This window comes from Pleurodeles waltl, chromosome 8, assembly GCF_031143425.1.
Source record: "Pleurodeles waltl isolate 20211129_DDA chromosome 8, aPleWal1.hap1.20221129, whole genome shotgun sequence".
Taxonomy (NCBI): domain Eukaryota; kingdom Metazoa; phylum Chordata; class Amphibia; order Caudata; family Salamandridae; genus Pleurodeles; species Pleurodeles waltl.
Genome location: NC_090447.1, coordinates 1,344,782,968 through 1,344,855,056, shown reverse-complemented (window position 1 = coordinate 1,344,855,056; position 72,089 = coordinate 1,344,782,968).

The window sequence follows — 72,089 nt, the reverse complement described above, 5'->3', positions numbered from 1 at the left end:
TCCTGGCTCTTCTCCAGATGTTGTTGACAGGACATGCAGATTTTCTTTCCTCCCAGGAAGAGACATACTTGTTCAATAAGACAAAGAAAATACTTGGATTCAGAAACATCAAGAGATTCTGGCTTGCAGTTAACTAAAGACAAACCAAGCAACACTTGTAGAGACAATAAAAATACCAAGTTTAGACAAGCTCATTTCATAGATGACCTAATCATTTGGTATTCATTAATTGATCCAGTCACTTTTTTCCAAACCAGGGTGAAATCTGTGGTTTCAATGTAAGCTATACACATTTTATGTGCAGTTCTTTCAATCTTCACTGACAGCTGAGCTTAAGAATAAAAGGTAAGCTATGAGAGGCATCTTGTTCTTTCAGGAAATGGCAGCCTCAATGTCAGACTTAAAAGACTATGGGGGTCATTACAACCTCGGCGGTCTGCAAGGCAGACCGCCGAGGTTGCGGGAGCCAGAATACCGCCAGTGTTGGCGGTATGGCTGGCTCCGTATTTTGACTTTTTCGCTGGCCCAGCGGAAAAGTCACTTCAACATTGCCGCCGGCTCATAATTGAGCCGGCGGCAATGCTAATGTGCAGCGGGTGCAGTAGCACCCGTTGCGCATTTCTCTGCCCGAAATTCGGGCAGTGAAATGCGCAACGGGGCTCTGCCTGGGGGCCCCCTGAGTCCCCTTACCGCCAGCCTCTTCCTGGCAGTGCAAACTGCCAGAAACAGGCTGGCGGTAGGGGAGTCATAATCCCCAGGGCAGCACTGCCCTGGCGGATTATCACCACCGGGGCTAAAATGGTGGAATACCGCCGGCCCCGGCAGTGCGACCGCGGCGGTACCGCCGCAGTCAAAATATGGGGTTTCGTACCGCCAGCCAGTTGGCGGTACGAACGCCACTTTAACCCTGGCGGTCACCGACCGCCAGGGTTGTAATGACCACCTATGTTCATAGCAAAGTATGTAGTTTACAATAAGGCGGTCATTGTTTTTCACCACCTACTCATCAGGTCAAACTGACTATGTCCTTTCATGATTGTATGTGCCTTGCACACTAAACACACTAGCTTTTTTTGTTTTTTTTACATCTCTTGGCACACAAAATGTAATACAAAGAGGTTCTGTTCATTTGTAGACAGCAGATAATGGTGGTCATTACAACATTGGCAGACGGTGTTAAAGCTGCGGTAATACCGCAAACAGGCCGGCGGGAAAAAAAAAGGGAATTATGACCGTGGCGGAAACCGCCAACATAGACAGCCACTTTAACACTCCGACCGCAATGGCGGTACAGACAAGCAGCGCGGCGGTCACCGCCAACAGACAGGCGGAAGACAATGTACCGCCACAGTATCACAACCCGCCAATACGCCACCTTTTCCGGGGCGGATTCACCGTGGATAAAAACACGGCGGAAACAGACATTTCAAAGGGAAAACGCTCACCTCTACACACTCCACGAGGAAGGAGGCCACCATGGAGCAGGAACTACAAATACTCCCTGCTCTTGTCTCCCTGCTCCTCTACGAACACCAGCAACGTAGGCGCCGAAGAGAACAGTGAGTACTGCACCTACGACATAGGGGAGGGGGGAGGCGAAAGTCACGGACACACACATGCAACACCCCCACCCCCAACCCGACCCTCACCCACTACAACACACACACCAATGAATTTCCAAACAGCACAGTAACAACCCACAACCCCCCCGGATGAATGCAAAGACAAAAGGAAATCAGTTCAAACTTTGTAATGTATCAAAATACAGTAACCAATGATATACAGATATATATCAACATTATAAAAATCATACATCACGATTAGTACTGCAGGTATGCACATATCAATGTCCGTGGACCACTGGGCCCACAATGCATGGGCGAGGCCCACACTAGATACCTGTCCACAAACGGAGAGAACACTGCAGGGGCATCAGATAGAAATACAACAGGCACCTCAGGGGGAAAGGAAGGGGGGGCGCCTCAGCCGGATGACTGCACCACGCCAGATCCACGACGGGGCTCCATGCCCATTGATGTATCCTGGGGAGTGCAAAGCCACAGTCTCTCAAGTCTCTACAGTGGGTGGGTTGCCCACTGTACCATCCTGGGGAGTGCAAAGCCACAGTCTCTCAAGTCTCTACAGTGAGTGGGTTGCCCACTGTACCATCCTGGGGAGTGCAAAGCCACAGTCTCTCAAGTCTCTACAGTGGGTGGGTTGCCCACTGTACCATCCTGGGGAGTGCAAAGTCACAGTCTCTCAAGTCTCTACAGTGGGTGGGTTGCCCACTGTACCATCCTGGAGAGTGCAAAGCCACAGTCTCACAAGTCTTTTCAGTGGGTGGTTTGCCCACTGCTTTATCCTGGGGAGTGCAAAGCCACAGTCTCTCAAGTGGATCACAGTCTCCACTGGTTCAGGAGGGTGACTGGTGCCCAGAGTGCTTCATCCTGTGCAGGGCAGACGGAGTGGATGCAGGTCCAGAGTGCATCACGCTCCCTGTGACGGTCCCAGTGCCGTCACTGTCCCAGCTGCACATGGGCTAACGATGCTTGATTTGGTGGTCTTTGCCCTGTTCAGCGGTCTTCACTATGGGGGTCTTTGCCCTGTTCAGCGGTGCTTGCTTTTGCTGTCTCTGACCTGTTCAGCGGTGCAGTGCCATGGCGGTCTTTGCCCTGTTCAGCGGTCTTCACCATGGCGGTCTTTGCCCTGTTCAGCGGTGCTTGCCTTTGCTGTCTCTGACCTGTTCAGCGGTGCATTGCCATGGCGGTCTTTGCCCTGTTCAGCGGTGCTTGCCTTTGCTGTCTCCGACCTGTTCAGAGGTGCAGTGCCATGACGGTCTTTGCCCTGTTCAGCGGTCTTCACCATGGCGGTCTTTGCCCTGTTCAGCGGTGCTTGCCTTTGCTGTCTCTGACCTGTTTAGCGGTGCATTGCCATGGCGGTCTTTGCCCTGTTCAGCGGTGCTTGCCTTTGCAGTCTCTGACCTGTGCAGCGGTGTGTGGCATGACGGTCCCTCAGTGCCCAGCGGGGCTGTGGCTGCCGGGGACCTCCAGGGCACTGACGCTGGTGGTGGTCTCCGGACCAGTGACGATACTGCTGCCCTCCAGGGCACTGACTCTGGCGGTGGTCTCCAGACCAGTGACGATACTGCTGCCCTCCAGGGCACTGACTCTGGCGGTGGTCTCCGGACCAGTGACGATACTGCTGGCGGTGGCGTCCCGGCCAGCGGGAAGGATGGCGGCCTTCTCCGCCGTGCTGCTCTTACCAGACCTTGGAGACCTCTTCTGCCCCTTCACCACCTTGGGAGGAGTCACAGCTGACTCGGCACTCCCCCCGGGACCCTTGTGAGCTGTTTTGCCGGCAGGAGTCTTCACCCTCTCCTGTCGGGCACTTTCCAACTTAAGGTACTTTACAGGGGGTGGACTGGCAGTGCTTTGGCTCCGTGTCACACTGGCTGCCCTGGTGGCCGGTGCACTCCACAGACCTTTAACACGCACCACTGGTACCGGACTTTTTTTGGCTGAGGTGCTACTACGGGACCTATGAATTGGAGGGGGGGTGGTGGGAAAGAGGTCAACGTTGCTCAGGAAGAGTCTCTGACGAACACTGGGATGGGTAGCTGGAGGGGGTCTGGGAGTGGAGGAAGAGGAGGTGGTTGTAGGAGGTGTAACTTTAGGTGATTTGGGTGCAGGTGCATGTACTGGAGGCTGTCGTGAGGTGGATGGATGTTGGGTGTGTGGGTGCCAGCGTTTGTGTAATTTGGGAGGGGGCGTCACAGACACATTGGGAGTGGACACAGGGGACGTGTAAATGGTAGTGGGGGTGGTGAGTGCAGGTGAGCGGGCTGTGGTGCTGGGTGTTCTGGTGCGAGTCCTAGTGCCTGTAGATGTAGTGCATGCAGGTGAGAGTGTAGACGACACTGGGAGGGAGGAGGGAGACGACGAGGAGGGGGACACAGTGGAGGCAGTGGATGTTGCTGTGTCTGTATGTGGGTGATGCTTGTGTGAGTGCCTGTGGGATGTGTGGTGCCTATGTTTGCCAGAGCCACTTTTGAGTGTTGAGGTGTGTGCATGCTGGTCTGATGGTGTGCTTGGGATAGGCTGGGGTACAGGGGATTGGGTCTGGGGGGAGGAAGTTGGAGGGGGAGGCTAGACACAGGGACAATGGCTGCCATCAGTGCTGAGGCCAGAGATTGCAGGGTTCGATGAAGGGCAGCCTGACCAGAATGAATGCCCTCCAGGAATGCATTACTGTGTTGCGACTCCCTTTCTACACCCTGGATGGCATTCACAATGGTAGACTGCCCAACAGTGAGTGACCTGAGGAGGTCAATGGCCTCCTCACTGAGGGCAGCAGGGGTGACTAGGGCTGGGCCTGAGGTGCCTGGGGCGAAGGTGATGCCCACCCTCCTGGGTGAGCGGACACGGAGCGAAGGCTGAGGGGCTGCTTCGAGGGTGGTGCTGGTAGGGGGGGTGGCGGCTGTACCTGTAGAAGTGGGGGGCACAGATGGTGCCGCCACCACAAGGGAGCTCACATCGGAGGACGAGTCCGTGTCGCTGGTTGCTGATCCGGTGATTGACGTGAAGCTCCCCTCGCCCTCCGTCCCACTGGTGTATTCGGAGTCCGTGGTTTGGCCCTCCATGGCCATGTGGGATGCAGCTCCCTCGTGCTCCGGTGCCACTGTACCTCCACCTGATGATGCTGATGCAGAGAAGAACAGGGATAGCACAAAAAGGGGTGGGGAAACAGAAGAAAGACAGGTTGAGTGCATGGCTTACCGCTACCGTTGGCAGACAATACAGACACAGCAGCCCCCTGCACTACGCCGTGCTCTTGGCCTCTACAGATGCAATTTCTGGGATATGGCCTACATGGCTATAAGTGTCATCTGTCCACATAGATGACACACGGGCATGTATACCTGTACTTGGCACTCTACAGAGGTGGGGTGGGGGGCCACAGGGCCATGCCTTACGAAGGGGCCTACCCTACGGAACTCACCCTGGCCTAGGGAAACCCACAGTCCTCCTCCCCCACCCAGACCCCTCCACTGCGCGCTAAGTCCACAGAATGAGAGTGTACTCACCCCCTTGTGTCTGCTGTGATGCCCTCAAGCGCCCATCCAACTCAGGGTAGGCCACCGGCAGGTTCCGGAACATCAGGGGGGTCATGGTGCGACGGGCACCCCTCCCACGTTGGGGGGCCATCCCCAGCTGAGTCTCCGCCGTCTTCTTGCTCCAGCGGCGAATGTTCTCCCATCTTTTACGGCAGTGGGTGCCCCGTCTCTGGTGGACCCCCAGGGTCCGGACGTCCTTGGCGATAGCACGCCAAATGTCCTTCTTCTGGTGGGCGCTGACCTACATGACATGTACAGGGGAAGAAGAGAAGTCATTACCAACTGCACCGTCGAAGTGAGTGGCCCCCATCCCTACCCTTGCCATGTGGCACATGCATTCACAGTACTTAATGGTCGCAGAACTCTGCCCCCTTCCTACTGACATCCAGCCCTCTCCACCCAGCATAGCCCATACAACGTGCTCCCTGTTTACTTACCTGTTGGTCTGGAGGACCGTAGAGTAGCGTGTACTGGGGGAGGACCCCGTCCACGAGCTTCTCCAACTCCTGAGCAGTGAAGGCAGGGGCCCTTTCCCCAGACGCAGCAGCCATTGTCTCTTCCAGACAAAGGTCACAGCAGCACTTGCAGTGTAGGTCCTCTCCTGTCAAAGATCAGGTATCGAGTGATTGAACAGATAGAAAATGGCGGTCACGTCCGCGGCGGTGACGTCCGCGGCGGTGCGTATCATCACCGCTGGCGCAATTCATCATTGGCTCCTGGGACCCATAGGGTCCAATGTTAACCAATGCAGCATTGCGCCGCGGTCTTCGACCGCCTACCGCGACGGTGTACAACGCCAGCGCTGTTACCTCACATCCCATTGTCCCAGTTTAGAGGTCAGGCAGCCGCCATTTCAGGGGCCCACATGGCTTCATTTATTACTGCGTCACACATACCTAGGCCTACACTCAACACACATACAGGAGGAGTTTAGTATTTGGTGTTGTGTTCTGTGTAGCTGTGGGTACATACCTGAGAATTTGTTGACTCTATGGTCGCTGTATGTCCTTCTTAGGCACCGTCAGCTGGGACATTTGAGGAGATGGCAGAATCCTCCGGTGTACCGACCGCTGGTGGACCTGTTAACAATGGAGGAGCGACATTTGATCATCACCTACAGGTTTGACCGTGCCACAATCCAGGAACTGTGTACCCAGTTGGAGCCAGACCTGATCTCACCAATCCGCCATCCCACAGGAATCCCCCCTCAAGTGCAGGTGCTGTCAGTGCTCCATTTCCTTGCATGTGGCTCATTTCAAACAACTGTGGCCATGGCATCAGGGATGTCCCAGCCTATGTTTTCCAACGTGTTGTCCAGAGTGTTGTCTGCCCTGCTGAAACACGTAAGGAGCTACATCGTTTTCCCTCAGGTGGAGGATTTGGCTACAGTGAAAGGTGACTTCTATGCCCTGGGACATATCCCCAACATCATAGGTGCTATTGATGGCACCCATGTAGCTCCGGTCCCCCCCATGCAGGAGTGAACAGGTGTACAAGAACCAGAAGAGTTATCATTCCATGAATGTACAGATGGTATGTTTGGCAGACCAGTACATCTCGCAGGTAAATGCTATGTTCCCTGGCTCAGTGCATGACGCCTACATCCTGCGGAATAGCAGCATCCCGTATGTGATGGGTCAACTCCAGAGGCACCGTGTGTGGCTATTAGGGGACTCTGGTTACCCCAACCTGTCATGGCTATTGACCCCAGTGAGGAATCCCAGGACCAGGGCAGAGGAACGCTACAATGAGGCCCATGGGCGGACTAGGAGGGTGATCGAATGCACCTTCGGCCTCCTGAAGGCAAGGTTCAGGTGCCTCCATATGACAGGTGGTTCCCTATTCTACTCACCAAGGAAGGTGTGCCAGATCATCATCGCCTGCTCGATGCTTCACAATCTTGCTTTGAGACGCCAGGTGCCTTTTCTGCAGGAGGATGGTTCTGATGACGGTGTTGTGGCAGCTGTGGAGCCTGGGGAGCCTGTGGATAGTGATAAGGAGGAAGCTGAGGAAGAAGACATAGACAACAGGGAGTCAGTCATACAGCAATATTTCCAGTGACACACAGGTGAGAATTTTTTTTTTACTATTACATACACTTTCACACTTCTACCTCTATCCTGTCTGTCGATTTCAACCAGTATATGGCAACTGAGTTGTACATTTCCATTACGGTTTCACAGGTGTGGTTACCAACGTGTGTCATCTGCTTGCATCCTTCATGGACTTGTGATGTGTGACATAGGTATGTTGGCATTACATTTGAAAACGCATTTTGTCACTGTCATTGCTAATACACATTTTCAAAATCACAGACTGACTCCAGATTGTTTTGTGGTTCAAGGGTGTTTATTGAGGTGCTAATTATTGGAGGGGGTGGCAAAATGGTGATGGGTGATGGTGGAGTCCAGTCTATTAGTCACACAGGTGCACTGCCCATATGGGCATAGGAAGTGGAGCTGGGGCAGTTCCAATCTGGACAGGGTAACAAAGTGAGACAGTGGGAGGACAATCAGGGTGGTCTCATTTCCTGGCGGGGTCTTGCCATCTTGCTCTGTCCTGTACCTGGATCTCAGGGAACGCTTGCGGGGTGGTTGTCCGTCTGCAGGGGGTGGGGTGCTGGTGTGGTGGTCCTGTGGCGGGGAGTCCTGTCCACTAGCGCCGGCGGAGGTGGTGGGCAGTTCATCGTCCATGCTAGTGTCAGGGGCCCCTTGGAGCGCCACGGTGTCCCTCATGGTCTTTTGTATGTCCTTCAGCACCCCTACGATGGTGCCCAGGGCGGAGCTGATGGTTCTGAGCTCCTCCCTGAACCCCAAATACTGTTCGTCCTGCAGGCGCTGGGTCTCCTGAAACTTGGCCAGGACCGTAGCCATCATCTCCTGGGAGTGGTGGTATGCTCCCATGATGGAGGAGAGGGCCTCGTGGAGAGTGGGTTCCCTTGGCCTGTCCGCCCCCTGTCGCACAGCAGCCCTCTCAGTTCCCCTGTGTTCCTGTGCCTCCGTCCCCTGGACCGTGTGCCCACTACCACTGCCCACAGGTCCCTGTTGTTGTTGGGGTGGTGGGTTACCCTGGGTTCCCTGTAGTGGTGGACACACCGCTGATTGACGTGTCCTGGGTACGGAGGTATGGGCCCGCTGGGTGGGTGCTGTGCTGGTGTTACCAGAGGGTGGAAGGTCAGTGTTGGGCTGTGCCTGTGCAAGGGGAACCGACTGTCCCGAGGCCCACGATGGTCCTGTCTGGTCATCTGGATCCAGTTGGCTAGAGCTGCTGTCGTCACTGTGGGCCTCTTCTGTGGGTGGGGTGGAGATGTCTGGACCCTCCTGTGTGGTGACGTTACATAGTGGTCCTGCAGGGGTATAAGAGCATGATTATTGCATGTGTGTGTGTGTCATGGTGTACAATGGGTGGGTGTGCGTGTACCCCAGTGCAAGCATTCCTGTGTGGGGGCTTGTATGATGATGGTTGGGGGGTTGTTATGGGTATGTGCAGTGAGCATGCTTTAGTGCTGGGTGTCCATGCTTAGTTGTGTCATGCAGGGCTTGGTGTTGGGATGTGTGGTTTGTGTTATTAGTACATTAGTGAGGAGTTGGAGTGATAGGGGAGGGGGTGAGGGTGGGGGTGTGTGATAGCATGCAGGTAGGGAGGGGGATATGATAGTTAAGATTTGACTTACCAGTGTCCATTCCTCCACCGACTCCTCCGAGGCCCTCTGGATGCATGATGGTCAAGACCTGCTCCTCCCATGTTGTTAGTTTTGGGGGAGGAGGTGGGGGTCCGCCGCCAGTTCGCTGAATCGCGATGTTGTGCCTGCAGACCACTGAACGCACCTTCCCCCGTAGGTCATTCCACCTCTTCCTGATGTCCTCCCGATTTCTTGGGTGCTGTCCCACAGCGTTGACCCTGTCGACGATTCTTCGCCATAGCTCCATCTTCCTGGCTATGGAGGTGTGCTGCACCTGTGCTCCAAATAGCTGTGGCTCTACCCGTAGGATTTCCTCCACTATGACCCTGAGCTCCTCCTCGGAAAACCTGGGGTGTCTTTGGCGTGACATGGGGTGGTGTAGGTGATGTGTGGGGTGGTGTATATGTTGATGAGTGTGGTGATGTGAGGTGTTTTGTGCGTAGATGTTGTATGGGTGATGGTGTTGTGAGCCTCTGTGTGGTGGGGTTGTCTATTGCTGTGCTATCTCTCTGTCGCCTTCGTCTCTAATTTTTGGTCGTAGTGGTTTGTGGGTGATGTGGGTGTGTGTTTTATATTGTATTGAGTGTGTGGGAGTGGTGTGTGTATGTGTCTCAATTGTGTGTAATTCGAATTGTCCAATGTGGCGGTGTTTTGGAGATGTGTGTGTATTTTGAGCGCGACGGTGTGTACCGCCAATGGAATACTACGGTTGAAAGACCGCCGCATGGATTCGCGGGTCGTGATAGCATGGGCGTGTTTCTGTTGGTGTGACGGTGGAGGTTTTGTTTTCGCCAGTTTATCACTGACCTTTGGTGTGGCGGACTTGTGTGGGTGTCTGAATTTCGGCGGATTCCGAGCTGTGGGTCATAATAGCTGTGGCGGAATTCCGCGGTCGCGGCAGTGTGTTGGCGGTCTTCTGCACGGCGGTAAGCGGCTTTTACTGCCAATGTTGTAATGACCCCCAATGTGTTGTGTTAGTTTCTAATTTGACTTTTTACACTGGTATGTTCAGTTCAACTTCATATTCATTAACTTCCTCGGGAGAATGATAGCTTACTACATCTGTGGTGTTTGAGAAAGGACCCTCAACAGCAATTGTTTCTTGTTGAGCATAATCATTTTTATGGATGAAATGCTTATTCATTTAGATCATCATGAGTCTGTCTACATTTTGAGGAGACAGACTAGTCCTGCTAACCATGCCTGTGTCCTTAAGTCCTGCCTATTTACTATGGAAACTATTGTGTTTTTAGTACTGCATGACCAACACAAAAGGATGATGGATGGAGTGCTGAAACTTTTCAAACACTCACCCCTAGTCACAGATCTGGGTTTGATCAATTGTTCTTTTGCTCACCATGCCACCCTAGATTGGACCCAGCAATATGCAAATCAGTCTTGACTCTGTTCCCCATCGGTACAGTCCAGCCCGAACTGCCAGGCTAGGTCTGCCCCAGACTTGAAATAAGCATCCTGGGACCTGTTTTAGGGTCTCACCCTTCATCAACCAGGCTAGCATACATTCAGTGGCACAGTGAGCACAGGAGCCACGTCTAGGCATACCCTTCCCACTTAGGGCAGCTTTAGCAACACAAAAGAATGATGTACGGAGTGCTGAAACTTTTCAAACACTCACCCCCTGTCACTGATCTGGGTTCAATCCATCGTTCTCCCTTAGTCCTGCATGCACAGTTCATTGAAAATGACAATGCTACCTATAGGGACTTCTGTGGAGGAAATCCGGTTGGACAATATTGGGTAATGTGACATCCCCCATCTACGTATGTTAAGCATAAGTTTCTGCTGCTGCTACAAGCACACTATGACCAGTCATGCTAATTGTCCTGCTAATATTCTCATCATCATAGTCATCGTCAAAATCCAATTCTTTTTATGTGCTGGTACTATGGAAAAAGAAGCTTCTTCATCATATTGGCCAGTTGGCTCCAACCAGGTACCAGGATATCAGCCTGGTGTCTTCTTGGCCTCCGACCACAGAACAGTTTGAGCCAAACTGTAATCTTCAATGCGTTCCTTATTCAATCTCAATGTAAAGATGTTCTATAGGAGAGTATTCTTCTAGAGCCAAAGCTGGAAAACCTGTGGTGGTGCAAGGGAGGGTTTGTACTAGTTTTGGCAAAGCTGAAAACGTATTGGTGGTTGTTAGTGATTATATTAGGGATTTGGAGATTTTGAGAAAACAGAACTAGATGGTGGTGGTTTTATAGGAGCAGGCTGAATAGAGGTTTTCTGTACTTATTTTGTACCACTCTTGGCATGAACCATGACTGGTTTGTCTTCCTCCTTACCATGTATAATTTCGTTCTGCCTTTGTCTATTGTATTGGTACTTATTCATCCAATCCATGCCACATTAATCTAAAAGAGGACATTGAGAAACCGGGGTACTTACCCTTCTTTTCCTTAGAGGAGGAATTGGTGAAGGTCATGCATCCAGTGTAAGAGCAGGTATATCATGTTACACTGCTATCCCACCTTGCAGCTCTGTTCCTTACTCTGGAAGAACAAGTGTAGCAGATGTTTGTTCCTTTTCAGTTTGCTGGGAAGGTTCTGTTTGCTAGGGCAATTCTGTTTTGGATTTACAAGTGTCAGACATGGCTATAGTTACTGACTGAAATACATATGCTTTGTTTGATGTTCATGATAATGATACAGTCATAGATATAGGCCCTCATTCTGACCTTGGCGGGCGGCGGAGGCCGCCCGCCAAAGTCCCGCCGTCAGGTTACCGTTCCGCGGTCGAAAGACCGCGGCAGTAATTCTGACTTTCCCGCTGGGCTGGCGGGCGGTCGCCTTCAGGCCGCCCGCCAGCCCAGCGGGAAAGAGGCTTCCACGATGAAGCCGGCTCGGAATCGAGCCGGCGGAGTGGAAGCTGTGCGACGGGTGCAGTTGCACCCGTCGCGTATTTCACTGTCTGCTGTGCAGACAGTGAAATACATTTAGGGGCCCTCTTACGGGGGCCCCTGCAATGCCCATGCCAGTGGCATGGGCACTGCAGGGGCCCCCAGGGGCCCCGCGACCCCCCCTACCGCCATCCGGATCCCGGCGGTCGGACCGCCGGGATCTGGATGGCGGTAGGGGGGGTCGGAATCCCCTTGGCGGCGCAGCAAGCTGCGCCGCCTTGGAGGATTCAATGGGGCGGCGGTACACTGGCGGGAGCCCGCCAGTGTTGCCGGTCCGACCGCGGCTTTACCGCCGCGGTCGGAATCCCCATTGGAGCACCGCCGGCCTGTCGGTGGTGCTCCCGCGGTCCTCCGCCCTGGCGGTCTTTGACCGCCAGGGTCAGAATGACCGCCATAGTTTCCTGAATGAGGTGCATTGTATTGTGTACTTTAACAGAAAAGGGAAGAGAGCTTGATGTCATGTTCTTCCTAATTGCAGCAAAATACTTCTGTTCCTTGGCTGGAGCTTACTTCTTTGGAACTTCTCCTTCAACTTTCATGTATGAGCATTTATTAGAAATAGCACTTAGCAAAGAGGTTTATGGTTTTAAGTGCCAGCTAATTCACAAACTTGTCTCCATCCATCTTATTTGGTGCTACCTTATTGTTGGTCCTGAATAATTCAACATAATTTATGCCATGTTCTACAGATTGCCACTTATGTTTTCCTACAGTCACCCAACACTCATGTCTCCCTGTATCACTATCCCATAGGCGGAGGGTTTCTTTATGAGTCCTGCTGGTGTCCCACTCCCATGGTAATTTCTAGTCACTGGTTACACCACAATCACCAGAAATCCCATTATTGCCCCCCTCGGACTTCCAGGGCAAGTCTGTAGCTCTCAGAACTCTCAGGCCACTTCCAGGTGAGGTGCACAGGGCGTTAAATTGGTGGGGGGGGGGGTATGTAGCTTTCATTTAGAAGACGAAAACCACCAATGTTCTCAGCAATTGACAAGAAACCCCTTTCCTTTGCTTTAGTTGTGCCTCATGTTCTGCCTTTCCAGCCCTCACTGCATTGCAGTTGCAACTGCTCACATACATTTATTTGGGGGAGTCATTAAGATGTGTGCATTAAGTTGGGGGTCACTTTTTTGCACTGTTTTAGGCACTTGCTGTCCTCCCATTGCAGTGTCCAAGCTACTCGCAGTGTCAAAGCTACTCCATCAGCACCATCCCTTTGTTGCACCTCATTTACCCAACAAAGCTCAGCACTTGTCTTCTGTGGGCGGTGGAACTCATCAGTGCATTTTCATGGCAAAATGAGGTGAGAGTGAAGGCAGGAAATTTGGCATCACAAACTCTTCCTGGGGAGGGAACGTTATGTCTACTTTAAATGCAAACTGAAGCAAATCCATTTGGAATCACTTATATAATTTGGTCCAGCTAACAGGGTTGAAACGTTGACAAAAATATACCAGTGGACTGTTATTTCAGAAATATTATACTAAACACCAAATTCTATAGTGGAGTGGTGGTTTGAATATTAAATCTTCTGCAGTCGTTGGTTTTTGTATATATTTTTGTATCTAGCACTTGCACACTTAAACCTTAAACTCAGCTATTCATTTCCACTGCGTAATTCACTTACTCAGAAGCACTTATCTATCTATCTAAACATAATGGGGGTCATTCTGACTTTGACGGGCGGCGGAGGCCGCCCGCCAAAGTCCCGCCGGCAGAATACCGCTGCGCGGTCAAAAGACCGCTGCAGTAATTCTGAGTTTCCCGCTGGGCTGGCGGGCGACCGCCAGAAGGCCGCCCGCCAGCCCAGCGGGAAACCCCCTTCCATGAGGATGCCGGCTCCGAATGGAGCCGGCGGGGTGGAAGGGGTGCGACGGGTGCAGTTGCACCCGTCGCGATTTTCATTGTCTGCTTGGCAGACACTGAAAATCTTGGTGGGGCCCTGTTAGGGGGCCCCACGACACCCGTTACCGCCAGCCAGGTTCTGGCGGTCAAAACCGCCAGAACCAGGCTGGCGGTAAGGGGGTCGGAATCCCCATGGCGGCACTGCTTGCAGCGCCGCCATGGAGGATTCCCTTGGGCAGCGGGAAACCGGCGGGACACCGCCGGTTTCCCGTTTCTGACCGCGGCTGTACCGCCGCGGTCAGAATGCCCATGGGAGCACCGCCAGCCTGTTGGCGGTGCTCCCGCGGTCGTTGGCCCTGGCGGTCCATGACCGCCAGGGTCAGAATGACCCCCAATGTGTTCAAACAGATTGTCATATTCTTGAGTGCAAAACAAATACATTTGACTTTGTCAAACCCAATTGTTAACTCTGCCAAGGAAGTTAAGGCTTCTACTTCCCCACAAAGGGACCATTGTCCTACTTTATTTCTGTCCTCCCCACATCTCAGGGTTACCGCTTGTCTTCTAACTGTTTGTTGTTTTCTATGACAGTGGGTTGCTCTACCTGTGAGTGGCCATGCATGGTGCTTCACTTACTTCAAGACTGTGCTGGAGTACATTTACAACTGTTCAGACACTTGTAGTGCTTTAGTAACTTTAGAAGTGCATGTTGTGAATAGCAATGGTCTTACCCTTTTTGGGTGTTTGTATTAACATGGCCCTCTCTAAGTCCCTCCTTAATTTTCCCAACATCCCTCCCATTGTGTAGTACGTGTTCCCAATTTTCCACCCACTCCTTCTGGGCCTTTCCAAACTGAAATGTTTATTTACATGAGAGGAGATCACTGCCACTGTGGCAGACATCTTAGCAGAGGTTATATGTTGAAACCACGAGTGCTTCAACCACCCATGGCTCAACAACGAGTTCGGAACAACAACCTCGTTGGTATCACTAATGCCTTTACCACGAATGCCTTTAAAACGATTTTTCGTTGACAAAAATATACCATGCACGGTTCCAGCATGTGCCCCCCCTAAAAATTACTGCGACCCTCCCACCCCCACAACCACACCAACCCCCACCCCCAAAATTACCAGAACCCCACCCCGCCCCTGAAACCTAAAGCACCCCAACCCAACCCACCCCTAAAACCTAAACCCTGACCCCTTCTCCCCCTAAAGCCTAATCACCCTGAGAACCCCACCCCACCCCCCAAAAAAGGAGTCGGTGTTCCGGGTGTTCCTCCTCAGCAGAGATTAGATAGGAGGTAGAGGTCTGCAAAAGTAAGCTAGTGATTAGCATTTTTAGTGCATGAGTAGTACTAATGGTGAACTCCCCTTAAAAACTGCAAAATGAAATTTGTGAATGGGGCCTCAAGTATCTGCAAATTGATTTGCCGTAATTGGATTGTAATTTGATTTTAGTTAAATTTTATGCATTGTCACCACAAAATACATATGCTCTTAATTCCTATTGTGACCTCTCATTTTTAAACAGAGTAGCCATACATACAATCCTTTCTCCATCATAAATGGCACCTACCCCTGTGTGGTACACATCCATATTTTTCTGTGTTTGTTACAAATTGTGACCATCCACCAACCAACCAGACACCTCCAATCAGCTTCCCTCTCCCTCTCAGACACCCCAAGGATCCGTTGAGCCAACAACAGAAGATACTTCTTCTTGCACCTGGCAGCAAAGGCTTGGAACAACCTCCCCCTGCACCTCAGGACAGCACTGTCACTCCGGTGATTCAGAAGAGAGCTAAAGACCTGGATGTTAGAATGATCATTCCTCCACGCAGCAGCATACAAATCCAGTGCCTTTCAGACCTTCACAAGTGATTTGCAGTGCTCTATAAATCTTTAAATGTATCTCATAATAGAACAGACTACCACAACTGAGTTCAGGTGTGGTAAGAACATCCAACCAAAAGCGTATATAAGGTTTCCTCAGTATGATACCAATCTAGAGCCACATACCATTGTAGTGGATCCTATTTAGTTTTAAAGGGAATCAAGAGTTTTGTTTAGCCTTCCGGCTTTCAGGCCTGTGTCCCTGTCACCTAGTGACTTTTAACCTACTTAGTCTGCTCTGTTTTAGCGCATTTATTTAATTATTTCTTCCAAGATGGCTGCTATGTTTATAGTTCTGAAGCTGTTTTGATTTCCTGTCATCAATACCACTCTCTGAAGGCGTCATAATCAGCGTCAAAGATAAGTGATAGACGTACGTATTCATATCATGTGCTTTCCCACTTACGTGTGTCAGGAATATAGTGTACTTTTGGAAAGAACTGTTTGTGTAATTGCTGCCCCAAGCATGCTTTCTTATCTATTGTTTGGGAACGTACCTGTGTCAGGGGTCCTACAAGATCTGTATAAATACATCTCACGCAGACAACGTAATCAGAGGGATTCCTACCAGATGCCATCAACTCTATCCCTGCAAGACCCAGTCTTTGTGTCCTCACGGAGTCTGATCTAGAGACCTCATTTCACGGTAAGAAGGGTTGAGGGGCTCTTCTCATGGACCTGGTACTGGCAGATTAGGTTTATCACACTGGCACTCTTCAGATTAGAGATTAGGTTTTTCATGCTAGAGCATTAGGGCCTATTTCACATCTCATGTTATTGCAAGATGGTGAGGATCATAATATTTACGACTCTCGTTTTTACAATTCTATTTCTAGCATTGTTCATTATCCTAATCATTGCAGCCCATGCATTTTGCAGTCTTGTTAATAAAACCTATTGAAAACTTCATTGCATCTCCTTCATTGCCTGTGTGTGACTGAGACTTATTGTTCATGTGAGAAAAGGGTAATCTCCATTTAACCATGACTCCCCTGAGATGTCGTACTCTAGAGTCCGTGCGTAAAGGCTGCCACATATCACCTTTTACTGTTTGGGTTTCTGGTGAGGTACTGCTTGTGAGCCGGAGGGTTGGGCCGACAGTTGTGACATGTTGTAGGACTGACCTAGCCGCCTACAAACAAAAGTGCTGTCATCCCTAAACCAGCAGTCTTGCCTCGAGCAAGAGTCCAACTACAACACTATATAGTCCTACTTATATGTGCTTCTACTCGGATCAGTTGCTTCAGAATTATTCAATACACTCATAGATAACAACACAGCAATCTATGTGACACACTCTAATTCTCATTATGTCAATGAATAAAAAGTCTGATACAAAAGAAAGCCAGCATTGGCAGTCCAAGTTCAAACACATCTCATGGTATACAAAACATACAGCACTAACACAGGGAAAACAGACACTCATCCTAGTTGATCTCCACTCACCTAAAGTTGAAAATTGATTCTTCTATGTTATCCCATCCTCTGGCTCTCTTCAAGTCCCACAGGCTTTTCGTCTTATTTCCAGGGGACCAACATGACCAAAAGAGGTAATGAAGGTATTGCAGAAACCAGTAAAAGAGCTTCACTTCTGGATGCATAAAATAACAAGGCATTTCTTATATCGCTGTACCTAATATTGTTGTGGTGAAAACTCTGGCTTTGTGCCTGGAAGTTTGTGAGATCTGAGGTGTCCTCATCCTCTTGATAATAGAGGTGACTCCAATCTTCACACATTCTTTGCCACCTAAAATAGTGTCTCTGTAGTGGTCATCCAGTCACTCACTTCTTCACTAGAAGATCAATGGCTCTACAACTTAATAGCTACTCTCTGAGTGTACCAGGCTAATTCATATTTCAGAGATACTGTGAGAGATTGAGAGTACAGCGAATCTAGCCAATCAATGCACAGGTTCTCCTTGGTCCAGACCCTTCATGCTGGATATGCCCCTAACAGGCTGGTTTGCCCTCAGAAATCATATCCTTCTACCAATCACAAGAGTACTGAAGGTCAAAGACAACTCTGCAGACCTGCCCTACTTAGAGCAGTCTCACAATATTGCTTATTAATACTACATTCTCAAATCTATCTTACACCTCCACACTCTGCTAGCTACATGTAGGCACTGCCACTCACACGGACCAAGCACAGTGGAGCAGCATAATTTAGTCTCCACCCTTTTATTTGTCACAATTATGTAAGCTTGACCTATTGAATCTGACCACAGAGCTCCTGTGATGGTCATGCTGTTGGATTTGTCCTCTGCCTTTTATACGGTTCCCAATGCCATCCTACTAAATCATCTTGAGAAACCTGTAATCAGAGACCAGACTCTGGCTTAAATTCTTAATCACTCTAAAGCAGTCTTTCTTCCACCTTTTACTTCTTCGTCCAAGCCATTGGATTTCAGAGTGCCACAGTGTTCTGTGCTTAGCCCCACCCTTTTCAATATTTATCTTGAGCCACTGGTAAAACTTGTTGAGACGTTGGGGTGAGGGTGATCTCTTATGGGGATGACACCCAGCTTCTCCTGGCCTTCCATGAAAATGTGCCTGCAACTTTGAGTTTCTTCAAGCTTTGCTTGAAGGCAGTGGTGCAATGGATGGAGCGAAGTTGCCTCAAATTGAAGTCTGAAAAAACGGTGAGTCTTTCCTTTAGTACCAAGTCCCCACGGAATGCCAGTTAATGGTGGCCACCTGAACTGGGTACTCCCCATCCCGACACCAGCATTAATGGCTAAAACCTAGGAGCAATATTTGATTGAAACCTCTCTTTTGAGCCTCAAATCAAGTCCTTATCCGCAATTTGTCTTGCTACCCTCAGGTCTCTTAGAAGGATGCTCCACCTTATTCCTGAGAACTCTCGTAAAATGATTGCTCATGTCTTGGTGACGCCAAACAGGATTATGCCAACAACTTATGTTTGGGTTTGTCAGCTTTTCTAACTCATCGGCTCCAAATAATCCAGAACGCTGCTGCCTGCCTTATTTTGAAAGTACCCTCAAATTTGACAGGATCTCATCACCTTTGACAACTTCACTGGCTCTCTGTCATCAAGATAATCCCATTCAACCTTTGCCTTTATGGCCTTTACACATAAAGGTCCTTTTCAGCTGCAGAAAAGATTCAAACCTTAGTTCCAGTCCAGATCTTCGAGATCTAACCTGCTCTAAGTTCCTCACATCCACAGAGCTAGAAGAAGTGGGAGATCCTTTAATTGCCAGACCCTATACTGTGGAATGCTTTGCCATTCAGCCTGAAATCCCTCTGAATCTGTCTTCAGACACAGCCTCAAAACCCTACTATTTGACACTGGTCTAAAGGGGACTTAGATCTGCAGATTTCTTCCTCTTTTTGGAGCTCTCCACTAGCACCAGGATGCCTCTTTTGGGGCAGCTATGCATTCTATAAGTGTCTTGAATTGAATCTTGAATTGAATGTATACAAGATTTGTATTCACTGTGTGATCTTATTTCCTTAACATATGTTATGCACTTAAAACTATTAATTGAATGTAACCATTGTGGAGACTAGGATCACCTAATTGTGTTTCTCTTACTTATGTTTTGCATTTATTCTAAAGATTATATGTGTGTGTGTATATCATGTATTCAAAGTTCATATTGACTACTGAGTCAACTTAGCGTGACTACAGGCCTCAATTGAAATGTATTTAGCCTTGACAGTATGTTATTTCTATTTTCTTGTGTGTGCATTATCATGCTTCTTGTTAGCTATAGAAACACTTATGTTTGTATTAGACTGTCAATAGTGAAGACTGAAGGCAGTGAACTTAGCAAAATAATGGTCAAAGGAAGTCTTCTCTGTATCACATACCAGGACGGTGGGATGCTCAAGGTTGAGGTCTAGAGTTCACGTTTCGATGAGATGGGAAACTTAAAGGTGGGACCAAAGGATTCTCTCAGTTAACAACTTGGTTATGTCCCAGAGTTGTAAGAGGAGATAACAATGTTTTTAAGTTCCTGTTATTTTAATTGGTGTTCTTACAGCTAGTTAGGCAATTTATTCCCCATCTTTGAGAGGTACAGTCCTCTGCGTCCCAACAAGTGTGAAGCTTTAGGATAAACATGTATTACCTTGTTTCCAAGACTTCTATCAAAGTCTATACTACACTGATCCCTTCTAGGCTCTCTAAATAGAGACCCTGGTTAGACGATCCTGTAGTCGATCTATGATTAGAAGAGACAAGCGAAGTTTCTTTATGGAACATCTATTTATGACAATCTGTTTTATTATTGTAGTTGCTATCACTATTTTGCACCTCATTTTATCACAACGTAATCTACTGAGCTATTTCAGTTTACCAGTTGTATTGTTGTATCCCTTGAGCTTATGTTTATTCTGTTTATATACTGGAGTGATTAGTATCCTAAAATAAAATCGGTTCACTCATAGTGAGTGATTCCTGGTCCTTATTGTGTAGTCCAATTGGCTTCACTAGATAGAAATGTATTGCTGATGTCTTCTTCTTCCTTACAATGCTTCATGTCAACAAACAAAGGTCCATTTGAAAAATGGGAAAGATCATTGACAATTCTACTAAAAGACTGAGGTACCAGCATGCCAGCAGATGATAGCATGTCGGATTGTTGATTACTGAAGCAAAAGGAGCTAGAGTACCCATGTAGTAGCCCTAGGCTTCACCAAGTCCAGTACTAGCCCATAAAGGCCATGTCTCATGTCACAGGATCAGCAGTGTTCCTGCAATTCGGGAGGGAGTTGTAGTGACAGAGGAGTGAGTATTAATATGGTCAATCATTGCAATTACGTATCTTAAGCTTGTGTTATTTTGTTAAGATTGTGTGGTGTACTGGTTGTAGTTGTTGTGTAGCTGTAAATGTGCTTCAGCTGAAGTCGGTTTCGGACTGGGCGTAGCCCATGATCCAGGAATAAGTGAGAATACATTGTGTTGTCATTTGTCTGCTAGGTTTTGTGGTGTCAGTCATGAGGTACCATTGACTGCACAATTGAGTTATAGACATATAACTTTGTATGATAATAAATTGTGATTAGTGCGGTGGACCCTATTGCACAAACAGAATCTGCATTGCTCAGGGTGATTCCCCACCGGCCGAGGTTTCACTCGTGTGCATGTTTGGGTGGGTCAAAAAGAGTCACTGGACCATTTCATGTGTGTTTGAATACCCTGAATTCTATAGAAGAGCAGACAAAATTGTTTATTGACATTGCTTTGTGTTTTGTTTATTATCCTTGCTTAGCATTGGGGAAAACGGGAGTGGTCATGAAAATTGTAAAGGAGGATGATTCGCTGTGAAGAGTGAAAAGTACATCACAGGGTTCTATGCTGCAATTGGAAGTTTGGTGTCTGTGATGCACTGTTATTGATTGATTACATCATAAAGAGCTGCGCTGGGGTAGGCGGAACTAGAAGTGCCACGTTGTGATTGGTTGTTAGCACTGAACGAGTTTTGTGGCTGAAAGACATTTTTCCTAATGTGTAATAAAATATTTGATTTGTGATAAGTGATATTGTTGTCAAAAAATGAAATGTTTCAGGGTTATTAGACATTAGAATAAGAGAGATGTGAGGGTCCCTGTCTGAGAAGGGGAGGAGGTGCCACCAGAAGGCTTGACTGGTCATTGTACGGCCATAAATGTTGGACGCTACACATGTATTTGGCTGGGCAGTGGCATACGATCAGAGAAAATGAAGGTGCTTTGAGGTTTCCTCACTATGGCACATTTAATTTGAGAATAACTGAGAATCTGAGAAGGGTATTGTACAAAATGAAGCCAACTCATAGACTTGTACAGTATTGTAAGGAAATGGCTCCTTGTTGCAGTTACCTCCCCACTTTTTGCCTGAAACTGATGCTCACTTGACTGAGAAGTGTGCTGGGACCCTGCTAACCAGGCCCCAGCACCAGTGTTCTTTCACCTAAAATGTACCATTGTTTCCACAATTGGCACACCCCTGGCACACAGATAAGTCCCTTGTAAAAGGTACCAGTGGTACCAAGGGCCCTGTGACCAGGGAAGGTACCCAAGGGCTGCAGCATATGTTGTGCCACCCTAAAGGGACCCATCACCTAACACATGCACACTGCCATTGCAGATTGTGTGTTGGTGGGGAGAAAAAGGCAAAGTCGACATGGCATCCCCCTCAGGATGCCATGCACACAAAATACTGCCTGTGGCATAGGTAAGTCACCCTTCTAGCAGGCCTTACAGCCCTAAGGCAGGGTGCACTATACCACAGGTGAGGGCATAGCTGCATGAGCAATATGCCCCTACAGTGTCTAAGTCTATTATTAGACATTGTAAGTACAGTTGTGGCCATATTAAGTATATGGTCTGGGAGTTTGTCAAAAACGAACTCCACAGCTCCATAATGGCTACACTGAATACTGGGAAGTTTGGTATCAAACTTCTCAGAATAATAAACCCACACTGATGCCAGTGTTGTATTTATTAAAAAAATGCACACAGAGGGCATCTTAGAGATGCCCCCTGTATTTTACCCAATTGTTCAGTGCAGGACTGACTGGTCTGTGCCAGCCTGCTGCTGAGAGACCAGTTTCTGACCCCATGTGGTGAGAGCCTTTGTGCTCTCTGAGGACAGAAACAAAAGCCTTCTCTGGGTGGAGGTGCTTCACACCTCCCCCTGCAGGAACTGTAACACCTAGCAGTGAGCCTCAAAGGCTCAGGCTTCATGTTACAATGCCCCAGGGCACTCCAGCTAGTGGAGATGCCCGCCCCCTGGACACAGCCCCCACTTTTGGCTGCAAGTCCAGGGGAGATAATGAGAAAAACAAGGAGGAGTCACCCACCAGTCAGGACAGCCCCTAAGGTGTCCTGAGCTGAGGTGACCCCTGCCTTTAGAAATCCTACATCTTGATTTTGGAGGATTCCCCCAATAGGAATAGGGATGTGCCCCTCTCCCCTCAGGGAGGAGGCACAAAGAGGGTGTAGCCACCCTCAAGGACAGTAGCCATTGGCTACTGCCCTCCCAGACCTAAACACACCCCTAAATTCAGTATTTAGGGGCTCCCCAGAACCTAGGAAACTAGATTCCTGCAACCTAAGATGAAGAAGGACTGCTGACCTGAAGCCCTGCAGAGAAGACGGAGACACCAACTGCTTTGGCCCCAGTCCTACCGGCCTGTCTCCCCAAATTCGAGAGAAACTGCAACAGCGACCCACTCCCCAGGGTCCAGCGACCTCTCAAGCCTCAGAGGACTACCCTGCATCTAAAAGGACCAAGAACTCCCGAAGACAGCGGCCCTGTTCCAAAGAAACCAAAAATTGCAACAAAGAAACAACTTTAAAAGGACTCCACGTTTCCCGCCGGAAGCGCAAGACTTTCCACTCTGCACCCGACGCCCCTGGCTCGACCTGCGGAGAAACAACACTACAGGGTGGACTCCCTGGTGACTGCGACCCTGTGAGTAGCCAGAGTTGACCCCCCTGAGCCCCCCAGCGACGCCAGCAGAGGGAATCCAGAGGGTCCCCCTGACCGCGACTGCCTGCTTCCAAGCGCCCAACGCCTGGTAAAGACACTGCACCCAAAGCCCCCAGGACCTGAAGGATCAGACCTCCAGTGCAGAAGCGTCCCCCAGGTGGCCCTCTCCCTTGCCCAGGTGGTGGCTACCCCGAGGAGCCCCCCCTTGCCTGCCTGCTTCGCTGAAGAGACCCCTGGGTCTCCCATTGAAACCTATTGCAAACCTGACGCCTGTTTGCCCTCTGCACCCGGCCGCCCCGTGCCACTGAGGGTGTACTTTTTGTGCTGACTTGTGTCCCCCCAGGTGCCCTACAAAACCCCCTTGGTCTGCCCTCCAAAGTCGCGGGTACTTACCTGCTGACAGACTGGAACCGGGGCACCCCCTTCTCTATTGAAGCCTATGCGTTTTGGGCACCACTTTGACCTCTGCACCTGACCGGCCCTGAGCTGCTGGTGTGGTAACTTTGGGGTTGCCCTGAACCCCCAACGGTGGGCTACCTTGGACCCAAATCTTAACTCTGTAGGTGGTTTACTTACCTGCAAAACTAACAAATACTTACCTTCCCCAGGAACTGTTGAAATTTGCAGTGTGTCTAGTTTTAAAATAGCTTCTTGACATTTTTGCCAAAACTGTACATGCTATTTTGGTGATTCAAAGTTCCTATGATACCTAAGTGAAGTACCTTTCATTTGAAGTATTGATTGTAAATCTTGAACCTGTGGTTCTTAAAATAAACTAAGAAAATATTTTTTTCTATATAAAAACCTATTGGCCTGGAATTGTCTTTGAGTGTGTGTTCCTCATTTATTGCCTGTATGTGTACAACAAATGCTTAACAGTCCCCTCTGATAAGCCTACTTCTCGACCACACTACCACAAAATAGAGCATTAGAATTATCTCTTTTTGCCACTATCTTACCTCTAAGGGGAACCCTTGGACTCTGTGCATGCTATTTCTCACTTTGAAATAGTGCATACAGAGCCAACTTCCTACATTGGTGGATCAGCGGTGGGGTACAAGACTTTGCATTTGCTGGACTACTCAGCCAATACCTGATCACACGACTAAATTCCAAAATTTGTCATTAGAAACTGAGTTGTGAAATTTGAGCTATTTTTCTAAATTTGTAAAAGTCCTGCTAGGGCCTGGTGTTAGTGCCTGTTAGCATTTCATTTAGAGTTTAAAAGTTTTGTAAAAGTATGAATTAAGTTCTAGAGATAGTTTTAGATTCTTAAAAAGTATTCCAACTTTTAGAAACAAAATGTCTGCTGCAGAAGAGATTGTGATGGAACTCAACCTCACCCCTTACCTGCATCTTAGGATGTCAGAGTTAAGGTCTCTCTGCAAAATAAAAAAAATAAAAACTGGGTCCGACCCTACCAAACTAAAGCTCCAGGAGCTTTTGGCAGAGTTCCCAAGGGACCACCCCTCTGAGGATAATCCCTCAGATGGGGAAGTTAGTGAACAGGAGGATGATTTCCCTCCTCCTGTCCTAAATAGGGAAGACAGGGTTCCCAGAACCCTGACGCCACAAATCATAGTCAGAGAGACTGGTTCTTCCATAGGGGAGTCCAGTACCTTTGAAAGCATTGAGGACAGCCTCAATGAAGAGGACCTCCTGTTTGCCAGGATGGCCAAAAGATTGGCTTTGGAGAAGCAGCTCCGAGCCATAGAAAGGGAAAGAAAAGAGATGGGTTTAGCTCCCATCAATGGTGGCAGCAACATAAATAGGGTCAGAGAGAATACTGACAACCTAAAAATCCCCAAAGGGATTGTAACAAAATATGAAGATGGTGATGATATCACCAAGTGGTTCACAGCTTTTGAGAGGGCTTGTGCAACCAGAAAAGTAAACAGATCTCACTGGGGAGCTCTCCTTTGGGAAATGTTCACTGGAAAGTGTAGGGATAGACTCCTCACACTCTCTGGTAAAGATGCAGAATCCTATGACCTCATGAAGGCTACCCTGATTGAGGGCTTTGGATTCTCCACTGAAGAGTACAGGATCAGGTTCAGGAGGGCTCAAAAATCCTCGAGCCAGCCCTGGGTTGATTTTGTAGACTACTCAGTGAAAACACTGGATGGTTGGGTAACTGGAAATGAAGTGCATGACTATGTTGGGCTTCATAATTTGTTTATGAAAGAACACATTTTAAGTAACTGCATCAATGAAAAGCTGCATCAGTATCTGGTAGACCTTGGTCCAATTTCTCCCCAAGAATTGGGAAAGAAGGCAGACCACTGGGTCAAGACTAGGGTAACCAAAACTTCCACTGGGGGTGACCAAAAGAAAGGGGTTACAAAGCCTCTCCAGGAGAAAGTGGGTGACACTAGAAATAAAGAAAAAGAGTCCTCTGTAGGCCCCCAAAAACCAGACCAGGTGGGTGGGACCCAAGACACAACCCAAAACAAAGGTGGGTACCAGGGTAAGAACTGGGATGCCACTAAGGCATGGTGCCAAAACTGTAGACAGACAGGGCACCACACCAAGGACACTTCTTGTCCCAAAAAAAAAAAAATATCAAAATCCCAGGGGTGGCCAGTGTAGCCATTGGGGATGACTCCTCAGATGAGGAGGTCTTCATAGCCTTCAACTGGAAAAAGGGCCCAACAGGTGAGTTGGAGATTCCAGAGGGAAGTAGATACTTCCACCACCTACTGGTGAATGGAATCCCAGCCACTGCCCTGGGAGACACTTGTGCCAGTCACACTATTGTGCATGACAGGCTGGTGTTCTCAAACCAGTACATCCCAGGTGAGACTGCCAGAGTAAGAGTTAGCCCAGGCAGGGTCACTAATAGGCCTGTGGCTTTTGTGCCCATAGAAGTGGGTGGGACTTTTAGCTGGAGAAGGGTGGTAGTCAGTACAGACCTCCCCCTTGATTGTCTCCTTGGAAATGACTACCCAGAGGTTAGTCCGAGCCAAGAGAGGAACTGGTCCAGTGCCAGTCCTCTCCCATGGATTCTGGAGGTGCTGCACCTGGAGTTACTGCAAGTAGGCCCCAGAAGAAAAAAAAAAAAGAAAACAGTGTAGGAAAGGTGGACAACCTTTGGCCAAGGTTCCAGCAAGCCAAGGAGATTCTGCCCCAGTAGGGGAGAACTCCAAAAATGGCACTGATAAAGTCCAACCTGACCCACAAGAAGTCCTGGCTAGTCAGGCAACTGTTAAACCTGAGTGGGTGGCTCCTCAGTTAACAGAAGAAAGAGTGGAAGAAGGGTGTTTACTACAAGATGTAGTAACCCCCCACTCTTACACAGCAGACAGGCACCCTGAACCCAAAGAAGCCTGTAACTTAGCTCCTTCTCTTGCAGGTGAAGAGCTAAAGGTGTGGTTCTGGGCACTGACAGCTGTCAGTGGCCTCTGCTGGGTGTTAGCCTTTATGGCTGCACTATCTTTGGCATGGTGGTCTAACCTCATGCCAAATAGCAAGTTAGGCCCCCTGACCCTGTTGGTCATGGTGGGGTTACTCCAGCTCTGGGTAACCTCTTTGGGTAAGCTAGGTGTGACCCTGGCTAAAATGAGATTAGAATAGGTGGATACCTCTAACCCCAAAATAGAGAGAATGGGTGAAGACAGTAAAAGCACAGACAAGAGGCAATTCAGACTACGTCCTATCACTGTGGAAGTGGGTCAGTTCCCCAGAGGGAATTACCTGAACAGGAGGATGTAAGGCAAAGTAGGCCCTGCAACAAACCAGCCTATTTCCTCTACTCTTCCTCGCCTGACAGACTTGGAAGACTCTCCCAGCTTTGGCTGAGTCTCCTGGCCTGTGGGGGCTTGTGTACGGAAATGGCTCCTTGTTGCAGTTACTCCCCCACTTTTTGCCTGATACTGATGCTGACTTGACTGAGAAGTGTACTGGGACCCTGCTAACCAGGCACCAGCACCAGTGTTCTTTCACCTAAAATGTACCATTGTTTCCACAATTGGCAAACCTCTGGCACACAGATAAGTCCCTTGTAAAAGGTACCAGTGGTACCAAGGGCCCTGTGACCAGGGAAGGTCCCCAAGGGCTGCAGCATATGTTGTGCCACCCTAAGGGACCCATCACCTAACACATGCACACTGCCATTGCAGATTGTGTGTTGGTGGGAGAAAAAGGCAAAGTCGACATGGCATCCCCCTCAGGATGCCATGCACACAAAATACTGCCTGTGACATAGGTAAGTCACCCCTCTAGCAGGCCTTACAGCCCTAAGGCGGGTGTACTATACCACAGGTGAGGGCATAGCTGCATGAGCAATATGCCCCTACAGTGTCTAAGTCTATTAGACATTGTAAGTACAGTTGTGGCCATATTAAGTATATGGTCTGGGAGTTTGTCAAAAACAAACTCCACAGCTCCATAATGGCTACACTGAATACTGGGAAGTTTGGTATCAAACTTCTCAGAATAATAAACCCACACTGATGCCAGTGTTGGATTTATTAAAAAATGCACACAGAGGGCATCTTAGAGATGCCCCCTGTATTTTACCCAATTTTTCAGTGCAGAACTGACTGGTCTGTGCCAGTCTGCTGCTGAGAGTCGAGTTTCTGACCCCATGTTGTGAGAGCCTTTGTGCTCTCTGAGGACAGAAACAAAAGCCTGCTCTGGGTGGAGGTGCTTCACACCTCCCCCCTGCAGGAACTGTAACACCTAGCAGTGAGCCTCAAAGACTCAGGCTTCGTGTTACAATGCCCCAGGGCACTCCAGCTAGTGGAGATGCCCGCCCCCTGGACACAGCCCCCACTTTTGGTGGCAAGTCCAGGGGAGATAATGAGAAAAACAAGGAGGAGTCACCCACCAGTCAGGACAACCCCTAAGGTGTCCTGAGCTGAGGTGACCCCTGCCTTTAGAAATCCTACATCTTGATTTTGGAGGAATCCCCCAATAGGAATAGGGATGTGTCCCCCTCCCCTCAGGGAGGAGGCACAAAGAGGGTGTAGCCACCCTCAAGGACATTAGCCATTGGCTACTGCCCTCCCAGACCTAAACACACCCCGAAATTCAGTATTTAGGGGCTCCCCAGAACCTAGGAAACTAGATTCCTGCAACCTAAGACGAAGAAGGACTGCTGACCTGAAGCCCTGCAGAGAAGACGGAGACACCAACTGCTTTGGCCCCAGCCCTACCGGCCTGTCTCCCCAACTTCGAGAGAAACTGCAACAGCGACGCACTCCCCAGGGTCCAGCGACCTCTGAAGCCTCCGAGGACTACCCTGCATCTAAAAGGACCAAGAACTCCCGAGGACAGCGTCCCTGTTCCAAAGAAACCAAAAATTGCAACAAAGAAACAACTTTAAAAGGACTCCACGTTTCCCGCCGGAAGCGTGAGACATTCCACTCTGCACCCGACGCCCCAGGCTCGACCTGCAGAGAAACAACACTACAGGGAGGACTCCCCGGCGACTGCGACCCTGTTAGTAGACAGAGTTGACCCCCCTGAGCTCCCCCAGCGAAGCCTGCAGAGGGAATCCAGAGGCTCCCCTTGACCGCGACTGCCTGCTTCTGTCACGCCGCGGCCGCCGCGGCTCCTACGGCGGCCGCGGGCTCGGGTCGCCGCAGCGCGGCATTCCCTTCATGCCGCGGTCTGTGTGCGAGCCTCGGGAGAAGCCGCGGCTTGCGTACAGGTCGCGGGGAAAGCCACGAGTTCGTTCAGGGGTCGCAGCACTCGCCGCGCCCCCTTCTTTCATCTCTATTGGAAAGACAAACGCGGCGGGAGAAAGACCTCGAGTTAGGTCTAGATCCTGTCACGCACAGCGCATTAGTGCGCTTTACATTTCTTACAGCATGTACTTTGGGCACTTACCAATGTCTCCAGGCAAAAGCCGAACCCTTGCACATGGTGGTGTTTTTATGCCTGCCTTTTCCTTTCCCAGCATGCTGCCCACTTCCTCTCTTCCCAGCATGCATTGTTTTTCTTTGTTTCTCTATTCTGCTAGAATAGAGAACCTTAAAGGATTGATGGATCAGACTCTGACGATAGAATATCAGTTGAACGAACGAAGAATGGAGAAAAAGAAGAGTCGTTTGCCATCTCACTCAGTGACGTCTCGCACCTTCTCTCATCGTACCGAGGAAGTCCGTCCTGAACCTAAGGGGAATACCGAGGAAGAGCCAATGCAAATTGACACGGCTCGAGGACCTTTATCAGCTAGTGAAAGAGAACATAGACGAAGGAAGGGGCTTTGTCTATATTGTGGTACAGCTGGTCACCTAATTCGCACCTGCCCCATTCGTCCAACCAAACCCTTGGGAAACGCCAACTCCCGTCCTCAGTGAGAAGGGTGAGGACGGGATATCGTGAAATACCTTCCATTTGTTCTTCCAGGGAGGAAGGAACTGCTCTTTTTCTTTTACCAGTTATCCTTCATTTAACTGATGGCTGGGAAGAAAGAACCTTGGCCTTATTGGACTGCGGAGCCAGTGGCATCTATTTAGATGAAGCCTGGGCCAAAAAACGACAGATAGCACAAATACCTAAGGAAGTACCAGAACAGGTACACACAGTGGATGGATCACTCTTGGCCTCAGGACCCGTACAATATACCACCCCTACCTTCTGTCTACAGTTTGGGAAACACCAAGAAAATCTTTCGTTTGATTTAATTTCATCACCACACCACGTCATGATCCTGGGAATTCCATGGCTCACACGGCACAACCCTTATATCAACTGGGAAACAAGAACTATTTCCTTATCCTCTCACTTTTGCCAACACCACTGCTATCCCGCAGGGGATTATTGGTCTCCAAAAAGTCTCTTAGCAGCACCCCCTAAAGTGGGATGCTCTATTAACGTCCTACAGGGAGTTCCCAGGCATTATCAGGAATATGCTGATGTATTCCAGAAGCCAGAAAAACCTGAACTACCACCCCATAGAGAATACGATTGCGCCATCCCTTTAGAACCAGATACAGTGGTTCCTTTCGGGCGAATGTACTCTCTCACAGAACCAGAGAAGCAGATTCTTAAAGAATACCTTGATGAGAACCTACAAAGCGGGTTGATTGCTCCCTCTTCTTCACCTGCAGGGGCTCCCCTTTTCTTTGTGCCGAAGAAAACTAAAGATTTGCGTCCCTGTATTGATTTCAGAGGATTAAACAAGATCACTATTAAAGATCGGTACCCGTTACCCCTCATAAAGGACATCCTAGAAGCAGTCAGAGGGGCAAAGAGATTCACCAAACTGGATCTCCGAGGAGCCTACCATCTTCTAAGAATTAAAAAGGGTGATGAGTGGAAGACTGCTTTTAGAACACCCTTTGGTCACTTCGAATATAGAGTAATGCCATTCGGACTCACCAACGCCCCTTCCATTTTTCAAAGGTTCATGGATTCTATCTTCTCTGATCTTTTGCAACAAACAGTGGTGGTGTATCTTGACGACATTTTAATCTTTTCTGTTCATCCAGAGGAACACTCTACACATGTTCGCCAAGTTTTAGAGAGACTCCGACAACACCATTTATTCTGCAAACCTGAAAAGTGCGAGTTTGATCAGACGGAAGTAAAATACTTGAGATATTGCATTAACCAAACTGGAGTCGCCATGGATTCAGACAAGGTGCATGCTATATTGAATTGGCCATCTCCTTCTTCCATCAAGGAGACTCAGTGTTTTTTGGGATTAGCCAACTTCTATCGACAATTCATAGCAGACTTTGCCCAGAGAACCAGCTACATTACACAAACCCTTAAAAAAGAAAATCTAAAGAAGGGCTTTTGTTGGACACAAGACGCAGAGTTAGCCTTTCAGGATTTAAAGAAAGCCTTTATTCAAGCCCCTATTCTACGACACCCAGACACCAGCAAACAATTCATTGTTGTCGCAGACGCCTCAGAAAGAGCCATTGGGGCTGCCTCGTTGCAAAGACAAGACGATGATGATTTAGAACACCCTGTATTCTACCTGTCACACATTTTATCCGATTCCGAGCGGAACTATTCCGTGTTAGAACGTGAATTACTTGCCTTAAAAACCGCTTGCACAGAATGGAGACACTTTTTGATGGGCTCAAAGGAACCTTTTGAAGGCCGGACAGACCACAGGAATCTACAGTGCTTAAGAAACTTTCAGTGTCAAAATAGCCGGCAGGCTCGATGGGCTTTCTTTTTCAGCCAATATGACTTCTATATCACTTACATCCCTGGTTCTCAGAACATCCTGGCGGATGCCTTGTCCCGACGTTACCCTGAGTGCAGCGATTCTACTGTACAGAACCTATTTGACGATAACAAGATCATTGGGGTAGTACAGACTTTTTTAGACCAAGTCAAGTCCGAATATGCCAGTCTAGAAGAGACAGAGCTGAATAAGTTGCGTCCGCAACTGCATATAGATCAAGGCTATTATTATCATGATAAGGCCCTATTCTTACCCACTAAAATAGTACAGACTGAAGCCTTACGTATGTGCCATGATTCCCCTATCGCGGGTCATCGAGGAATGAAAGCTACTCAAGAACTTCTGCTTCGCTCCTTCTGGTGGCCAACACTCAAGACAGATATTGAGGAATATGTATCATCTTGTCCTATATGTGCTCAAGCCAAGACACCCCGTACCAAACCAGTAGGATTACTCCGCCCACTACCAGTTCCCCCAGGCCCATGGCACACTATCTCCACAGATTTCATGTGCGCATTACCCTCTTCAATGGGAAATCACGTAATAATGGTAACCGTAGACTCCTTCACCAAAATGGCTCACTTCACGGCCTTAAGAAAGTTACCAACGGCACAAGAATTGGGTCAAATCTTTACACAAGAAATCTTTCGGCTTCATGGATTACCTCAGGTCATTATATCGGATAGGGGTCCTCAATATATCTCCCGATTCTGGAATCAATTCTGTAAGACATTGGGAATCAAAGTGGCCTTATCATCTGGGTTCCACCCTCAAACCAATGGACAGACGGAACGACTCAATCAAGGTCTCGAACAATATTTACGTAGCTTCTACAATGCTACGCAGAGTAATTGGGCTACCTATTTACCGCTTGCAGAATTCTCCTATAACAACTCCATACACAGCGCCTCGAAGGTCTCTCCCTTCTATGGCTCCTACCGTTTCCATCCCAAGGCCTTTCCATCTCCCCTGAGAGATAATTCCAATCTTCCTGCCATCTCCTCCTATGTTCGACAGCTACGAGGTATCCAACGTGTTATCCAGTCCAACCTTGTGGCCACTAAGTCTTGCATGAAAAGGATAGCAGATAGGAGACGCTGTGCGGCTCCTCAATATCAGGTCCAGGATAAAGTCTGGCTCTCCTCTAGATTCCTACCTCTCCGACTCACTCAGAACAAATTCAAACCCCGCTTTTATGGTCCCTTCCTAATTCTCAAAAAAATTAACCCAGTGTCTGTGCGTCTTCGCCTGCCTCGGACGTGGAAGATTCACCCTGTATTCCATGTCTCTCAACTTAAACCTTACCTTCCTGATCCTTTTCACAGACAATTTTCCTGTCCCCCTCCTCTGTTGGTTGATAATGTGCCCGAGTACGAGGTCCAGGAAATCTGTGACTCTCGGCTTTTCCATGGGCGCCTCCAGTATCTTATTCATTGGAAAGTTTACCCTATGAGTGAGTGTTCCTGGGAGGATGCCCCTTCAGTTCATGCCCCTCTTTTGGTCCGTCGCTTTTTTCGACTCTTCCCTCACAAACCTGGGGCCTCGGGGGGGACGACATACTGTCACGCCGCGGCCGCCGCTGCTCCTACGGCGGCCGCGGGCTCGGGTCGTCACAGCGCGGCATTCCCTTCATGCCGCGGTCTGTGTGCGAGCCTCGGGAGAAGCCGCGGCTTGTGTACAGGTCGCGGGGAAAGCCGCAAGTTCGTTCAGGGGTCGCAGCACTCGCCGCGCCCCCTTCTTTCGTCTCTATTGGAAAGACAAACGCAGCGGGAGAAAGACCTCGAGTTAGGTCTAGATCCTGTCGCGCACAGCGCATTAGTGCGCTTTACATTTCTTACAGCATGTACTTTGGGCACTTACCAATGTCTCCAAGCAAAAGCCGAACCCTTGCACATGGTGGTGTTTTTATGCCTGTCTTTTCCTTTCCCAGCATGCTGCCCACTTCCTCTCTTCCCAGCATGCATTGTTTTTCTTTGTTTGGACGCATGTACCTGATTCACTATTATACTCTTTTCCCCAATCCAAGATGGTGGTGTTTCTACTTCCTGTTTCCTACTTCCTGCCTAGAGGTATATAAGGGGAATCCAGCTGCTTGTTCATTGCGTTGCAACACTCCTTGGTGGTAGTCATGCTCTGACTGGTTTCTTCTTGCGAATCCAGTATTTTCCTTACCTGTCTTCGTTTCCAGTCTTCCTGTACTCCGGATCTTCAACTCTAATGCCTTGGTGTCCTCCTTTTGTTTCAGGGAGTTCCCGTTGGAGGTTTTTTACCCTACTGGGGTTTTTCCTCTGGGACTCCTTCTGGAGGGCACGGACTGTAGTGGCTTGCTATTGTCAAACAGCACCGTGGCTACCGGAAGGGGTCGCCCCTACCTCGGCCAGCGCAGAACCTGCCGGAACCGGGGTCGTTCCCCAACTCTTCTCAACTTCGACGGTAAGCCCATTGAAAACCGTGACAGCTTCCAAGAGCCCGACACCTGGTAAAGACACTGCACCCACAGCCCCCAGGACCTGAAGGATCAGACCTCCAGTGCAGAAGCGACCCCCCAGGTGGCCCTCTCCCTTGCCCAGGTGGTGGATACCCCGAGGAGCCCCCTCCCTTGCCTGCCTGCTTCGCTGAAGAGACCCCTGGGTCTCCCATTGAAACCTATTGCAAACCCGACGCCTGTTTGCACTCTACACCCGGCCGCCCCCGTGCTGCTGCTGAGGGTGTACTTTTTGTGCTGACTTGTGTCCCCCCCGGTGCCCTACAAAACCCCCCTTTTCTGCCCTCCAAAGTCGCGGGTGCTTACCTGCTGGCAGACTGGACCCGGGCACCCCCTTCTCCATTGAAGCCTATGCGTTTTGGGCACCACTTTGACCTCTGCACCTGACCGGCACTGAGCTGCTGGTGTGGTAACTTTGGGGTTGCCCTGAACCCCCAACAGTGGGCTACCTTGGACCCAAATTTGAACCCTGTAGGTGGTTTACTTACCTGCAAAACTAACAAATACTTACCTCCCCAGGAACTGTTGAAATTTGCACTGTGTCTAGTTTTAAAATAGCTTATTGCCATTTTTGCCAAAACTGTACATGCTATTTTGGTGATTCAAAGTTCCTATGATACCTAATTGAAGTACCTTTCATTTGAAGTATTGATTGTAAATCTTGAACCTGTGGTTCTTAAAATAAACTAAGAAAATATATTTTTCTATATAAAAACCTATTGGCCTGGAATTGTCTTTGAGTGTGTGTTCCTCATTTATTGCCTGTGTGTGTACAACAAATGCTTAACACTACCCTCTGATAAGCCTACTGCTCGACCACACTACCACAAAATAGAGCGTTAGAATTATCTCTTTTTGCCACTATCTTTCCTCTAAGGGGAACCCTTGGACTCTGTGCATGCTATTTATCACTTTGAAATAGTGCATACAGAGCCAACTTCCTACAAGTATGATGCACTTACAGCCTAGGAATATACAGCCCATGCTAAAGAAAAAGAGAGATAGCAGGGTGAATTCAAGAGGGCAGTGCACAGCTGAGTTGAAGACAACTGGGATGCGGAACAAAAAAACGGTGAGCCAAAATAATTGATGGAACTAGACTATGCCCTGCATTGATGAGTGAGGAACCTCAGAAGGAGAAGAAGAAGTGCAGAGGGCTCAGGCAAAGATAGTGATAGTGATTCAAGTGATTACTTTTTGAATGTGATATTGTCACCCCGTCCCCTCCCTCATAGCATGGCCCAATCTGAAGGAACGGGTGGTGCTGTGGAGGCTCGGAGAGAGCTATTACCCCAGTGAATACAAGACAGAACAATATGGGAAAAAATCACAGATGTGTGCCCCTGTTAACTTGTATGTTAACTTGTATGTTTCTAATGCCCCAAATGCAATATCTGTTCCAGTTACTATTAGTCCTGCAGTTCCCTTAAATAAACCTGAGTTGTCCAGGCCCATGTTGCATGATTTGATGACTCCTACTGGAGTAAATACGTCAACTACTGTTCTGCTTCAATATCTCATGCCCCCATCTCCCTTGGTGATGAAAATGTATTAATAGGTGATTACATTTTTGAAAGGAAAGGTGCTGACAAGGACATTGATTGGGTTAAGATTGACAGAATGACTCAGGAGCCTAAGGAGAATGTGCATGCATAGGAGAGGTTGTTACAAGTGTGTAAAAAGCATAACAGAATGGAAAATCCCAAAACCAAAGACAAGGGAGGTGTTGCATCTCAAATTGTGGCAGAATTGAGGCCTGAGATTAGTTTATTGATTCAGCAGCATTTAATTTGTAGGCAAGATAAGTCTATTGAAGAAATCTTGTGGTATGCAAAACTATTGTAGTGATGAATTGGAGATGAAATAGAAGCAGTTGGAGAAAACGTTCATGCTGGCTAAAATGAAAGCAGCACAGGAGGGAAGTCAGAATCAACTGTATGTAGGGAAAGTTGGTGCTATGCAAGGTGGTGTGCATCAACAGAGAGGTCTTGTGATGCAGGGTGGAAATGGATGCCCACAGGTAGATGTTGTGGTGTTCAGATTGACCAGAGCACTGGGATTTATGTGGCACATTGAAGACATCTTATCCAATTTATTGCTGTAGCAGATTAAGGGCCAGATGTAGCAAGCATTTTGCATGGTGCAAACTGTGAAAATCGCAGTTTGCGCCATGCAAAATGCCCATTGCGATGCACATTCACAATTTGCGAGTCGATACCGACTCGCAAATTGTGAATGCGACTCGTAAATAGGAAGGGGTGTCCACTTCCTATTTGCGACTCGCATCGTTATGCTAAATTGCTTTGTGACCGCGAATGCGGTCGCAAAGCAATTCGTAGTTACCACCAGTGTCACACTGGTGCTAACCCATTCGCAAAAGGGAAGGGGTCCCATTGGGACCCCTTCCCCTTTGTGAATGTTGCTCAGAATGTTTTTTCAGAGCAGGCAGTGGTCCAATGGACCACTGCCTACACTGAAAAAACGAAACCAAATGGTTTCGGTATTTTTTTTATTTTGCAACTCGTTTTCCTTTAAGGAAAACGGGCTGCAAAATAAATTTAAAAACTGCTTTATTTAAAAAGCAGTCACAGACATGGAGGTCTGCTGTCTTCAGCAGGCCACCATCCCTGTGAGTGCAGGGAATCGCTATGGGGTCGCAAAATGCGACCCACCTCATTAATACTAATGAGGTGGGTCTTTGCGACCCCATAGCGATTCGCAGAAGGTGTCTGAGACACCATTCTGCGTATGCTTTTGCGACTCGGAAATTGCGAGTCGCACCGACTCGCAATTTCAGAATCGCAAAAACATATCTTGCTACATCTGGCCCTAAGACACTTGAAGCTGGAGTGTTGTCTTAATCCCGACAGGAGAATAAAGCTCCTGTCATTTTAATTGGTGTTCCTGTTGTTAGGCAGATTCTTTCTTGATTTTGTGAGTGACAGTCCTTTCTGCTTACCTGCAAGCAGAGATGTTTTAAGCCAAGGGCAATGTAGGTTCTGGCCCAGGGCCTTGCAAGATCCGACTCTTTCCTCCACCTAGTCCTGTCCTAATGACCCTGAATGATCCTTAAACATAGATTGTTTTAAATACCACTTTCATTTAATTTATTTTTAATACAAGTGATCTGTGGGAGTCCATTAACAACATTTTGCAGAGAAATGTTTGTTGTTCAACAACATGCAACATCCATACAAGGTTAATTTAAGATCAAATTCGGACCTCAAATATGAGAAACTGCAGTGGGTCGCAGAAGTTATTTTCAATAACATTAGTGAGCTGCTGATGTATAACAATATTGAAAATACACATCACTTTCCCTGAATACTATATAGAAACACCTTTAGAATTTGAATCAGCGAGCCTGTGCAGTATCAGTCACCTCCCAAAGTGGGCAAGAAACAGCTGAAATTGGATCGTAAATTCAAAGCTGTTGCAAATAAGGGACCACAAAGTATGTTTGGCCCAGGTCCCCCAAAAAGACTTCAATCAGATACATTTATAAAGCGCGCTACTCACCCGTAAGGGTCTCAAGGCGCTGGGGGGCTGGGGGGGGGGTCAGTGCTCGTAGAGCCAGGTCTTGAGCTGCCTTCTGAAGTGGAGGTGGTCCTGTATGGCGCGAAGGTGGCTGGGAAGGGAGTTCCAGGTCTTTGCTGCCAGAAAAGAGAAGGATCTTTCTCCGGCGGTGGCTTTGCGGATGCAGGGTACGGCTGCCAGGGCTTGTCCGGTCGAGCGTAGGGTGCGCGGAGGAGTGTAGAATGAGACGCGGTGGTTGATGAGTTTTGGTCCGAGGTTGTGCAGGACTTTGTGTGCGTGGGTGAGGAGTCTGAAGGTGATCCTCTTGTTGACTGGGAGCCAGTGAAGTTTCTTCAGGTGTCCGGAGATGTGGTGGTGGCGGGGTATGTTCAGGATGAGTCGTGCGGCAGCGTTCTGGATTCGTTGCAGTTTCCTCTGCAGCTTGATGGTGATGCCGGCGTACAGATTGTTCCCATAGTCCAAGCGACTGGTGACGAGGGCGTGGGTGACGGTCTTCCTGGTGTCGGTGGGGATCCAGCGGAAGATCTTGCGGAGCATGCGGAGGGTGTTGAAGCATGCCGAGGTCACCGAGTTGACCTGTCTACCGAAGCCTATACTATGCTGACACCTTCTAGGCTCCCTGAATAGAGGCCCTGGTTAGGTGATCCTGTAGTCGATCTATGTTTAGAAGAGACAAAGGAAGTTTCTTTATGGAACAACTATTTAGGGCAATTTATTTAATTGTATTTGCTAGCACTATTTTGTACCTCAGTTTTTACTGCTTAATCTACTGAGATATTTCAGTTTACCAGCTGCATAGTTGTATCACTTGAATGTATTTTTATGTTTATTATATACTGGACTGATTAGTATCCTGAAATACAATCTATGTAGTCATAACTCGTGATTCCTTGTCCTTATTGTGTAGTCAGATTGGCTTCACAAGACATAAATGAATTGCTGATATCTTCTCCCTTACAGCACTTCAAGTCAACCCTCAAAGGTCCATACATACGACCAAGGGGAGAAGATCATTGTCAATTTTACTAAAAGATGTATGTGTAAGCACCAGCGCACCATCTCTAGGAACACGCAGCCATGCCACTCACGGAGACAGTAGCATCTCTCCTTCTACTTGTGCGGTTTACCTGTGGAACCTACTTGCCTGCATGGCCAAAGCACAACTACAGCAATCCAAAGACATGATATCTATTCCCCACTCACACTCTAACTCGTATGAAAGAGGTTCCTTTATTTCCAATAAGATAGAATGATTTGATTTATGGTAAGAACTCATTAGCCAGAAATCACTTTAATTGTCCACCAGATTGTAAGAAACTGGAGTGGAATTAACACCATAATAAATATTCCAAATTAATCACACCTAGAGCCTACACAAATAGAGCAAAACTGCACATCTTCCTATTATCCCATCAGAAACACAGGTCAATGTTGTTCTGGAATCGAGCTTTAAATATCCAGTACATTTACCGTGTGGGCAAGTAAGACACTGACATGTTAAGACAAAAGTGCTCTCCTGCAAATTCACTTCTTCAACAGACTGACCTAGACTGCATCTGTTATGTGCCAAACTACACACTAATGTGCGGTAATGACAACGATAGATCTTGACATGTGTCACACCCGAATGTAAAGGCTGCAAAAGACGAGTGAAAATACAAATTATGAATATCCATAGAGACTTACCTAAAAGTAAATATAACTCTGGGGTACAAAACTAAAGTATGCATCATCAGTTTGTTTTTATCCTTATATAACCTGTAATAGCATTCACTTTCACAACGTATTCATCGTCAGTGATGGAGATCCAGCACCTTGTTTGGAGAGATGCTCACTAAAGCATGAGTAAGCATAGAATGTAGGTTGCACTGCAGCAAGCAGCAAATAAAGAAGAGAGGAGCCTACCAAACGCCAGCGCTATCACAGCACTAGGGCATGGTGGCAGTTCATGTTTGGATCAAAGAAAGTACATTGTTTTAGTACTGAACGAATGTGCCTTCCCCTTCCACAAGTTACAGTCTCTTCATTGGATATCAGTGGCAAACGAATGTCTGCAAATGAAGGTGAGTGAGTGTATGTCTCAGTTGTTTTCGTAGTTCAAAATAAAATAAAAACATACACTGCCTTCTTGCAAGTTCAAGCCTGGAATGATTTGTTTCAAATAGTACATCTATTCTACCAGAACTTTTTTAACCCATTAAACATGGAGGCGGCTCCTTGCAAAACAGGCAATTTACAATGACCAGGCAAGATCATGCGCTAAGTGTACAAAAGTGTAACTCAGAACTAAGTTGACCTTTTGGATTAACTGTGAGATGAGCTAAATATATAGAGACCTCTCGCCAAATTTTACAGGGGCGTCGATATTATGTTACACCACTGTATACGTGTATGAAAGGAGGAAGATCCTTTCCTATGACACTGTAGCAATAGAGGGTTTGTGGAAATAGGAATAGACATAGGTAGCACAATATATTGAACTAAATATAAACTACGAGCACAATATATTTAATAATGCAAGATTGCCAGAGTAACATTGGATCAGTAACAAGGGAGGGATTTGGTGGCTAAATGCATGATGGCTCATGAAAATTTACGTCCAAGGCATCCTCCAAGAGGAGATTGAACACTACTTCAGTCTAAATCCCGCATCTGTGGACTAACTTTGTGGGACAGTAATATAGGAAAGTGCCATGCCTTACATCAACTGCCTAAGATGGAGAGAATGAATAAGGGGTCAACAAGAGAGCCACATACAGTTATAGGGAGCCAATCTAAGACAAAAAAATCCTCCCAGCGTAAGGCAGGAATACATGGTTGCCCTCGCACAGCCAAATATCCACATGGATGTACATCACGGAAATGTTTATATTGCCTAAGTAAGAGAAAATAAATAGATTGACAGGTGGGGATTGTAAACAGGAGAAGGGCAAACACTAACAGGCTCCCAGGCCAAAGGGCCAATGATTGCTACTTACTACTGCGGGCACTATCGCCCACGTGTACAAGACTCCAGGGACACTTGCTTAATGTGTGGAAGACTTCCATACAGCCAAAATATCAAACACAGATCGTGTCTTACTGCAGCAGCTCAAACTGTTGGGTAGATCACAGAAGAAATAAGCCAACTGAAATCAGGCCCTGTAGAATTATTCAAGCACTAGTCAAACTTGCTAGCTTCCTACTTTCACTCTATGTATGCAGCCTCTCGCCTAAAGGAAGCATTTCTAATTAGTTTGAATGAGGCATTTAATAGTGGCATCTCAAAATCGGGACACGTGACTGTCAGGTGTGAATAATACTGGCCAATATCTACAATCAGTTGCTGAAGAATTGGCAAATCAGTTAGGGAGAATATTGAAGTCCTTAATACATCAAGAACAAAGTAACTGTATACTCCAGAAAGGCCTTTGTTAATGGGTGTATGTAATGCATGCATGTACATGTGTGTTATTTCTGTTGTGCAAATCGGTCTAATGGTTCCATGGAAAAAGCGATCACAACTAGATTTTGTCTTTTCAAATGTAATTTCCTACACCTACTGTATTGGATTGGAAATCAGGAATGGCTCATAGGTTACGATTCCTCGCCCAAGCGCTGAAGATCTTGATTGGCTGACAATTACTCTCTTTATACAGGGTGGGGTTGTGAGAATAATCAAGACCTTCTGGCTGACAATAGCTAAGGCCTTATCTGAGTAGCAGATTTTCTTCACCTCCTCAAATACCATTACTGAATACATTAGACAATATATTAATTATTAGATAGGAGAAGACATTTTGGGCCTGAGTAGAGTCTTAGCTATGAGGGACAGACATTGAACAACAAAGGAGGATGGTGGTAGTTCTGAGTTTCTTGAAGTGGGAAACAGGGTCGCACTGCATCAGGGTGCTAGCGAAACCAATATATGAAGCCAGTGGATGCCAGTGAGAGCACCAGAGCATACATGGAAATGGAGCAGCTCAGACACACAGAGACAGCCCAGAGTGGCTGGATACCCCCCAGGGTGATAAGCCTCCCTGAGGCATGGTGCCTCTGGAGGAAGGATGCCAAAATGAATGGGAGAGCCCCTGGCCGTCCCTCCAGTGCCCAAGGGGGACGAACAAGGGAAACACATCGGCAGCATAAAGGAGCGTGGCGACGTTAAGGGGGAAGAAAGGATGTGTAGCGGAGGAGGAAGACAGCACGACAGGACACGGGGGCAAAGAGGGAAGCTGAACGACGGGACTCGGAGGAGAACAAAGCGACTGACCAAGGGAACAACGATCGGTGTCCTGAGGCAGAGGAAATGAAGGAGACGCACACAGGAGATTGAGGAGCAGGAGAGGAACAGGCTGAGGCAGAGAGACCTGGGAGAGTGAAGGGGTCCGCCGCATCCCAGGTGGGACGAGGCTTGACCAGGAACGTGACCGCTTGCACGGTCATCTGGGGCCTCTGTTTAGGAGGGTGGGGGGTGTAATGTCGCTGGCCAGTGATGTAACTGGCCAGACGACACTTTGTATTACGGAGGGGTGTTCCGGTGTTGTATAACACCCCAAGTGAAATCCCCGGATGTTTCCGAGGGATTTCACCTAGATGTTTAGTGTTGTGGTTTGCTCCGTGGCCTCCGGCCCGGAGCTATAAAATAAAGAAGAGGCGTGGCCGGGATTCACTCAGGGCCGCAACGCAAGAAGGAGACCCATGTCAAAAGGGCTCGTCTTCAACTAGGCCAAATCCAGCCACGCCAACAGCAATTAAATACACCGAGTTGCGTGAATTATTTAATAATCGTCGCGTGACGTGCAACGTGTGTCTAAGCCCTTTTCAGGGCTTAGACACTACAAAGTGGCGACGAGGTAAGCGGATCCACGCCGGTAAACTTGAGCTCCGCTGCGGCCGCATACATATCGCGGTGCTCGTGCGGCGAGAGGCAGCTCAAAAAAAGAAATAGTAATAAACAAAAAAAAACAAAGAAGAAGAGAAAAAAAATAATTAGAGCGCCAATACTGAAATTTTCCTGGCATGCTTGGCATCTGAGGAGGAGAATACACATGAAAGCTGGAAAACAAAAGGACATACCAGGACACAGTGAGTACAAGTGTCCCTCTCCATAGCCAGTAATCAAGAACAGAACAGCAAGTGGTGTTTTTCATCACAGGCAGTGGCAAGAAACCCATCCAACATCACCCCAGCCACAATGTCTGCAATACCTCCAGTAGAACCTTTTGTGGTAGAAGGGGCTCCCTCTACGCAAGCGCCCAAGTGAAGAGAATGGGTCGAAAGAGTGTTGCTATTCTTTGAGGCTACGAAGGTAGCAAATGACCAAAACGTGCCATGCTCATCCACATGGGAGGTAAGAACATATATAAAATATCAAAAAACCTCATGGAAGATGCGCCCAAGACTCATACGACACTCATAGCTGCCGTCAACCGCCATTTTGAGCCAATGGTCAATACTGATTACGAGAGGTTTATATTTAGACAAGCGAGGCAACAGATGGACGAATCGCTTGATGCTTTTCACCTAAGGCTAAGAGAACTAGCGGGCACGTGTTGGTTTAATTATGAGACTGAAGAAGTCCGAGGACAATTAATACAAGGATGTGCCTCCCTCCCCCTCAGGGAACGCATCCTAGAGGAATCTGGGAAATCATTATCGGACATTCTACATCTGGGCCGAACAAAGGAGCTCTCAAAAGCCAGGGCTTCCCATATGGAGGCGGCATTGCAACGTCCCATAAAAGAAGAGGTCACCAATGCAGTCATGACACCCAGAAAGAAAGCCCCACAAAAAGTGAGTAGTACGGGCCCCAGACAATGTGGATACTGTGGAGGAGTGCCACACCGAGCCTTGTCCGGCAAGGTGAAAAGTATGCTCTAGCTGTGGGAAGATGAATAATTTCGCAAAGGTCTGCAGGTCCAAAAGCACCCGAGGGGCAGCAGTCAACATCGCGCCTCCTGAAAAATCAGAGCGAGGGAGCAACATGGATGATGACGAAACGGTTATTCATGTCGTCCACTCCTTATTCGCGGCCACACCTACCAGCCATCGCCAAGCGCAGCTTCCAAAGTGCCAGATATTCATGGGCCACCATGAAGTGGTTGCTGTAGTAGACACGGGAGTCTCCATAAACTTACTGGCTGCGGAAGAACATTGCCAAATGTCCCCGACTCCAACACTAACCAAGACTAATGTCAATGTATATGCATATGGACAGAGCACTCCCCTTTCCATGAGGGGCATGTTCCAGACCACTATCACCCATGGGCTACACACCATATCGGCAAAGGTCTACGTGACGGAGGGAGGAACTGGCATGCTATTAGGTTGTCAGGCCGCCGAGGAGTTACAAATAGTGACGTTTGTGCTCAGCATCCACCAAGAGTCGGTGACGGAGCTGGTAGCCCGGTACGACGGAATATTTAATGGCATTGGGTGTCTCCGAGGAAGAGAGATCAAGCTCCACATTGATCAAACAATACAACCGATAGCTCTCCGCCATCGGCGAGTAGTGTTCCATCTCAGACCCCAGGTGGAGAAAGAGTTAGATAATCTGGAGAAAGCTGGGATCATTGAGAAGGTTTCTGGGCCCACCCCCTGGGTATCTCCCATTGTGGTAGCTTGGAAGCCCAAACAACCAGGCGAGGTGAGAATCTGTGTGGACATGCGTCTCCTGAATGCGGCCATCAAAAGAGAAAGACACCTGACCCCTACAATTGATGACATTTTGGGAGAGCTCAGTGATTCTAGATGGTTCTCGAAACTTGATCTCCGGTCTGGGTACCACCAGTTGGTATTAGCCCCGGAATCCCGCTACATAACCACTTTCTCTACCCACGTGGGGCTCCGGAGGTACAAACGTCTGAGTTTTGGGGTATCCAGTGCGGCGGAAGTATTCCAAAATGTTATCCAGGAGCTGTTGGTGGGTTTGCCTGCAACAATAAATGTCAGTGACGATATCCTTGTCCGTGCCCCCACCATTGCTGAACACAACCCCCGACTACAAGAAGTCATACAACGCATTCAGGACTCAGGACTCACTTTGCATCGGCAAAAGTGTGAATTTCTAAAAGACAGAATACAATTCTTTGGTTACACGTTCTCGGAGAGTGGGGTTGCCCCAGATCCCGCAAAGGTAAACGACATCAAGGAGGCACCACCGCCCACCACCGTCACGGAGGTCAGAAGTTTTCTAGGGATGGTAAATTACTGTGGTCGATTTATAAAAGATTTATCCAATCTGACCCAGCCTCTGAGGAATCTCCTCAAAGCGTCTGAGTCATGGCAATGGGGGTCCACTGAACAAATAGCGTTTGACAAAATCAAAGAAGCTTTGTCCAGCGACACTGTGCTGAAATATTTTGATCCAAGAAGAAATACCAAGGTCGCTGTTGATGCGGGACCCAAGGGTTTAGGTGCTGTGTTGCTGCAGGAACAGGGAGAAGGAATGTGGGCTCCTGTTGCCTATGCCAGCCGTTCGCTCACTGAAACTGAACAGCGTTATTCGCAAATTGAAAAGGAAGCCATTGCGGTCCACTGGGGTTGCAAGCATTTCCATATTTACGTGTATGGCCGTCCGTTTGTCGTGACCACTGACCATAAGCCACTGCTTCCGCTGTTCAATGGAACTGCTTCCAAGCCACCGCCAAGAATCGAGAAATGGATGCTACAATTGCAAGATTATCGGTGTCAATTAGAATATCGCCCGGGGTCCGAAAACCCGGCTGACTATCTGTCGAGACATCCCAGAAGTGCCTCAGAGGTGGAGGTTAAAGAAGCGAAAGAAACTGAAGAATATGTTAGATATGTGACCGATCGATCCCGGCCTTTGCCAATGACTATGGGGGAGATCATGCAAGCAACTAAGTCTGATGAGTGCCTGCAGAACGTCATGGCAGCCATACAGAGTAATCAATGGCATCGTATTAAAGGCCAATTGCCTTTGTTGAACGTTGAATCTCAACGTATCCTTGAAAGTCTCCATAGCGTGAAGGGTGAACTCACCACTGACTCTCAAGGGTGCCTGTTAAGGGGAAGTCGTTTGGTTATCCCTTCATCCCTCACTGCCAAAGCTGTTGAGTTGGCACACAATGGCCACCAAGGGATGGTCAAAACGAAGAGCCGCCTCTGATCCAAGGTATGGTTTCCCCTCATGGACGAAAAGGATGAACGTTTGGTTAGGTCGTGCCGTTGGTGTCAGGCTACCGGTGAGTCGAGCAGGCCTGTTCCCATTGAGGCTGAACCGACCCCAACAGGTCCATGGGTCTCCGCCAGTCTGGATTTTGGCAGTTTACCTGATGGCCGCCACACTATGGTCATCATTAATGATTTCTCAAAGTATCCTGAGGGTGAGATTATTACTGCCATCACGGCGGAGGTGGTGATTTCTGGGTTAGAGAAAACGATGGCCACTCATGGTCTGATTGCAGAGGTCAAGACCGATAACAGGCCGCCTTTTCAGAGCAAGGAACTGGCTGAGTATCTGAAGATTACTGGCACCCGTCATCGCCGGATCACCCCGCGCTTGCCTCAAGCCAATGGGGAGGTGGAGCGGTTCATGCGGACTTTGAATAAGGTGATAAGAATTGTGGTGGCCGGTGGCCAGTCTGTTGAGTATGCCATTTTCTTGTTTTTACGGAATTATCGACAAACGCCTCATTCCACCACCAGCTTAGCTCCGGGTCATGTTGTTTTTGGGAGGGCGTTGATGCTATTCCTCATCATTCTTCGTGGTTTCCTCCAGAGATAGCCCGAGATTTGGTTCAGGAGAAGCGGCGGATGTCGAATCTACGGGTCAGCCGTGCCCGGCGAGCTACTGCGTCTGACCTGAAAGTTGGCGATTATGTATTATTCAAGCAGACCCTCCTGGGGAGTAAGTTTCATACGCCTTTTTCTACAGTCCCATGGAGAGTTGTTCAACGGAATGGATCTGCTGTGGTTGCCCAGCGTGGTACTGATACAGTGTCCCGCAATGTATCGTTCTTTAAGAAGTTTCATGATGCGGGAGACTCTCGAGACGAAGGTGTTGGTGGTGCCGAGGAGAGTGGTCCGGTGTTTGAAGGGCCTGAAGATAGTTTTTCACCGCGTGGTCCTGTGAGTCGCACTGTCGGTGATACCGGGCCTGTCCCGAGTCAAGAAGTGACTGGTGGCCCGGCCACTGAGGTGGTGTCTCAACGATCCGGATCGGCCAGCTATGGTCTGCGGGGCAATCCCTGTCCTTTTACCCGTCTACGTGATCATTTGTGTGATTATTGACTAACTGTTCTGGTCTGCGTTTTGTTGTTTTTGCATTTTGTGGAGGAATGTAATGTCGCTGGCCAGTGATGTAACTGACCAGTCGACACTTTGTATTACGGAGGGGTGTTCCGGTGTTGTATAACACCCCAAGTGAAATCCCCGGATGTTTCCGAGGGATTTCACCTAGATGTTTAGTGTTATTAGTTTGCTCTGTGGCCTCCGGCCCGGAGCTATAAAATAAAGAAGAGGCGTGGCCGGGATTCACTCGGGCCGCGACGCAAGACGGAGACCCATGTCAAAAGGGCTCATCTTCAACTAGGCCTAATCCAGCCACGCCGACAGCAATTAAATACACTGAGTTGCGTGAATTATTTAATAATCAGCGCGCGACGTGCAACGTGTGTCTAAGCCCTTTTCAGGGCTTAGACACTACAGGGGGTTAAAAGAGGAAAGAGGAGGAGGGCCCAGGACAAGCCGGATTAGCCAAGGAAGTGCAATCGAACCTCCTTGGGGGTTACTAATTCAGATGGAGTCCTGTCACTGCGGTGTTCAAGGGAGGGGCGGAGGTAAATACAGGAAGTCATGAGGAATAATCACAAAACCGAGTGACACTTAAGAATGTCTGGTAGCTGTAGGAAAGTACCATCTTGCCTGGCATGTTACCCCCATTTTTCACTGTATATATGTTGTTTTAGTTGTATGTGTCACTGGGACCCTGGTAACCCAGGGCCCCAGTGCTCATAAGTGTGCCTGTATGTGTTACCTGTGTAGTGACTAACTGTCTCACTGAGGCTCTGCTAATCAGAACCTCAGTGGTTATGCTCTCTCATTGCTTTCCAAATTGTCACTGACAGGCTAGTGACCATTTTTACCAATTTACATTGGCTTACTGGAACACCCTTATAATCCCCTAGTATATGGTACTGAGGTACCCAGGGTATTGGGGTTCCAGGAGATCCCTATGGGCTGCAGCATTTCTTTTGCCACCCATAGGGAGCTCTGACAATTCTTACACAGGCCTGCCACTGCAGCCTGAGTGAAATAACGTCCACGTTATTTCACAGCCATTTTACACTGCACTTAAGTAACTTATAAGTCACCTATATGTCTAACCTTTACCTGGTAAAGGTTAGGTGCAAAGTTACTTAGTGTGAGGGCACCCTGGCACTAGCCAAGGTGCCCCCACATTGTTCAGAGCCAATTCACTGAACTTTGTGAGCGCGGGGACACCATTACACGCGTGCACTACATATAGGTCACTACCTATATGTAGCTTCACCATGGTAACTCCGAATATGGCCATGTAACATGTCTATGATCATGGAATTGCCCCCTCTATGCCATCCTGGCATTGTTGGTACAATTCCATGATCCCAGTGGTCTGTAGCACAGACCCTGGTACTGCCAGACTGCCCTTCCTGGGGTTTCTCTGCAGCTGCTGCTGCTGCCAACCCCTCAGACAGGCATCTGCCCTCCTGGGGTCCAGCCAGGCCTGGCCCAGGATGGCAGAACAAAGAACTTCCTCTGAGAGAGGGTGTGACACCCTCTCCCTTTGGAAAATGGTGTGAAGGCAGGGGAGGAGTAGCCTCCCCCAGCCTCTGGAAATGCTTTGTTGGGCACAGAGGTGCCCAATTCTGCATAAGCCAGTCTACACCGGTTCAGGGACCCCTTAGCCCCTGCTCTGGCGCGAAACTGGACAAAGGAAAGGGGAGTGACCACTCCCCTGACCTGCACCTCCCCTGGGAGGTGTCCAGAGCTCCTCCAGTGTGCTCCAGACCTCTGCCATCTTGGAAACAGAGGTGCTGCTGGCACACTGGACTGCTCTGAGTGGCCAGTGCCACCAGGTGACGTCAGAGACTCCTTGTGATAGGCTCCTTCAGGTGTTAGTAGCCTTTCCTCTCTCCTAGGTAGCCAAACCCTCTTTTCTGGCTATTTAGGGTCTCTGTCTCTGGGGAAACTGTAGATAACGAATGCATGAGCTCAGCCGAGTTCCTCTGCATCTCCCTCTTCACCTTCTGATAAGGAATCGACCGCTGACCGCGCTGGAAGCCTGCAAACCTGCAACATAGTAGCAAAGACGACTACTGCAACTCTGTAACGCTGATCCTGCCGCCTTCTCGACTGTTTTCCTGCTTGTGCATGCTGTGGGGGTAGCCTGCCTCCTCTCTGCACCAGAAGATCCGAAGAAATCTCCCGTGGGTCGACGGAATCTTCCCCCTGCAACCGCAGGCACCAAAAAGCTGCATCTCCGGTCCCTTGGGTCTCCTCTCAGCACGACGAGCGAGGTCCCTCGAATCCAGCGACACCGTCCAAGTGACCCCCACAGTCCAGTGACTCTTCAGCCCAAGTTTGGTGGAGGTAAGTCCTTGCCTCACCTCGCTGGGCTGCATTGCTGGGAACCGCGACTTTGCAAGCTTCTCCGGCCCCTGTGCACTTCCGGCGGAAATCCTGTGTGCACAGCCAAGCCTGGGTCCACGGCACTCTAACCTGCATTGCACGACTTTCTAAGTTGGTCTCCGGCGACGTGGGACTCCTTTGTGCAACTTCGGCGAGCACCGTTTCACGCATCCTCGTAGTGCCTGTTTCTGGCACTTCCCCGGGTGCTACCTGCTTCAGTGAGGGCTCTTTGTCTTGCTCGACGTGCCCTCTCTCTGCAGGTCCAATTTGCGACCTTCTGGTCCCTCCTGGGCCCCAGCAGCGTCCAAAAACGCCAAACGCACGATTTGCGTGTAGCAAGGCTTGTTGGCGTCCATCCGGCGGGAAAACACTTCTGCACGACTCTCCAAGGCGTGGGGGATCCATCCTCCAAAGGGGAAGTCTCTAGCCCTTGTCGTTCCTGCAGTATTCACAGTTCTTCAGCCTAGTAAGAGCTTCTTTGCACCAACCGCTGGCATTTCTTGGGCATCTGCCCATCTCCGAGCTGCTTGTGACTTTTGGACTTGGTCCCCTTGTTCCACAGGTACCTTCAGACAGGAATCCATCGTTGTTGCATTGCTGATTTGTGTTTTCCTTGCATTCTCCCTCTAACACGACTATTTTGTCCTTAGGGGAACTTTGGTGCACTTTGCACTCACTTTTCAGGGTCTTGGGGAGGGTTATTTTTCTAACTCTCACTATTTTCCAATAGTCCCAGCGACCCTCTACAAGGTCACATAGGTTTGGGGTCCGTTCGTGGTTCGCATTCCACTTCTGGAGTATATGGTTTGTGTTGCCCCTATCCCTATGTTTCCCCATTGCATCCTATTGTAACTATACATTGTTTGCACTGTTTTCTAAGACTATACTGCATATTTTTGCTATTGTGTATATATATCTTGTGTATATTTCCTATCCTCTCACTGAGGGTACACTCTAAGATACTTTGGCATATTGTCATAAAAATAAAGTACCTTTATTTTTAGTATAACTGTGTATTGTGTTTTCTTATGATATTGTGCATATGACACTAGGTGGTACTGTAGTAGCTTCACATGTCTCCTAGTTCAGCCTAAGCTGCTCTGCTAAGCTACCATTATCTATCAGCCTAAGCTGCTAGACACCCTATACACTAATAAGGGATAACTGGGCCTGGTGCAAGGTGCAAGTACCCCTTGGTACTCACTACAAGCCAGTCCAGCCTCCTACATTGGTTGTGCAGTGGTGGGATAAGTGCTTGAGACTACTTACCACTCTTGTCATTGTACTTTTCATAAGAGAAAAATATACAAAACAAGGTCAGTGTATATACACATAGCCAAAAAGTTTTGCATTTCCTCTTTTCACTCTTTTCTAAGTGCTGAAAAGTACTTCTAAACTTTCAAAAAGTTCTTAAAAGTTTAAAAAGTTTTTTTCTGTCTTTCCAAAAAGTTCTGAAAACTTTTTTCTCTTTGGCTATCACTTTAACTCTCTCTAAAAAATGTCTGGCACAGGCCAAAAAGTTGAACTGTCCAAACTTGCATATGATCACCTTAGCTGGAAAGGAGCAAGGAGTCTCTGCATAGAGAGAGGTTTGAGTGTAGGGAAGAATCCTTCCTTAGAACTGTTAATTAATATGCTTAGAGTACAGGATAAGGCCATAAGTGCCCAATCTGTAGAAAAAGTAGCTAATGGTTCTCAATCTGATCCAGGGACTCCCCCAGGAAAAGGTTCTGGAAAGAAAATTCTCAGCCTGCCCATTACTAGACAGTCTAGCATAGTTGGTACAGAGGTTGAATCACATCATACTGATGATGTGCTCTCACATTATACTGGTAGCCAAGCTGTTAGGGTGCCCTCTGTAAGGGACAGGTCTCCTTCTGTTCATTCCCATCACACCTCTGTATCTAGAAATGTCCCTCCCACCCACCCTGATGACAGATTGTTGGAAAGGGAGCTCAATAGATTGAGAGTGGAGCAAACCAGACTGAAGCTCAAGAAGCAACAGCTGGATTTGGATAGACAATCTTTAGAAATAGAGAGGGAAAGACAGAAAATGGGTTTAGATACCCATGGTGGCAGCAGCAGTATTCCCCATAGTCATCCTGCAAAAGAGCATGATTCCAGGAATCTGCATAAGATAGTTCCCCCTTACAAGGAGGGGGATGACATTAACAAGTGGTTTGCTGCACTTGAGAGGGCCTGTGCTGTACAGGATGTCCCTCAAAGGCAGTGGGCTGCTATCCTATGGCTATCATTTACTGGAAAAGGTAGGGATAGGCTCCTTACTGTAAAAGAAAATGATGCTAACAATTTCCAAGTTCTTAAGAATGCACTCCTGGATGGTTATGGCTTAACCACTGAACAGTACAGGATCAAGTTCAGAGATACCAAAAAGGAGTCTTCACAAGACTGGGTTGATTTCATTGACCAGGCAGTGAAGGCCCTGGAGGGGTGGTTACATGGCAGTAAAGTTACTGATTATGACAGCCTGTATAACTTAATCCTGAGAGAGCATATTCTTAATAATTGTGTGTCTGATTTGTTGCACCAGTACTTGGTGGACTCTGATCTGACCTCTCCCCAAGAATTGGGAAAGAAGGCAGACAAATGGGTCAGAACAAGAGTGAACAGAAAAGTTCATACAGGGGGTGACAAAGATGGCAACAAAAAGAAGGATGGTAAGTCTTCTGACAAGGGTGGGGACAAATCTAAAAATGAGTCTTCATCAGGCCCACAAAAACACTCTGGTGGGGGTGGTGGGCCCAAACCATCCTCTAATCAGAACAAGGAAAAGAAACCATGGTGCTATTTATGTAAGATAAAAGGCCATTGGACAACAGATCCCAGTTGTCCAAAGAAAGGCACCACAGCTCCTACCACTACAACCCCTACTGCTACACCTAGTGTCCCTACTAATAGCAGTGGTGGTGGGAGCAAACCTACTAATAGCCAATCCAAGGGAGTAGCTGGGCTCACTTTTGGTAATTTAGTTGGGGTTGGTCTGATTAGGGAGACCACAGAGGCTACTTTAGTCTCTGAAGGGGCTATTGACTTAGCCACTTTGGTTGCTTGCCCCCATAACTTGGAGAAGTACAAGCAACTAACCCTAATAAATGGTGTTGAGGTCCAGGCCTACAGGGACACAGGTGCCAGTGTCACAATGGTGATTGAGAAACTGGTGCACCCTGAACAACACATACTTGGACACCAGTACCAAGTAACCGATGCTCACAACATAACACAAAGCCACCCCATGGCTGTTGTAAATCTCAACTGGGGGGGGGTATCTGGTCCAAAGAAAGTTGTGGTAGCTTCAGATTTACCTGTAGACTGTCTATTAGGGAACGATTTGGAGACATCAGCTTGGTCAGATGTGGAGTTGGAGGCCCATGCAGCAATGCTGGGCATCCCAGGGCATATTTTTGCTTTGACAAGGGCTCAGGCCAAAAAGCAAAAAGGACAGGGAAGCTTGGATCCTGGAACAATGGACCAAGTGCTCCCTAAAGCTAGGGCTAGTAGAAGCAAACCACTTCCTACTATCCCTCCCTCTACAGTGGATTCTAATTCTGAGGAAGAAGAATTCCCTCCCTGTGCAGAACCTACACCAGAGGAGCTGGAAGCAGACACTGCTGAGCTTTTGGGTGAAGGGGGGCCTGCCAGAGAGGAGCTGAGTGTGGCACAGCAAACCTGTCCCACATTAGAGGGTCTCAGACAGCAAGCTGTCAAACAGGCTAATGGGGATGTCAGTGACTCACACAGAGTTTACTGGGAGGACAACCTCTTGTACACTGAGCAAAGGGATCCTAAACCTGGAGCTGCCAGGAGATTAGTGATTCCTCAGGAGTACAGAAAGTTCCTCCTAACACTGGCACATGACATTCCCTTAGCTGGGCACCTGGGTCAAATGAAAACTTGGGACAGATTGGTACCACTGTTTCATTGGCCTAGGATGTCTGAGGACACAAAAGATTTTTGTAAGTCCTGTGAAACCTGTCAAGCCAGTGGCAAGACAGGTAGCACTCCAAAGGCACCCCTTATCCCACTGCCTGTGGTTGGGGTTCCCTTTGAAAGGGTAGGGGTTGACATAGTTGGCCCCCTTGACCCTCCTACTGCTTCAGGCAATAGGTTTATCTTAGTGGTAGTGGACCATGCCACAAGGTATCCTGAAGCTATTCCTTTAAGGACCACTACAGCTCCTGCAGTGGCAAAGGCCCTCCTGGGAATATTTTCCAGGGTGGGCTTCCCAAAGGAAGTAGTATCAGACAGAGGAAGCAATTTCATGTCTGCATACTTAAAGGCCATGTGGAAGGAGTGTGGTGTAACTTACAAGTTCACAACACCCTATCATCCACAAACAAATGGACTGGTGGAGAGATTTAATAAAACTCTCAAAGGCATGATTATGGGACTCCCTGAAAAACTCCGCAGGAGATGGGATATCCTTCTACCATGCCTCCTTTTTGCCTACAGGGAGGTACCCCAGAAAGGAGTGGGCTTCAGCCCCTTTGAACTTCTTTTTGGACACCCTGTTAGGGGTCCACTCACACTTGTAAAGGAGGGTTGGGAACAACCTTTAAAAGCTCCTAAGCAGGATATTGTGGACTATGTACTTGGCCTCAGATCAAGGATGGCTGAGTACATGAAAAAGGCCAGTAAAAACCTTCAGGCCAGCCAAGAGCTCCAGAAGCAATGGCATGATCAGAAGGCTGTTTTGGTTCAGTACCAACCAGGGCAGAAAGTGTGGGTCTTGGAGCCTGTGGCCCCAAGAGCACTCCAAGATAAATGGAGTGGTCCACACACAATTGTTGAAAAGAAGGGTGAAGTCACCTACTTGGTTGACTTAGGCACTGCCAGGAGTCCCCTTAGGGTGCTCCATGTCAACCGCCTGAAACCCTACTATGACAGGGCTGATCTCACCCTGCTCATGGCAACAGATGAGGGACAGGAAGAAGACAGTGATCCTCTACCTGATCTCTTCTCTTCCACAGAACAAGATGCTCTTGTGGAAGGGGTAGTTTTGGCTGATTGTCTTACTGCTGAGCAGAAAGATAATTGCATAAATCTCCTAGGACAATTTTCAGAACTCTTCTCCATTGTGCCAGGCACCACTTCTTGGTGTGAGCACACTATAGATACTGGAGACAGTTTACCTGTCAAAAGTAAGATCTATAGGCAGCCTGACCATGTCAGGGACTGCATAAAGCAAGAAGTTCAGAAGATGTTGGAACTAGGAGTGGTTGAGCACTCTGACAGTCCATGGGCTTCTCCTGTGGTACTGGTACCAAAACCCAATTCTAAAGATGGAAAGAAGGAAATGAGGTTTTGTGTAGACTATAGAGGTCTCAACTTGGTAACCAAAACAGATGCTCACCCTATACCCAGGGCAGATGAGCTAATAGATACACTGGCATCTGCCAAGTATCTAAGCACTTTTGATTTGACTGCAGGGTATTGGCAGATCAAAATGTCAGAAGATGCTAAACCTAAGACTGCATTTTCTACCATTGGAGGACATTACCAGTTTACTGTAATGCCTTTTGGTTTGAAAAATGCACCTGCCACTTTTCAGAGGTTGGTGAACACAGTCCTGCAAGGGCTGGAAGCTTTCAGTGCAGCATATTTGGATGATATAGCTGTCTTTAGCTCCAGCTGGGATGATCACCTGGTCCACCTTTGGAAAGTTTTGGAGGCCCTGCAAAAGGCAGGCCTCACTATCAAGGCTTCAAAGTGCCAGATAGGGCAGGGTAAGGTGGTTTATCTGGGACACCTTGTTGGTGGGGAACAGATTGCACCACTTCAGGGGAAAATCCAAACTATTATTGATTGGATTCCCCCTACCACTCAGACTCAGGTGAGAGCCTTCCTAGGCCTCACTGGGTATTACAGGAGGTTCATTAAGAACTATGGCTCCATTGCAGCCCCTCTTAATGACCTCACATCCAAGAAAATGCCTAAAAAGGTATTATGGACAGCAAACTGTCAGAAAGCTTTTGAGGAGCTGAAGCAGGCCATGTGCTCTGCACCTGTCCTGAAAAGCCCTTGTTACTCTAAAAAATTCTATGTCCAAACTGATGCATCTGAATTAGGAGTAGGGGCAGTCCTATCACAACTTAATTCTGAGGGCCAGGATCAACCTGTTGCTTTTATTAGTAGAAGGTTGACCCCTAGAGAAAAGCGTTGGTCTGCCATTGAGAGGGAGGCCTTTGCTGTGGTCTGGGCTCTGAAGAAGTTGAGGCCATACCTGTTTGGCACTCACTTCATTGTTCAGACAGACCACAAACCTCTACTTTGGCTAAAACAAATGAAAGGTGAAAATCCTAAATTGTTGAGGTGGTCCATATCCCTACAGGGAATGGACTATACAGTGGAACATAGACCTGGGAGTAGCCACTCCAATGCAGATGGACTCTCCAGATATTTCCACTTAGACAATGAAGACTCATCAGGTAATGGCTAGTCTTATTGTCCTTCGTTTGGGGGGGGGTTGTGTAGGAAAGTACCATCTTGCCTGGCATGTTACCCCCATTTTTCACTGTATATATGTTTTTTTAGTTGTATGTGTCACTGGGACCCTGGTAACCCAGGGCCCCAGTGCTCATAAGTGTGCCTGTATGTGTTACCTGTGTAGTGACTAACTGTCTCACTGAGGCTCTGCTAATCAGAACCTCAGTGGTTATGCTCTCTCATTGCTTTCCAAATTGTCACTGACAGGCTAGTGACCATTTTTACCAATTTACATTGGCTTACTGGAACACCCTTATAATCCCCTAGTATATGGTACTGAGGTACCCAGGGTATTGGGGTTCCAGGAGATCCCTATGGGCTGCAGCATTTCTTTTGCCACCCATAGGGAGCTCTGACAATTCTTACACAGGCCTGCCACTGCAGCCTGAGTGAAATAACGTCCACGTTATTTCACAGCCATTTTACACTGCACTTAAGTAACTTATAAGTCACCTATATGTCTAACCTTTACCTGGTAAAGGTTAGGTGCAAAGTTACTTAGTGTGAGGGCACCCTGGCACTAGCCAAGGTGCCCCCACATTGTTCAGAGCCAATTCACTGAACTTTGTGAGCGCGGGGACACCATTACACGCGTGCACTACATATAGGTCACTACCTATATGTAGCTTCACCATGGTAACTCCGAATATGGCCATGTAACATGTCTATGATCATGGAATTGCCCCCTCTATGCCATCCTGGCATTGTTGGTACAATTCCATGATCCCAGTGGTCTGTAGCACAGACCCTGGTACTGCCAGACTGCCCTTCCTGGGGTTTCTCTGCAGCTGCTGCTGCTGCCAACCCCTCAGACAGGCATCTGCCCTCCTGGGGTCCAGCCAGGCCTGGCCCAGGATGGCAGAACAAAGAACTTCCTCTGAGAGAGGGTGTGACACCCTCTCCCTTTGGAAAATGGTGTGAAGGCAGGGGAGGAGTAGCCTCCCCCAGCCTCTGGAAATGCTTTGTTGGGCACAGAGGTGCCCAATTCTGCATAAGCCAGTCTACACCGGTTCAGGGACCCCTTAGCCCCTGCTCTGGCGCGAAACTGGACAAAGGAAAGGGGAGTGACCACTCCCCTGACCTGCACCTCCCCTGGGAGGTGTCCAGAGCTCCTCCAGTGTGCTCCAGACCTCTGCCATCTTGGAAACAGAGGTGCTGCTGGCACACTGGACTGCTCTGAGTGGCCAGTGCCACCAGGTGACGTCAGAGACTCCTTGTGATAGGCTCCTTCAGGTGTTAGTAGCCTTTCCTCTCTCCTAGGTAGCCAAACCCTCTTTTCTGGCTATTTAGGGTCTCTGTCTCTGGGGAAACTGTAGATAACGAATGCATGAGCTCAGCCGAGTTCCTCTGCATCTCCCTCTTCACCTTCTGATAAGGAATCGACCGCTGACCGCGCTGGAAGCCTGCAAACCTGCAACATAGTAGCAAAGACGACTACTGCAACTCTGTAACGCTGATCCTGCCGCCTTCTCGACTGTTTTCCTGCTTGTGCATGCTGTGGGGGTAGCCTGCCTCCTCTCTGCACCAGAAGATCCGAAGAAATCTCCCGTGGGTCGACGGAATCTTCCCCCTGCAACCGCAGGCACCAAAAAGCTGCATCTCCGGTCCCTTGGGTCTCCTCTCAGCACGACGAGCGAGGTCCCTCGAATCCAGCGACACCGTCCAAGTGACCCCCACAGTCCAGTGACTCTTCAGCCCAAGTTTGGTGGAGGTAAGTCCTTGCCTCACCTCGCTGGGCTGCATTGCTGGGAACCGCGACTTTGCAAGCTTCTCCGGCCCCTGTGCACTTCCGGCGGAAATCCTGTGTGCACAGCCAAGCCTGGGTCCACGGCACTCTAACCTGCATTGCACGACTTTCTAAGTTGGTCTCCGGCGACGTGGGACTCCTTTGTGCAACTTCGGCGAGCACCGTTTCACGCATCCTCGTAGTGCCTGTTTCTGGCACTTCCCCGGGTGCTACCTGCTTCAGTGAGGGCTCTTTGTCTTGCTCGACGTCCCCTCTCTCTGCAGGTCCAATTTGCGACCTTCTGGTCCCTCCTGGGCCCCAGCAGCGTCCAAAAACGCCAAACGCACGATTTGCGTGTAGCAAGGCTTGTTGGCGTCCATCCGGCGGGAAAACACTTCTGCACGACTCTCCAAGGCGTGGGGGATCCATCCTCCAAAGGGGAAGTCTCTAGCCCTTGTCGTTCCTGCAGTATTCACAGTTCTTCAGCCTAGTAAGAGCTTCTTTGCACCAACCGCTGGCATTTCTTGGGCATCTGCCCATCTCCGAGCTGCTTGTGACTTTTGGACTTGGTCCCCTTGTTCCACAGGTACCTTCAGACAGGAATCCATCGTTGTTGCATTGCTGATTTGTGTTTTCCTTGCATTCTCCCTCTAACACGACTATTTTGTCCTTAGGGGAACTTTGGTGCACTTTGCACTCACTTTTCAGGGTCTTGGGGAGGGTTATTTTTCTAACTCTCACTATTTTCCAATAGTCCCAGCGACCCTCTACAAGGTCACATAGGTTTGGGGTCCGTTCGTGGTTCGCATTCCACTTCTGGAGTATATGGTTTGTGTTGCCCCTATCCCTATGTTTCCCCATTGCATCCTATTGTAACTATACATTGTTTGCACTGTTTTCTAAGACTATACTGCATATTTTTGCTATTGTGTATATATATCTTGTGTATATTTCCTATCCTCTCACTGAGGGTACACTCTAAGATACTTTGGCATATTGTCATAAAAATAAAGTACCTTTATTTTTAGTATAACTGTGTATTGTGTTTTCTTATGATATTGTGCATATGACACTAGGTGGTACTGTAGTAGCTTCACATGTCTCCTAGTTCAGCCTAAGCTGCTCTGCTAAGCTACCATTATCTATCAGCCTAAGCTGCTAGACACCCTATACACTAATAAGGGATAACTGGGCCTGGTGCAAGGTGCAAGTACCCCTTGGTACTCACTACAAGCCAGTCCAGCCTCCTACAGTAGCTCATAAAGAACCCTGCACTCAACAACACCCCACCCTCTTTGCATGCAAAAACATACTAGATAGATCAAGAAAAACACTTACCTGACCCGTCCTTCTTGTCTTGCTTTTTACTCCCGGAGCCCACATGTCGGTGGTGACTGAGCAAACCAGAAGACCTAAGAGAGAGAAGGACAAACACACTGGGAAAATGCAAAACCAAAGAAAAGACGATACACTGGGCAGAACGCAGCCATTTATGTTTGAAAATCTGTAAAAATGACAGAATAAACAGCATATCGCTTATAAAGCACTTTCCTGACTGGTCTGACTCTATGTCATAACCCCAAAGAACAGTGTCCTCGGTGGTTAGACCCTACCACACTCCCTTTACAAATACTATGATTGATTGATTGACTAAAATGGGTTTGCATAGAATTTGTAATATCGATGACTGTCACTGAAATATTTAAGTTTAGGAGTGAGAGGCAATGCACGTTTCAGAGGATGTATTTTATTATTCTGTATCTGTGTTGCCAGAAAGCCCTAAGCAGGTTGTCAAGTTCTTACAGGACTGGCATGCAAGAGTGGAGTGCTCAGTCTGTGCCTTAAACTGATCCATCTGATGTGGATCTCTTGTTACATGTCTCAAATGCAGCAAAGTAACATCATTACATGAGAATGACAGCTGCAATTTCAACCTCTCTGCCTCTCTTTCAAGAGCAGGAATCACCTGGTCCACTCTTTTCAACACTGCATATCAAGCCTGCCTCCCACACTTCACTTTCTGCTCGGACCCCCTAAAAGTAGCCTCAGGTTCAGCGCCGTCAGAGCACTTATGCACAGTCTGGGATTCTGATGCAGCCTCCAAATGTGAATGTGACATATAATTGCTAAGGATGCAGTCTTTTGACAGACCTCTATAGCATGACAGTTATGTTCAATATCATAAACACTAATTATCCTAGAAGTCTGACCAGCTGTGGCCTGCTCTGAGAATATTGGTCTCTTCACTACCACATTGTGGTTGGCACAAGTGCGGAAGCTGCTGGGACCCAATTCACTTTGCATTTTGGATATAACTCTAAGTACTCTAAGGCATCCTTTGCCAAACCTCCCATAACTCTGGCCAACTTCACACAGAAGGGAAACAAGTATGAACTCCCTCCTGTCTTCTGTGCCCAGTGAGCCACCCTATGAGCCCATCCAAGATATCAACTTGACGAGCCCACCAGTGGCAGGAATTGGAATGTGCATTATATGCACTCACTTGGTTGAAGACAGTGAAATCTCAATCTTTCTGAAAATAATCAGAGGGCTTCTTGAAACTTAAACACCTGTTCCTTAACTAGTCAAGAAGTTCCACTCCCTTACTCAAGTATTGGGAACCTATAGGAATCAAATTTGTGTCTGTTAGTTCTAATTGCTTCCATCATCACTTTGGATTTTCAGACCCACCCTCATGGTGGCCCCCATGCAGGATTTTCTGGGCATGCTTTTGTGTATCCCTAGGTGAACCCTCCAACTAAGCTCCAAATTTAAACGTTTCAACAATTATCCCCTATTTCAAGTTGTGCCATTTAAAATGGAGCATAACATTATGCCAAACTATACTCTGCTAAGGGACAGATGAGCTTTATTGAGGATTTCTCTGCCAAGAGTCTGTATCCCTCACATAGAGATTATTTGGCAGACCTTGCTATGGCTGAGAACCTTATTGAGACCCTGGGTCAGGTCAATGACAGAAAGACCCCCGGTCCCAATGGGTTCCCGTGGATGAGCTACACACATCTACCCTTGTTCAACCCATGACTTCTATGTTGCCAGAGGCAACAGAACCGAGGTCCTGTCCGCTGACCTCTGTTTAGCCAACATTGTGCTCACACATCAACCAGGGTGGCTGCTGGAGCAGTGCTCATACTACCATATGATCTCTCTTGAATGTAAAAGTGGAAGTTCTTGCGAAGGCACTGGCAAACTGCCTGACATTAGTCATTGGCTTATTTCTAAATGAGTGACCAGACACAACATTAGGAGAGTCTCAAACACTTACAGTAGGGTACAAGCTTCAGGGACCATTGGAGCTCCTTCTGGCTGACTTCGAAAAAGCTTTCAACTGAGTTGAATGGGGTTACTTCTTCCTCCTAGTGGAGAGGATCAACTTTATCCCATGGTTCACCACCATGTGACATTTCTGTACACAGATTCATTGGCATGGATTAGCATTGGCAGGGTTAAGGTGCCATGGGGCACCAGACAAGGGTGTCAGCTCTCCCCACTTCTCTTCACACTAACGATAGAGCCCATGGGACAATGGATCAGGGCTGATGCCCAGCTTACGGGGTTTGAGTGGGTACCAGGGGTTGAGGAGAAGATTATATTATAGACCAATGACATTCTGGTGTTCCTGACGAGCCTTCCATGCCTGATGCAGAATTTCTATACGTTAGCCACCTTTTCCAGCCAGCATGTAAACAAGACCAAATATTCCCTGTTTCTCCTTGGTGACCAACCCTCAGAGATGGCTTGGGCTCTGAGCACCCGTACCCCAAAAGAGCAAAGCAGAACAATATCCAAACTCTACTTCATACACTGTAGGCAGACTTGGAAAGTATGCTGGAATATAACAAGGGGACAAGGTATGGTATTTCCTGAGACATGCAGCCATTGGTATTTGTGAGGTATTCGAGATGGAGAGCTAGTCTGGGAGACGCAGGAATCACACTTTAGTTTTCTGCCATACAACACCAAAAAGTCAAACCTTTGGTTCATGATGTCTTTGTGCTCAATACATTTTTATATTTTTATATTTTTTATAAATTGGTTTGGGAATGCTATTCTGTTGTTTTCTGGCTTTAAAATGTTTCAGTATTGCTTGAACTTAACTTACACATTTTGGTAAAAAGGCTGTTGCTTGTGCTCAAGCTACCAGAGTTTGAGCAGAGAATCACTAGGGAATAGTTTTACCCTACCCAGAGTCAATCATTTGAGATTTAGGGTATGAGGGATAGAGGGTGCATACATGAAATAAGCTATGACTGAGCTCTCACATGGCATAAAAGTAAGTTTCGCTAAAGTAAGCTAGTGTCTCTGAGGAGAGTAGAATAGTACAATCAGCAAACCCTCACTCTGAGAAAATATATGTGATTTATGTACAACAACCAGGCAAACAACAACAACTTTATGTAAAAAAGAACATAAGAGGAGCAGACCTAGCTTTTTAAAAACTTTGTATACCATTTTGTTTCGTAACACAATACAAAACTTTGAAGCCAGTCCAGCAAAAGTGAGCATTGAGGACAATTGTGACACATTCAGTACAGCAGAATAAGAATAAATGTACTCAGTAACAAAGACATACAGGAAGATTAAAACAAGTCCAAAAGTCAAGGGAATAAAGAACTGAAAAATTGAAATAGGAGAAAAGGGAGGACGTCATGATCCCAACCCAAGGAAAAAAGAGCACAATCCCTCCAGAGTAGCCATTAAATAACAACTTTTTGTCCACATCATTATCATCCTCAGTTTCCAATGTCAAAAGTTAGTCACACAATGGCTGCCATATATCTTTAGGTCTGGAAATAGCAGGCTGCAATGAAGCATAAAGCTCGTAGTTAGTATTGCAGTAGGTTAAGTCATTTAACCTGGCTGATACAGAAGGGGATGTAGCAGCACCCCAGTGCAGTGAGATCTTGTGCTTAGCGATGAGGGGTCAATGACAGTGTGATGCTGCAATTCCTAAGGGAGTTACTTACATACCCCAAGAGTGCCATTGGGTGGTCCAGAGTCAGTTGCTGTTCGAGCATAAGTGACAGAATACTGTCAATGTCACCCCAGTAGTTCACAATCACTCTACATGTCCTTGATAAGTGGAGGAAGTCTTCCTGTTCCACATGGCATTCAGGGCAGCAGTGGGATCTGGCTGAGTCAAGTTTGGAAAGTGCCGACAGAGTTGCATAGGCCCTGTTGAGATAGCAGCTTATGAAAGTGATTACCCAAGCCAAGTTTTGTCTATGCACAGCAGTAGTACCAGATCTTGTCTGATAGGGAGATGCTAAAGTCATGTTTCTGAGCCTAACTAGCCTTCTCTGCACCAGTGGGTCTTAGTTGTAAGGAAGTGTGGCACAGTTTGGAGATAATGTGATAACTATCTGGGGAGGTGATTACCAGTGTGAGAGGAGGGAAGTCTTTAGGTTTGTTCCGGTAATCTGGCAGTGTCTCACGTAGTGTATAATGTAAGTGATGAAGTATGAAGCCACAATTGAGTGTGGAGTCTGTGTCCCCATTCGCAGCAGTGTGGGGTTTCAATATTCCACTGGCAAATAGGTACCAGGGACATGCAAACCATATGTTTGAAGGGTACATTGCACCAGGCATTCTCGCATGAGTGAGAGTCATGGGCAGATTATGAGTGAAATATGTGGGGAATAAAGGATGTCTCCCCCCAGATAATGCAGTAGTTTGAATCAAGCCCAACTAGTAGTAGCAAGAGTTTGTATTTCAGTTGAGGTACGTGGCAGGTCACGCAGTAGAATAATGTACAATGGGATATGTAGACTCTGCACCATCTCAGGCTTATGAAAAGGGAGTCCAGCATCAGGGTGATACCAGTGGTAGGCATAGTGGGCTTGTACCCCAAGATAATATAATTGCAGATCTGAGATTCCAAAGTCACCCATTTTATATGGAAGTGTGAGGGCATCCCGACAGATGCGGGGATGGTGTCTTGTCCATATGAGCCATGTACGCACCCTACATAGTGTAGCGAGAAAACTCCCAATTAGTACAATGGTAATATTTAAAAACAAATAAAGGAACCAGGGTAATACAACCATTTTAATAATAGCAATGCGTCCAGTCATTCCTAGCAGGAGTTTAATCCACCTCTCCACTTGTGTTTCAAGTCTATCTATGGCAGGGCCATAGTTAAACTGAGTTACTTCTGCACGATCCCTATGTATACAAATGCCAAAAGGCTTGGTGGGGGTCTGTACATCATTGCAACGGAAATTAAAGATAAGGTGCCACAGTAGCATCCTGCAAGTGGGAATATTTCAGACTTACTCCAGTTAATATGCAGCCCAGAGAAAATGCCAAATTGCTGTATCTCTCAAATAATAGGGGTTAGATTAATGGAGGGGTCCTGTATTGACAGTAGTATATTTTCTGCATCCAGGGAAGCCAAAAGCGTCCAGTGGGGGAAGCCAAGGACCCTTTGGGGGTGTCACTCCAGCAAGTAACAGACCAGCGGGACAATGGCAATAATACATTAGAGAGGAGAGAGTGGGCAACCCTGTTAGGTGCCTCACGTCAAAGAGAATGTCTCAAATTGTGTACCATTAGGCACAGTCAGACACATGGATTACTATATAGTAGTCAGATCAGGTTTCTAAAGCCAATAGCCATTCCTAAATTCATTAGAGTGTATATAGGACCATTCAATGGAATCAAATGCTTTCTCATGGCCTACAAAGACAGTTACCACAGCGATAGTCAGGGAAATTTGGTTGATCACCCCAAAAAGGCTGCGTAAATTAATGAAGGTGGAACGGCGTGGCACAAAGCCAGACTGCATGGAGGAGATTATGAGGTCCATTTACACGTAGAGGTGGGATGCAAGGACTTTGGATAAAATTTTCTTGTCATGATTTATAAGCAACAATAGGCAATAAATGTACACAGATTGGGAGGTTTTTTTGGTTTAACGAGTAACGTGATCACAACGTCCCTCAATGTGGCAGGGAGTGCACCCTGATTCACAGATTTGGCGTAAACCTCTAACAAATGGGGTACCAGTAGCATTTTCTAAACTCTATAAAAAATCTCCAGTGAACCCATCTAGTCCCAGAGCTTTAGAGCAACACAAGGCATCTATGGCCTGGGAGACTTCCTCACCCGTGATGGCAGCTGCTAGGAATTTTTGTTCCCCTAGCTAAAACCAGACTATGGCTATTTCTGACATTTACTCAACAAGCGCTGATAAACTGATGCTGAAGCGCGATGTATAAAGAGATTTATAATATGCTGTGAAGTATGCCAGGATGGTAGCACCATCAGTGGTGTCTGCACCGTCAGGTCACAGAGGTTGCAGCAGCCGGGCCAGCATTCAGCCCGGGCGCTTGCCATCCCTCTGTATCTGCGCACTTTGGCATATTTACCAGATAAGTGACCTCATGTTGAGTGAGATCCCGAAACTCGCACAGCAGGGCCGCCCTGTCGTTCAGATGTTCCATTTGTTGGTTGGCTCCGGGCAGCTCGAGGTCACGTAGTTTCCCTTCAACTTAGATCATTCAAAATGCTACAGAGTACCCCATCATGTTTTGCAATACAAAACCCTCTTATATAAGCCTTAAAGGCCTCTCATAGAGTAGAGTGCTTCCATATGGAGCCAGTATTGGTGCTGAAATACTCCACTATAGCATCTCAGACTTCAAATCAAAAGACTGTATTATGTAATGCATTTTCAGGGAAGCGCCATTGCCTTATCATGAGGGTGTAGCAGGGCACATTTAGTATCAGGATTACAGGAGCATGATCCGAGAGTGTGCAGGGAAGGTGTGCAATAGCATCAAGCCAGAGTAGCATTCCACGTAACATGTACCAGTTATCTATACGTGTCCATACATTGTGTGGAGCAGAATAAAAGTTGTAGTCCTGCTTGTATGGATATCTGTGCCACCACATATCAGTCAGTTGCAGCGTATCTAGTAGGTTAGTCAGGGTATGTAAGGAGTGTGGTTTAGTGATGGTAGGTGTAGCCTGTAAAGTCCAGTTCAGGCTGACATATAATGTTAAAGTCGCCTTCCACTCTAATGTAGTCCATCTGATGTCAATCATCCTGTGTAAGCAAGGCAGTGAAGACCTCAGGGGAGTTGACATTGGGGACACAGACATTAACAAACAGAATAGGCTGACCAGCTAGGGTACCTGTGACTATCAAATATAACCCTTCGTCATCAGAAATAGTTCCAACATAGCTAAAGGGGACTTTCTCCTGAATTAAGATGCAAGCCCCTTGGGAACATGAGCTATAGTAAGAGAAATAACGATGTGCAACCCAGGTATTGGGATTGGCACTGGCACAAGCTGGTGTGGGAGAAACGTGTGTCCTGTAAGAAGGGGGCATTTACTCTATGTCTAGTGAGGTAAGTTAGTACCTGTTTTCCCTTTCTCGGGTTATTTAGACCTTGGATGTTCCATGTCATGCAAGCGAGTTTGAATTTTTAATCACTGTCTGGCCTTGTAATCATGAAATCCTAGTGATGGAAACGTATTTGTAGAAAAAATCAGTTGTCTGGCATGTAACAAATTAGGATAGCATAGAGGCTTCAACAGTAGATAAAACATCCCCATAAAGGACCCAACCCCCCCACCCACTCCAGCAGTGTCAAATACCGGAGAACCCATAACACCCGCATAGCAATCAATAACATAAAATGAATGGCGGTACCTTGGGAAGGTGACAAAACTCACTGGGGCAAGCCTGGACAAAAAGAATAATTCAGTCTGAAGCAATAAAGGCTCATCGAGCTGGTTTGTTGAGGAATAGGTAGGCCAAGTTCATTAGAACCTAGTTTACACACAAGCGTAGAGAGCAGTTAAGGGACAAATAGTTATCAATAACGTATTGATGAGCGCTAATGTCACCATATGATCTGAATATTAAGTCATATGGGACCACTGGGAATTTAGGGTCGAGTTGGGGAGGGCGGTTCCCCCTCAATGGATGGTCCATCTGTTGCAAGATGCCTGCAGAACTGCATCACTTCAGCAGACGTATTAAAAACACTGTTTGCCATTTGTCTCCACGTGCAGCGGCACAGGATATAACATCCCATATTTGAGGCCTCTTTTTTGGATAATACTTTTGACATCAGTGAAAATACGGCGGGAGAAGACCTGATTAATAAAAAATACTAACATGCAGTTAGAAAACTGTCACAAGTATTAGGTGCAAGGTATGCTGAGATCGAATGTTATGGAAAAACAAATTCCTCTAAAGGAAAGCAGTGGAAAAGGCATACTATTTTATCCGACAAAAGAAATTAACTTTTGATAGTGTCCAATATACTCTCAACCAAATTGGCATTTGTTTGTAATTAAAGTCAATGTAAATTTCACCTGGTTAATAAGTAGGAGGCACATGTACAAATATCAGAATTTGCGAGTCTTTGGGCTACATGTATCAACCTTTGGTTTTGCGACTCGCAATGTTGTATAGTGTCAATGCCACTTGGGAATGGCTGCCCTCACAGGGATGGTGGTCTGCCGGAGACAGCAGACCACCATGTCTGTGACTGCTTTTAAATAAAGCAGGTTTTTTTTTCCGAAATGCAACCCGTTTTCCTTAAAGGAAAACGAGATGCATTTCAAAAACAAAAAATGAAACGTTTTCGTTTCATTTTTTCAGAGCAGGCAATGGTCCATAGGACCACTGCCTGCTCTGAAAAAATGTTTTTACTGACATTCACAAAGGGGGAGGAGTCCCATGGGGACCCCTTCCCGTTTGGGAATGGGTTAGCACCAGTGTGACACTGGTCCTAACTGCAATTGTTTTGCGACCGCATCCGTGGTCACAAAACAATCATACATGGGACTGCAACTCGCAATTAGGAAGGGAACACCGCTTCCTAATTGCGAGTCACAATCCCTTTTTGCGATTCGGTAAATAGTTTACCGAATCGCAAAAATGGTTTGGTACATGGGAAAGTGCATTTTGCAGTTTGCGACGTGCAAAAGGCTACGTACATGTGGCCCATAGTGGTCTCGCAATTTGCGAGTCCCAAAACCTGATGTACAATAGTATCAATGACAATTCCTGATAGGGTCGCAGGACCTACCTTATAAATATTCAGGAGGTAGGTTGCAATTTGGGACCCCATTGGAAATGGCTGCCCTCAAAGGGATGGTGGTCTGCTGGGGACAGAAGACCAGCATGTCTTTGACTGCTTTTAAATAAAGCAGTGTTTTATGCATCCTGTTTTCCTTAAAGGAAAACCGGAGTATTTAAAAAAAAAAAAAAGTTTTCTTTTCATTTTTTCTGAGCAGGCAGTGGTCCGCTGCCTGCTCTGAAAAAATATTTTCGCATCCATCCACAAAGGGGAAGGGTTCCCTTGGGGACCCCCTCCTTTTTGTGAAAGGGTTAGCGCCAACTTGAAATTGGTGCTAACTGAGATTGATTTGTGACCGCATTCACGGTCACAAAACAATCATACATCGCACTACGACTCGCAATTAGGAAGGGAATTCCCCTTCCTAATTGCGACTCGCAAACCCTGTTTGCAATTCAGTAAATAGACGACGGAATCGCAAAATTGGGTCTGTGCATCGAAAAATGCTTTTTTCTTGTTGCAGTGGTTGTCAGTGATTAAAACATGAGGGTGTGGGGGGGCACCCACACACATGCACACTTATTCATACTCATGAACTCACATGCACATACTCACACACCCATTCACATCAAACAGCCAGGCTGTAGAGGTCTCACCCACAGGAGCAGTGATATTTTCAGCTCAGCAAAGTTTAGCTCAGGCATTCAGGCACCCACGTATTTAGTGCCTGTATAGCACTTGGCTGCCTGATCTGAACATACGGAGTGTTTGTCAGGGTGACCTTTCCTCAGCCTGACAGACACTTTTTAGTGCATGTGAAGCACTTGGCTGCCTAACCTGAACATAAGGAGTGTCTGTCAGGGTGACCTTTCCTTAGCCTGACATACACTCTTTATTTTGAGAGAAATGTGTGAGGGATGGCCCTTCCACCCTCAAAGACTGGCGCTGCTGCTTTAGCAGGAGATTAACATACTTGAAAACTATAGCCTTCCTTCTGCGGATCTATGAAAATAAACACTAGGAATTATTAGCAGTCAACAAAGAAAGCAAGCTATCATTCACTTCTATTTGCATGATACTGTAAAAAGCCATATCTTACTTTCGGCCCTACTGCACAAAAATATAAGAAACTAGTTAGGCCTTTCCTGATGCAGCATTTGGTCTAATGTGCTAAGCTTTGATGGAGATTTTTAATTCAATTGAGAGGGCCTAAGCAGAGACTGGCAATGGCATGAGCTAGAATCACTCCAAACCCTAGGAGCAAAAATCAGTAAATTAATGCACAGGATCCATATTTAACTCACAACCAGAATTTAAGATTGCATTTAAAGACACAGAGTGTGCCTTAGTTGCAGCAGTAAATTGCAGGAACTGTAACTGCACGTTAAACTGCATACATTTAAACATTTTCTCTTGAGAGCAAAAGGAGGGAGGGGTGTGCAACAGTAGGAGCAAAAAGAAAGGGACAATAAAGAGGGACTCGAGGCTGCTAAATAAAAAAAGGGGTAGCTATCTAGTAAAATAGAAACATAGAATAATGAGAGGGTCAGGCATTGACTACACTCAAGTCCCAATAACAACATTACAAAGAAATGGCTAATAGGACAAAAAAAATACTTTCTGTGTAAAATGCATCGGGGGATGCAGGGGAGGTTGAGAGAGAGAGGGTGGGGGAAGAGAACAGCCTCACCAGGGTTACCAGGCAAAGGAACTCCACAACCATTTTGATGGCCCTCCGTGCAAACGCATGAACCTGTCTGACCTGATCTGCTCATGCAAGGCTGCCAACTAACAATTACAGCACTGATGCCACTGCAGCATCAAAGCACCAGGAGGAATGTGTGCTTCAGCTGCAGTGGAGCACTGCTGCATGGGCCTGGGGAGAAATATAGCAACACAAGTAGAATATCCAGTGGTTGTGGGGTAGTCAAGTGCACTCCCTTGGAATGCTAAAAGATAATTGAACCAGAATAAGAAAGAAAAATAGTTATGTTATGACAGTGGTGGAAGCATACAGCTCAGCCAACCATAAGTGGTAGAAAAAAAGAAATGTGCCAGGGGTCGGGCAAACAGGACAATAAGGAAAAAGATATCCATGAAAGAACAGGGTTCTGAGATAGACAAGAAAGTCATTCATTCATGAACACAAGGCTGGAATAAATTAAAATAAATGTAAAAACTATTCTATGCAGTGTTGCCTAACACAATGAAAAGTCTTTCAGCACTTCCCCAAACGTGTGTTGGAAATCTCACTATTCTGTAATTACAGATAGTATAAAATGTCTGAATGGATTTACACCAAACCACAAAAAAGCATAATTACTGGGTAAAGTTCTAGCTCTTTTGTCAAAGCTGGTTTCGTTCTGTGTGTTTGTTTTTTCTGTATCTGAAATTAAACGTACTACATAGTTTGCTTGGGTTCACAAAACAACAAAGTAGTAAATGTGTTTGAGCAAACTAATGGTGATTTTTTTTTTAAATAGGCACCCACATAGAGGTGTGAAAACTCCCTGGCAGTAAAAGTGCTAATTGTAAATAATATTTAAAATATAATCTATGTATTATTGTTGTTAGATATTTAACATTTACTTTCTGAATATATATTTAAATTGCAAATACATATTGTATTTAGAAGTGGGAGAGTAAATCCGACTCAATACCTCAAAAATATATGCATTTTCCTAATTGTTAGTGAGAGTTGACTAAAAATAGTAAATCTGATCACCCCAAATATATTAAATATTCCTGTTTATGGTAGGCTAGCGTTAGAAGTGTAATTGTGAAACACACACCTCCCCCAAATATATGCACTTTCCTTAACCCTTTAGCTGCTAGGCTACCCTGCCATGCTAAGGAAGTTTTTTGGCTGTTTGGTACAGTTTGTGCTTAGGCCTCCAAAAAGTTTTGTCCACATAAGCTATCCATGCCAAATTTGCCTCCTTTTTTCCAATGTTGTGGGGATTCTAAAGGTACCTAGGGTGTGTAGAGTTCCATGGAGGAGAAAATATCCTAAATATGGCTACATATTAAGTTTTTTGGGGAAAAAAAGAAGAAAGTGCTCTGGATAAAAGTATCTGTTTTTGTCCATAAAAGTGGCGTAAACAAACGATTAGGCTGTGCTAAAGTCATCATGTTCTTAGCTTTCAGGAACATGCAAAGCTGAATCCAAAAATCTAAAGTGCGGATTTAAGAAAAGTGTTACTGTACCCAGTGCAGCGCCACATTTCTTGTGCCCCTTAGTGACACCGTACCGCCACTCTACCACCACCATGTGTGTGACATTATTAAAACACGGCACACCATGACGCAGGGTAGGGGAAATAGCGTCACAATTTTTGCTACTATTGATGTACTGATCAGGGTTAGCGCTAACATTGTAAACAATGGGGTGTCCCTTTTTAACGCCTGCTCTGAGGCGGTAAAAATGTCAAAAAATGGCGCAAAGAAATCTTTTAGATTTCTTTGCACCATTTGTTGGCCCCTGTAATGGAGGAAAGCCACCCTTGCATACAATATGCCTGGCGCAGGCATACAATATGTCTGGCGCAGGCATAATGTGGTGCAAGGGGTTACAAAGTGGCACAATGCATGTGTTAGACTTGACATCATTGGCATGGTCTCTCCTAACGTTTTGTCTCTACTTCCCAGGTTGTTTCTGTGTACTGGACTCTGTTTTTGCTGTTTTGTTTGCTCTGGACACTTTACCACTGCTGACCAATGCTAAAGTGTAAGGGATCCCTTTATAAATTATATGTGTGCATTGGCTTATCCATGATTGGCATATTTGATTTACTAGTAAGTCCCTAGTAAAGTGCACTAGAAGGGTCCAGGGACTGTAAATCAAATGCTACTAGTGGGCTTGTAGGACTGGTTGTGCCACCCACCTTAGTAGCCCTGTAAACATGTCTCAGACCTGCCACTGCAGTGTCTATGAGTGCAGTTTTAAACTGCCAATGCGACTTGGCAAGTGTACCCACTTGCAAGGCCTAAACCTTCCCTTTTCTTACATGTAAGACACCCCTAGGGTAGGCTCTAGGTAGCCCCATGGGCAGGGTGCAGTGTATGTTTAAGGTAGGACATATACTAATGTGTTTTATATGTCCTGACAGTGAAATACTGACAAATTCAGTTTTCACTGTTGCACGGCCTATCTCTCTCATAGGTTAACATGGGGGCTGCCTTTAAATATTTTAAAAACACAGATTCCCTTTGGGAGCAGACAGACATGTTGAGCTAGGGGTCTATGAATTCACAATTTAAAAATACTTCTTTTAGTGAAGTTGGTTTTAAGATTGTGGGCCAGATGTTTCAAGCTCCCAGTTTGCATTTCTTAAATAGCAAATTTTAAGAAAACGCTATTATAAAAATGCAAAATGGGGTGTATCAAAATTGTGAGTCGGTATTTGCGATTTCTTAAAATTAGCAAACACAATTTGCTATTAGCAAATACCGAATCTCAAATCATTTGCGATTCGGTATCTGAAAATTGCAAATTGCGAAAATGAAAAACCGGAACAGCCTGATGACATCACAACCAGGAAGTGAGTCAGTCCATGCTGTTTCAAGGAGCAGGCAGGAAGACACAGCCCAGCACCAGGGAGGCAGCCTTGTGATCCAGCCAGGACCAAATTGCAACATGGCCACTGATGGGAAGGTGAAGGACAAGGGAGACAGAAAGCACAAGCTCAAATTCAGTGAGCAGGAATTTGAGGTGCTCACTGAGGAGGTTGTCAGGAACCATGACAAACTCTTGGGGAAGAACTCACTGCAGGTCCCTGAAAGTGAGAAAAGGAAACTCTGGTTGGAAATCCAGACAAAAATCTGTGCAGTGGGTGTTGCACAGCGCTCTGTGGAGGAAATTCGCAAGAGATGGTATGACCTGTGTTCCCGTGCCAAAGAAAGGGTAAAGGCTAAAGGAGGCACCGAGCACCGGAGGAGGACCACCCATCCAGACACCGTCCACACCAATGGAAGACATGGTGGACTCCACACCGCTTCTGGAAGCCGTCAGTGGTGTCACTGACATTGACACCTCAGGGATACCCAGAACCAGCAAAGGTAAGGGCAGTAATGATGCGTATCCCCATATGTGCATG